At 36.2% G+C, this 72,089-nt stretch overlaps 2 protein-coding genes across 2 annotated transcripts; both read right to left on the reverse strand.

Moving 5' to 3' along the window:
- Positions 1 to 10,604: 10,604 nt before the first annotated feature.
- Pi15 (peptidase inhibitor 15) lies at positions 10,605 to 38,726 on the reverse strand. The gene is made up of 6 exons (NM_001106917.1): positions 38,679 to 38,726; positions 37,822 to 38,129; positions 15,982 to 16,100; positions 14,932 to 15,064; positions 14,703 to 14,818; positions 10,605 to 11,239 (listed from the first exon to the last, which is right to left on the reverse strand). The coding sequence occupies exons 2-6, from the start codon at positions 38,092 to 38,094 to the stop codon at positions 11,104 to 11,106; spliced, it is 777 nt and encodes a 258-aa protein (NP_001100387.1). The 5' UTR covers positions 38,095 to 38,129; positions 38,679 to 38,726; the 3' UTR covers positions 10,605 to 11,103.
- A 26,419-nt stretch (positions 38,727 to 65,145) lies between these two features.
- On the reverse strand, positions 65,146 to 68,377 carry Acbd5l1 (acyl-CoA binding domain containing 5 like 1). The gene has a single exon (XM_006237717.5). The coding sequence runs from the start codon at positions 68,252 to 68,254 to the stop codon at positions 66,839 to 66,841; it is 1,416 nt and encodes a 471-aa protein (XP_006237779.1). The 5' UTR covers positions 68,255 to 68,377; the 3' UTR covers positions 65,146 to 66,838.
- Positions 68,378 to 72,089: the final 3,712 nt, after the last annotated feature.

The raw sequence follows: 72,089 nt of genomic DNA on the forward strand, positions 1-72,089 counted from the left end.
TGTTTTGATTTGCATTTCCCTTATGACTAAAGACGTTGAATATTTCTTTAGGTGTTTCTCAGCCATTTGGCATTCCTCAGCTGTGAATTCTTTGTTTAGCTCTGAACCCCATTTTTTAATAGGGTTATTTGTCTCCCTGCGGTCTAACTTCTTGAGTTCTTTGTATATTTTGGATGTAAGGCCTCTATCTGTTGTAGGATTGGTAAATATCTTTTCCCAATCTGTTGGTTGCCGATTTGTCCTAACCACAGTGTCCTTTGCCTTACAGAAGCTTTGCAGTTTTATGAGATCCCATTTGTCGATTCTTGATCTTAGAGCATAAGCCATTGGTGTTTTGTTCAGGAAATTTTTTCCAGTGCCCATGTGTTCCAGATGCTTCCCTAGTTTTTCTTCTATTAGTTTGAGTGTGTCTGGTTTGATGTGGAGGTCCTTGATCCACTTGGACTTAAGCTTTGTACAGGGTGATAAGCATGGATCAATCTGCATTCTTCTACATTAATTTTCTTTATCTGCTGAATTACACACCTTTTAGGTTGTTTTGAATATTAAGGAAGCATTGAAGGGCCCCATGGTCCAGACATCGCCCAGACCTGAAGGGACTGATCAACAGTTCTCTGCACCCAAATCCCATGGGAGGGAGAGCTAAACCTTCAGAGGAGCAAACACGCTTGGGAAGCCAGAATAGACTGCCCACATTTCTGACTCCAGAGGAAAACACCTAACACCATCTGGGACCCCGGTGCACGGGGGACCCGGGAAAAGGCGGCTCAGGGGATTGCAAACTCTGTCAATACTTCCTCTAATTCCCCCCCAAGGGGGTCCTGTTCTCAGTTTAGTGGTTTGCTGCTAGAATTGACCTCTACTAGACATGCTCTGAATGTGTCTCTCAGGAGAGACCGGTCCCTTTCAGCATGCATTTTTTAATTTCATCAATCTTATCTAGTTTTGGTGGCTATGTATGTATGTACATATATATATATATATTATATATAATATATATGTGTGTGTGAGATATACATATAATATATATATATATATATATATGCCTCATGTGGGGCAGGCTCTGAATGGGCCATTCTTTGAGTTGCTGCACTAAACTTTGCTTCCATATCCCCTCCTATAGATTCTTTTCTCTCCTTTTAAGGAGTCGGAGCATCCGCATTTCGGTCATCCTTCTTCTGAAGCTTCCTGTGGTCTGTGGATTGCATCTTAGGTAATTCGAACTTTTTGGCTATTATCTACTTATCAATGAGTGCATACCAAGTATGTTTTCCTATGATTGAGTTACTTCACTCAGGATGACATTTTCTAGTTCATTCCATTTACCTATGTATTTCATGAAGTCATTGTTTTTGATAGCTGAGTAGTACTCCATTGTGTAGCTGTACCACAATTTTTGGAATCCATTCCTTTGTTGAAGGGCATCTGGGTTCTTTCCAGTTTCTGGCTACTATAAATAAGGCGGCTATGAACATAGTGGAACATGTGTCTGTGTTGTATGTTGGAGCATCTTTGAGTATATTCCCAGGAGAGGTATAGCTGGGTCTTCAGGTAGTGGAATGTCCAATTTTCTGATTTACAGAGTGGTTGTACAAGTTTGCAACCCTACCAACAATGGAGGAGTGTTCCTCTTTCTCTACATCCTTGCTAGCATCTGCTGTCACCTGAGTTTTTTTTTTTTTTATCTTAGCCATTCTGACTGGTGTGAGGTGGAATCTCAAGGTTGTTTTCATTTGCATTTCCCCGATGACTAAGGATGTCGAACATTTCTTTAGGTTCTTTTTGGCCATTCAATAATTCAATAATCCTCAGCTCAGAATGTTTTGTTTAGCTCTTTACCCCCCTTTTTTTTTTGGTTCTTTTTTTTTTTTTCGGAGCTGGGGATCGAACCCAGGGCCTTGCGCTTCCTAGGTAAGCGCTCTACCACTGAGCTAAATCCCCAGCCTCACTTTACCCCCTTTTTAAATAGAGTTATTTGGCTCTCTGGAATATAACTTCTTGAGTTCTTTTTATATTTTGGATATTAGCCCTTTATCAGATGTAGGATTGATAAAGATCTTTGCCCAATAACCACAGATTTCTAATATCTACTACAATATCCATCCTTAAAAGCTTTGAAAAGATGGTTTCATTCCTAATATTAAGAAGCTAATCCTTTGTAAGGCAAAAAAGAACCACAAAGCATAACACAGTGGTCCTTTTAACTCAAGATGTTCAACTACTGAAAAGAGAATTACACCTTTAAGAGTATAACAAAAGGTGGGAAACAGCAATACAACTGACTATTCATTGATTAAATAAACCAAGTATTTTTTTTTGTTTCTTATAGCGTGTTCATTCTGCTTTCTTATACCACCCAGAACCACCATCTGAGAATTGGCACCACCCATAGAAGTTGTCCCCCTAATAGTATTATTGGGTTCAATAGAGCTTGGCCGCTAGGGAAGTTGACCGAACTTACACTACAGTCACTGGGACATTACTCTGGGGGTGGGGAAGCACAGTCTGAGGCATGGGATAGCCAGCAGGAGTTGGCTCTGGTGTCCCCAGGCCTGCAAGGAGGCTGGGGCTGTATGGTTCTCAGGTACTCAGATACCAGACAGATGCTACTGGATCCTCTGGAAGAGCTGAGAATGGAATACGGGCACCACAGGCTGGATCTAGCTCAGGGTAGAGGGGGAAAAGAGGGGAGCTCCAGCTGGTCAAGGGAAGTGGGGGTGCCGGGAGTCAGGCAAAACACCTACCATCCCTTCAGGGTCATGAGAATTTCTAGCTTTACCTCAACCAGGAACCAGGCTGCCTTTCACAGTCCCACACCAAACCAATTACCAAATAAGAATATGCTACCTAAGATTTTCCACAGGCTAATCTGATGGGAGCAGTTTCTCAACTGAAGTTTCTTCTACCGGAATGACTCAAGCTTAAGTCAGGTTCACATAAAACTATGGGTGTAGTGGGGAAGGAGAAGGTAATCGATGGGAAGAAGGAAGAGGTCAAAAGGTAATAAGGGAATGAATGTGACTAAATTGCATAACGCACATGTATGCAAATATAATAAAGCACAATTTTGTACAATTTGTATGCACTCATTAAAAAACAATGGCTAATCATAACAGTTTATCTGCTCATAGCTCATGCACTATTCATGTGTCAGTGAAGGCATTGTTGTTATTACAAGTAGGGTTAAGATTATTATTTTATTTTTTGGGAATGCTATGCATGTGTACAATGCATTTAATTAAATTCAACCCCCAATCCCTCCCCTCCAATTTCTCCCTATTCTATTTTTTCCAAAGCTCACATATCCTTTTTATAAATCCACTTAGTCTACTTAATTCTGTCCACATGTGCATGGGTATCAGTCTACTGCAGCATGGACATCCTGTTAGGACCCACATGTCTAAAGAAAGTAATGACTTTCCCTCTCCCAGAAGCCATCAATTGCCAGTAGCTCCTCAGCCAACTCCATAGATAAAACTCATGCCTGGTATCATTAACTAGGACAAGGACTAAGAACAGGGACACAGGCCTTGTGAAAATTTAGTACTATTATTCACCTAAATAATATCAATCTTCCCCCAAGCACTTATCTTCATTCCGTAGATTAGAAAATCATGTAAATACTCATCAGCGATGTCTTTTAACAGTGAAATAATTTTTTAATTATTCACCCACTTCTTCAGAGTTAATTAGATTATTATTGTTTCAACCTGATAGTGTGTCAGAAAGTTTATTGTCATTGAAAGGAAATATTTGTCTACTAGGTATTTTAATACTAGCTTGTTCCTTTGCTTATAAATTGTTATAAATTGTTTTTCTTAGTTTTAAATCCTATGACTCACTAAGTACTGTTATGTAGGCAATCCTAAAATGGGACAGACGAGTGAAAGCAACTGTCTTGGACCACTTACTGGTCCTCAGAATTTTCACCTCCAATTCGTGTGTTGGTCATTCTACTTAAGGAGTAAATGAGACTAATCACTGTCAATCAATTACCCTACACATTTGTAATTTCATTAAGTGCATTTAGATTATAACCATCCTCTGCTCCCAAGCTTCAACTCATCTCAGACTTCCTGGGAGGCTTCTCTCTTGCCTTCCACTTCTCTGGAATAGGGGGAAGGATTTGTATAAGGGAATACTGGGAGGAGAGGAAGGGCTAATATGGAGTTGTAAAGTGAATAAATAAATAAATTTAATAAAAAATAAGCCCCTCTTAACTCCACATATTCTTCTTTATTTTATAATCCATTAAATCCCATCATTGCTCCCCATGTTGGTATGTTTATAGAGCATCATGAACTAAAGCCTGTGCAACCTATCATGAGCCACACAGCTGAAGAAAAGAACTTTTCCTCTATCAGTGACCATCAGCTGTCTATGCTCCTAAGCCAAAGCTGAGGTCTAATGAGTCTCTTGTCAATCTATGCTCAATTAATGACTGGCTTGATTTTCAGATCTCATGCTGTCAAACATAGCTTCTGTGAGTTCATAAGTGATGACCGTAGCCTACACCAGAAACTGGAAATGCTGGCACTCTGACATGCTAATTCCCATTATTGTAAGAAGATTTCTGTTGTTCATTTACTATCTAGTCTGTATCATTTTGTTATAACTTGAACAAACTCAAACAATACTGTATCTTCACATCAATGTTCTATTTTGTCAATTCCTCTGTGATGGAGCTTAAGTTTTGTCTGACATTTTGCTATTGGAAATAGCGATAATTCAAATAGTTCAAACAACTAACTGTTACGTATATCATTTAATTTTTTGCCACTGTATCTCTTGAAATACTATTGAACAAAGAAAATTTTAAAAGAAAGCATTTATTTTGAGGTCTTAAGAGTTAGAGTCCATGACCTTTGTGAATGGCAGCATGTAGATAGGCAGGCATGGTGCTGGAGGAGTAGCTAGGCAGAAAGAGCTGACTATTCCCAGTTGGCATGGGCTTTTGAAACTTCAAAACCTACCTCCAAAGACACAAGGAGCAAGAGGCTACTCATGCTTTAACAAGGCTACACCTCTTAATTGTTCCTAAACAGTCCCACCACCTGGGAACTATGCATTTCAATACATGAATAAATGGGGGCCACTCTTACTCTAACCACCATATTCCTTCAAATGAGTAAGACTGTCCAGAAAGAAAAACTTCAGATCTCACCTTTTCTAAGTAGAAAGAAGTGGAATCAAAGAGATTGAAATCAGATGCCCACCACCTATAGAGTTTGCTCAGACTGCACCAGGCACTCATTTGTTCAATCACACTCAGGATGGAATCGGTGTTCCCTGGCACCATGATGCCAGGACTACTATCACAGGAGGAACTAGGTCAGAATGAGGTGGTAGCAGAAATCGACTACATTGCAGAGCCATTTTCTGCTGTATCCATTAAAGCTGATTTGTGCCTTCTGGAGTTGCAATTAGTTTTTATGAGCTCATGTGGCAAATCTCTCACTTGGTAGAAACAATTGAAAGCATTTATCAGCACAAACACCCCAAATCTTCATCTTCAGAAACTTTCTCCATCTACAAAACTAGAACAGTATGAGATACTGCTGGCATCAATTAGCCTCGTCAGTAAGGATAAGATTTGTAGGCATAGACAACAATCAATCAATTAACATATAAATTATGTTTATTAACTAATAAACAAATGAATTAACATACTCCTTTAGCCTTTTTTGGTGAAGAGAACTTCCCAGAGGTACAGGTTGAAGACTGAAGACTTGAAATAAGAATGAGAGATGAGACAAAGGATGCCTAGCAAGAGGAACAGAGTTAAGAATGAGCTGGGGGGAGTTGGGTAGGAGAACTTCTCTGAAATGACTTAGGGAGGCTTTTTCATAAGTTAAAAAATTAAGAATCAATTTAGCGAATTTCTGGATTATTTTATGTTTCAATGGAATTTGCCTATGAGATCTGCCAATTCCTCAGAGGTGTGACACCCTGGGAATCACAAGCTAGTGACTACCCAGAAGGTTCCTGTGGCCAGGGTTGCCTGTAACATGCAGTGGAGCTTCTGTAAGTGTGGGCATAAAGATATCATGAGTATCTGCTATAATTTTGTGCACACAGAAAATCTTGGTACATTGTTCTAAAAGAGTTATTTTCTATGTATGTTTTACTTTTCTGAATCTTAGGGAGAAAAGAAGAGGATTGGTGAGTATGGAGAGAAATGAAAACAAAGAAAACCAGTTAATGTAATTTAGTGATGTGTTAACATTATGTTCATTGATGCTTTAGAAATGGGAATAATTTCTTCTCAAAGTTATATCATCAGATTCTCACAGTATTGGAAAAACAATCAGACGTCAAATCAAAATAATGAATAATATTTTATTGGAGGAAAGAATACAGTTAGGTTAAAAAGCTACATTTGCTATGTTCTGTAAGGACAGAGGTTAATGCATACATTCAGAACAACGTTTCACTACATAACAAGCACCTGTTTAACATTGCAGCTCTATATAATGAATTACACCCATCATATTTATGCTTAATATTTCTGAAGTGATACATTAAATTTTAGGACTATATAAACACTTGAAATATGAACATATCTTCAAAAAGCATACTCTTCATATATGCACCCATCTTTAATTCAATATCCAGCATAAAAATTTAAAAAGCACAAATGCTATAATAAGCAGCCAGAGACAAACTGAGCCCAGTGTTGATTTCCTTTAGAACTAGTAGGTTGCCAGCACGTTCAGAGTGAAAGATATATAAAAGAACTCCAGAAATACTTTAGGCTTTCAAATTTTGTTCTTTCATTAACTGATTGTTTCAGAGAAAATCGGGGGAACTGGCTAACTTAGCTGAATGTTGCTTAATGAAATGGTATTCTGTGGCCCAGAGAATAAAGTTTCTGGGCACTAGGTCTAGAAGGGTCCATATTATGTTTCTTGTATTTTGAAACTTTGTGTGTGGTTTAGATCCTAAAAGAGGTTCCCTTACTTGAGCAAATTTGAAAATAACCTAGGTTATCTGATACTTTAAGATAGTTTATGAAATCTATCAACACATGAGCATCATAAGTTAAACTTTTATTGGGATAATAAAAAGTTAGTGCTACTTCTATAGTATGACACATCATATCAAATGTTAGATGCGCAATCAACATGGATCACTTTGTTATGTATGTAACCATTTTAGATGATCTTCTATTATGGTATGTCCTGAGCTGTGTAAAACAATAACTCTTAAAAATGAGACACAATGATAAATCATTTCCTAAAAACAAACAAAACCCAAACTAAGTACCTTAGAGTGGACATTTTTTTAAAAAGTGAATGAAGTGCTGAGTTCTTCACCTCTTAGGAAGGCAATGTCAATAGACTCAAGCTTGTCAATAGAGTCAAGCTTGTCAATAGAGTCAAGCTTGTCAATAGAGTCAAGCTTGTCAATAGAGTCAAGCTTGTCAATAGAGTCAAGCTTGTCAATAGACTCAAGCTTGTCTTGTGCTTTTAATAGTGGGAGGGAGATCAAGGGTGAAAAGGTCCAGGACAGAGCAAAATAAATTTTCACTAAGCACAAATAGCTTTTTATTAAACGTACAAATTTGTCTTTCAAAACACCAGAGGGCGCCAGGGCCTGCAGCATGGTTAACACAGGGGTACTTTAACCTTTCTGGTCATAGAAACCACACATACACACACACACACACACACACACACACACACACACACACACACACACACACACACATACACACACACCAATATCCACTATATCCGCTTAAAGAATGATCATTTCTAACAAATATATTTACATGTAATGACATTGTATTGGTAAAAAAAGAGAAAACAGATTCAACTGTTATGTATTGGTTAAGATTAGAAAGTTTTGCTATTACTTCTGAATCAAGAATTGAGTGACTAAAAGGAGTAATTTTAAAACCATTAATACTAACAATTCATTTAGCACCATATGTTTAGCACCAGGATAGATAACTATTGGTCATTTACACCTAATGGTAACAACCGTAAGTTTCAAAGAAAACTCAAAAATTGTAACAATATGATGATTGTAGTTTTCAGCACCATTAACCATTGATTTTTTTAACTTTCTCTTTTAATCAACATTTTACAATTCCAAGTTAAGCTGTGCCACAATTTTTAAAAGGCCTTTTCATGGGTTTAAATGTCTTCACCCACACAAAAAATACAAAATGCCTATAAAAACAAAAAACAATATTAACTGTTACTAGAAATATAATTTTATCCTCTAAATACTTCAGTAGGTAAATCTTTCTACCGATATTAGCATTCACATTCCATGATATTGTGAAATCTGAATACTAAGGGGAAAGACAGCCCAGGTTTTAGTATTGACTTCCTTTAGGAAAACATTCAGGTCATCCATTCATATTTGCATCATTTACCAAGCAAGGAATGAACCTGAAACACTTAAAGTGTATAAATATGCACTGGATTTATAGTATAGACCTTATGAGTTTGTTTAATACAAAAATAAGGGAAATATATTGTTTTGTTTAAAATATTCAGAGTAAACTGTACTAGACTGCATAAAATTAGAAATAAAATTTTTATGAATCTCTCAAGTACAGATAACAGCAGAGCTGGACAAAAGTTCTTCGGCAGCTTTGATGGGTCACAGACATGACGATGTCAAAGGCAAAAATAATAGTACTAATCACCTCGATTCCTGTGTTATCAAAGCAAGCATGTCTATCATTACAAGAATGCTAAGACCACACCTTCACAGTTTACACACATTTCTAGGAAGTAGTGCATCAATTTCATAGTGAAAATCACGGACTTATTTAGTTGTTTTTCCTACCTGAAGTTTTAAAAAATATATTGTGGCATCATGTTACTTTTCCACTAAGTAAACAGTATTGTGGGTATATCAATACTGTCAGATATATTATTTTTAATGAAAGTTTTCAAAATAAAATCTTTTACGTTGACTATTTAAAGCTGCCTGTATGATACAGTTTATGGTTGGGCCTGTTCTGTGTCTGAGAATTACAGTGCAAACCTAAAACCTAGCACCCCCATGGATTTGTAAGACACTGTAGTGATATAAGCAAAATATCATTTGCAATGGCCCAGGAAAGCAAGTATTTCACATAGCCATTTTACATAGCAATGTTAAAAAGTACAGACAGATAACAATTATACCCATTGTGGTTTTGGCTTAATTGTAAGTTAAAAATAAGGTAATGGTTCTAGTTGTAGTTTTAAAAGAGTTGTTTTGTATGCCTGGAGACTCTGGGTTCAATTCCATGCCATGCATGACTTGGTTGGACATTTATTATATTCAAATATTTAGGTTTTAGAGAATTTTTAGTGTTCAAAAATTATGAAAGGGCAAGCTTTCTTTTAACGTTTACAGTTTTAGACTGTTAAGCTAGTTCTGAAAAATCCCACTGAATTAAACATTTATTACACTATAGTCAGTATGTAACATGCTGTGATAAATGCAATTAATTACAAGAGTTCATGCCAAGGAGCTCTGTGAGTGATTGTTTTAATATTCATAAATTTCTGTTAATATGGTGGATTAACTTTTCTGAGCAAGTCTGGAGACTACATAACAAATATTATATTTTTTTTGAACTGAGAAACCTACTACACATAAAAGCTAGAAAGTATCCTGGAAATGAGAATTATAAACTATTGTTTATATTTTTTCCTTTGATAACCTTAAGTAAGTAAACATTCTTAGGTAAGTCAAGCAGTTGTCATCAAAATGGAATTCCTTCCTATAGCTAGGTGGTAAATATCTAAGAGCGTCAGGAGTCAGGTCATCCTTGACTAAGTTAGCATCAAACTGGATTATATGAGACTGTCTCAAGGGAAATAAAAGAAAGAAAGGAAATTAGATCAACTTTATATTGTATAATACTATTTCTCTATTGTATTCCTGAAATACTTATTTAAATAAGGTCCATAAATGTTTCCACAAACGGAGGGTAACAATATCAAAACATTTGCTTCCAATATTCAGTGTTTAAAAGTAATTAGACAAATGGTCTATTTGTCTTCAAGAAGGCCCAGTATCCAGATTGTGGATACTTCTCCTATTGAATTGAATCAAATTAACTATCATCCTTCAGTGCATCCACCTAAGGAACTGCAGCTGGCCCAGAAAAGAGAATATTTCACATACCCATTTTACATATCAATGTTAAAAGTACTGACAAAGTAACGAATATACCTGTTGTGTTTTGGGGTTAGTTGTAAAGTTCTAAATAAGTTTTAGTTTTGAAAGAGTTGTTTTGTATGTCTGGGATTTAAATATGTAGCCTTTTTTCTTGTTTGCCCTCTGAAAGGACATCAGAAGGCAATTCAAAGGCAAGAATTAAATGTAATTATCTTTGCATTATCAGACCATAACCAGCAAAGTAAATTAGTCAAAGTAAACACTAAACATGTTTACTAATTTAAAACCAAAATGAAACCAAACAAAATGTGAGTTATGGAAACTTAACATAAATCGAGCATTCAATTTTAGGCCGAAATAAAATAAAGTATCTCCAGAATGAATTCTACAATTGCTTAATTATTTCCAAATATCACTGAGTTGCAGCCTATACATTCATGGGAAATATAGAAGTGGTTCTGAAAATGTCTTATAATCTCAAATATATTATTAATTTTCCCCTGTTAACTACCATATCATGTTATTACCTATGTGTCACATCATACATCATACATGTGAGCATATCTATACATGTGTATACATATAATATACATATATTATAGCTCGAATATACATTGCATTCTTTGGGGTCATAATAACATAATTCTCTGGATTGTAGGTCCTGGGATTGGATGCAACAACTGTGTCATCACTACAAATACAGTAATTAATTTAAATTGAAGGTCAAAAGTAGAAAATGATGTTTTGCTTGAATCTAAGAATTAACACTCTAGACAAACACTAGAAACTTGATAATTAAAATGAAAACAGGATTACACTAAAGCAAATATAACATGTTCAAACTCAATACACACACACACACACACACACACACACACACACATATATATATATATATATATATATATATATATATATATATATATCTCCACTAACCAATGTATTCCCTCTGAGGGGAAAAAGAAAAGCTTATTTAAACCAGTACAGGTAGTTTGTTGTTACCCCTGGAAAGCACAGATTGTCAGTACAGGCTCCACCATAACTCGGGGGACAAGATGAACATGGCACTCCAACTTTGTACGGTGCTTCTCCAATCCAGTTGCCCCTAGGATGGAAAAGTCAAAGATGATATTAGTGTTGCTTACTCACCCCAAGAACAGATTCCTTTTATATGTGTACTTACACACTATTGACACAGGATGGTATTTTTGAGGAACATACTTTTATAAGACACTAAAAATTGCATTCTTTTTTCCCCAAAGCCGTTATTCTACATTTATTGCTATTAAAATTCTCTCTCTCTCTCTCTCTCTCTCTCTCTCTCTCTCTCTCTCTCTCTCTCTCTCTCTCTCTCAAGTTAACAGATTCTTAACTGACAGGTAAATAATAAGACCTATCTACAATGTCTGGTAGTATTATAGATTGTGGATACTAGGCTTTTTCTATAACATTTGTCATCTGCTCTAGCAGTGTTCTGGAGCACAAGGCCGCCGGTACACATAATGCTTCTCTTTTTGTGCTGATTGCTTCTCAGTGCTGCTTTAAAATAGCTAGGATTTTAACTCACTCACACAGGATCTACACAAGTTTGCATCTGCTCACATTCTGCCATAGATGGAGGAGGGGGTCCTGAGGCTCCAAAGCCCCCTCCCGCCTGAGAAGCTAATTGGTTGCTAAAGGAGAAAAAATATTTTCTTCAGTGCTATATCCATGGGTAAAAGTGCCCATGAACCTAAAAGTAACAGTAATTAAACTCATTAGGCCATAGGTCATCATCAACAGAAAAGATGTGAAAGCAGAATGAGAAGGCTGGGAAGAAAAATGTGGCCATCAGATTAGGGGAAGGGATGGAGAAGGAATGGGACAGGATGTGATCAGAATCTGTTATATACATCCATAAAATGCTGCACAAGAATAAATTATATATGATAATGTAAGTTAACCAAAAGAAAAAACAGCCAAGTAGTTTATTGCAGGGTAGTTATGAAATGGATAATAAATTGCTATACACAAAGTATTTGGTTTCAAATTGTCCTAAGGTTTATTTTTATAGTCATGAAAATTTTAGCATTTTAATATTTATAAGAATCAAGGGAAACTATTCTTATAGTGATTCTCTCACTGGCTCAAAGTAGCTAAAATGATTTACAAAACTTTTTTATACAGAAAGCCAAATTTATTCAGTTTTGCTTTTTCATGGTTATAAGCACAGACAACCACTCCCTATCACTGCACACCATGATTATAATAATGGAGCAAGTTTACTATTTAGACTAGCTAAACAAGGCTATGATGCTTCTGGAGTTTTTCTCTTTAAATTATAATAAAAGATGACAATAAATTTATTTTTAATATTAGACTATTAATGCAAATAGCAAAGTAAAATAAGTTAAATGAAGAAAGAAGATCAGCTATGAGTCTTAAAGTCAGGGTTGAGCATAGGATCGCACAGACCCTAATATGAATTCAACCTGAACAAGACTCAACGAAGGGCATGGAGGACATATACAGGATATGAAATTATCTAGTCAACAGGTCAGTTAAAACTCAGACCATTTCAACAAAAGAAAGTGTACATATTAGTAATTTACTAATTAACTATTTATATTACAAACTGAAATAGAGCTTTAGGACTTCCTCCTTCCACTTAATGAATTCTCTTTGCCTAGAAGATAAGATTCCTGAGGGTCATTATGGTGGCATCACATGCTAATCTAGAAGCACTCTAAGCCTATATCCTATCATGTTACCCATATGTTCTAATCTTCTCTCGACTCCTCCTACCCTGTAATAAAAATATTATCTACTACTACATATTTATTCAATGCTATATGGGAACGATATGTGGAATCAGCCTATATTATATAATTTCACATTTTCTACTTATTTTTAATTTTTTTTAAACCATCAGGCACATGTTTTAGGAAGAAAAACAGAGAACTAAGGTGGATGGGAGAGGGGCTATGGGGGAAGGGACTAGGAGGCCAGAGAGGAGCTGTAATTGGGATGTAAAGTGGATGAATGGATGAATGTATGAATACATAAATAAATAGGAAAGTTGAAAAAAGTTTATTACATGTAATGTTTTCTTGTTACCTACTTTTACAAAAACATCATACTTTGTTGAATAGATAATATAATAGAATACAACAGTAAATCAGTCAATTCACATGTTACCTATTCTTTCATTTTTGTTTCTAATCCAGGTATTTACATATTCTTTCTCTTTTCTTTCTTCATTTACTTTCTCCTTTTTCCACTGAAAGGATTAGCCTACAGAAAACTTAATGCTGAAGTTGGAAGAAATATATTTACCTCCCAGCCTAGATTTTAAGTCTTAGTCATCTATGATCCAAAACATATGTTTCTATTAAGGGTATAATACATTAATGCTAATGCAATGGCTTGTTTGGGAGCCTATAAATTGATTAATACTGTTATTGTTTTATTCTATTATTTGCCCAAAAATCAAATACCCAAATGAATTCTTAAAATCTATCTTTAGTCATTTTGTTACAAACTAGCCAATTTATTACAGGGAGGAAGGGTAAAGTACTTAAGAGGATGATAAAAGGCATGGAAATAAAAAAATATCAAACATATGCAGGACTTAGATGAATTTTTGAAAAATTATATTTTTAGACTATTATCATTATGATAGTTCTGAATTTTCTAATTTTTCAGAAGAATTGGTTCAGTCATATCAATGAATTACAACCACATTGGCACTTATGACACATTGTCTACTCCCTCCTTGTGCTAGAAACACTGAGACAATTTTTGTTTCAGCCTCACTTTGGAAGACACCAGGAGTGACATAAATCCTTTGCACATTTGATCCTTATTCCAAATGGGAAGAGAACTCCGTGTAAATATTGGAACACTTTATCATTCTCAGTCACTGTTATCAAGCATGCATTTTATCATGTGTTACAAATGTTTATTGTTATTTATAAGGAATATTCAAGCATGACTAGGTTTTATATTCTTTGATCAATTCATAGTATATTTGTGTAGGTTATAGGATGATAAAACTGAGTATATTTTTTACTGAAAAAAATGAGAGAAGGAAGAGAAGATGCTTTCCCAATATGATGCTTTCCTAGTAAAAAAGGTAGGACAGGATTCAAATACTGATAATCCAGAATAATGGGGTGCTGATTATTTCCCTAGAGGATGTCTTCTAATTGCATTGATACGGGTATCAGTATTTGAGGATACTTTTAATGCCTTTGGTAAAGGTGCTAATGTACAGTGTTTACATGTATCATGACCAAGCAGTTACAGTAAAGAGAACTTAGCTAGTTCAGGTCGCTCAATGTATGTTCCTTACAATTTTAGCCCAGAATCGTTGTTCCCGTGAAAAGAAACCTGCTACTTTGTCTTTTTCTCCAGCAGTGTAGGGATGTCAATGAGGCTGGAAATGAAGAGCGGATGAGGAGGCAAAAGTTCATTAGAGTACTTTGACTTTTGAAACTATCAAAAATGCCATCTGACTGCCAATCTGATCTCTCACTTCACATATCATGTCCACTCAGGAACTCAAAGGAACTCAACTTAGTACTTACTTTGGAGCATAGTTGCAGACCAAATACACTGCTCGTCGCCACACAGATCCCCAGACATTCATGTTTTGACAGGTGTGAATTGCACATCCTATTCGATTAGAAGTGGCCCAAACCATCTGAAAAATAAATCAGTATCTTCTAATATTGCTTAACAATGCCAACAGTAACCCAAACAAGAAGAACATTTTTAAAGACATGAAACAAAAGTGAACAGACAAGTTGAAATAACCTGTGTATAATGAGTGCACATGGGCCCAAAGCAGCGCATAGGACACCGAGGGTTGCAGTCCTGAGGGTAAGGAAAGGCATAATCTTTCACTTCATCATACCATGGTTTGACCAACTGGAGAATAGAGCGATATCTAGATGTCAAGAGAAAGCAAAAACGAACTCAGTACAGGAGGGAGCTATTGAGTATAATCCCTTTACACCATAAATAATTGTTATAAACTTCTTCATTATAACTCAAGCTCATGTCTTTGCCTGACAATTACAATCACAATCTTAATTTCTCTGGAAAGAGCAATACAAGAAATGGCCAAAGAGCCTTCATTATCTGAGTTCATGCCAGGTTACTCCAAAAACAGAAAATCACAAATAATTTGGGAACAATAAAATCCTACTTAATTTACACATAAAATTTACTCTATGGAATTTTATAATTGACCTAATTTGGCACATAGAAGTAGTTAAAACAATATATCTGTAATTAAAGTACCAATAAAAATGGAGTTAAACAATATTGGACCTGATGTTTTTAGCAGAAAAAAAGAAAGAAAGAAAAAAAAACCCTGTCAATGAGAACAGTTTTCTCATAGTTACATGTACATAAATGCTTGTGTGCATACATAAGTGAATACAGATTTTTCTATCTTACCAACTTGCCTACTTAGTAATTTCACTGTTTATATGTACATGTATACAACAATGGAAATCCTGTACACAAACACACATAGATGGCTTCTTGGCTTCTACAAGAAGATAAACTTTGGGTATGTGGGGTTGGAAAGCAAGACACAACATGCACATCAATTCTATGATTCTGTGGAGGTCAATCAAAAGTACAAGTAAAGGTAGCAGGTTTTAAAGGTAAAAGAGAAAGCTGACCTTATGAACTAGGTATATAATTTTTTGAAAAATATTGTTTATGCATAAGTCAAACATCATTTTCAGTCTTGTAGAAATCAGTAGAAAATGTCTGACACTACTTAAAAATCCATACCATACTCTGTAGGGTGTATAATCACTGAGGTCTAAGCATATGGTTACTGCTTCCTACCTTCCAGTTCGTACAGACAAATTCTGACCCAAAAATCTCAGCAAGTAAGAAGGTCCATGGTCCCAAATGCAAGTTGCTGCCCATGCCTCAGCTGATTTTGCAAGATTTTCATCCCAGACCTATAGAAGTAAAACAGTCCTTCATTTTTGCTGAATTTGTTATGCTAAACAAAAAGAAAGGAAAGAAACAGTGTTTCTATTTTCAGGGTTTTTTTTTCAATTCTGGATCTTTAGATTATTTTACCTAAAACAAAGCAAATTTAGACCAATTCACTTAAAATTAATGCAATATAGATACCAGTTTCGGGTATTAATAGGTTAAAAGAAAAAAAATCACATCTAATAGTAACATGGAAACATTACAAAATTACCTATAAAATCAGAATTTATTAAAATGAATTGATATAGCAAAGTCCTTTTTACAGAGACAAGGAACTTTGCCAACCACATGTTTTCCCAAGTAATTAGGACCAGTTTTATTCATATTGATTTGCCTTAATCAACAGTGCCAATATATTGTAACTTTCAGAGGTTAAATTGTGCTATAGAATATTCAAGTTCATGAAATGGTCACATTTGATAGCATTAGAGTCTTTCTCATCAATGAAATAACATGAAATTTACTATTTTAGTTGTTTGTAATAAACATAATTATAATAAAATCATTTCAAATACTACATAAGGGTGTCATACAAATACATTATGTTTGAATCAAATTAAGAAAAATATAGTTTCCCTTGAGAGAGGAAGTTAGTAGAAAATTGCTTATAAATATATCATACATTATGTTGGTTAAAAAGTATAGAGTAAAAACTCTTTGATTACATAAATGTTAATATTAGTCATCTGAAGGCCTGCATACAGAGTTCAAGCCAAATATTATGGACCCATCAATACCTCTGCAATGATAGTCAACTTTCTATTAAAGTATGAAGACACAAATACAGAGTATGAATCATTCCTACACACAAAAGTTATCTTCTATAAATTCACATAGGACTTTAAAATAGAAATTTGATGTAAAACAATGTTATCTTATTACTTAAATGAACATTTATAAAATAGTTTGTTTGGATGATAATTTGTCTTATCAAACATTTGTTATATCATCAAAAATTACTAAAATATGAATTTCTGAAGTATTGACTATAGTTCATTAAAATGCAAAACTGTACAATTAAATAACGAAAGGATGGCATCTTCAACCTACTCAACTCTTGAAATGTTAAATAATCTCAGTAACATAAGAAAAATATATACACATTATATATCATTAGGTACTCCATTTTCAGTTTTAAAAATACTTTATTATAATCAATTAAATATGCTAACACAGCATGGTACAAAGGAGGAATCTGAAACACAGTGATCTTATATTTATCCTTAATTTTGCTACTGAGATTACTGATGACTGGAGCCTCTCCTTTATGATCTGCCTACCAGGTAATCTATAAAACAAGAAGATTAGACGTCATATCATCTGTAGCTTTCCTTGAGATTCAGTGTATCATGATTTAGATATATGCAAGTAGCCCCCAAATCAGTGCCACTGAAAACATGTACTTTATACAGAATAAATTGAAACATTTATCATGTATTCCCTTCATCGTGTGTGTGTGTGTGTGTGTGTGTGTGTGTGTGTGTGTGTGTGTGTTGTACATATATGTTTGTTTGTATTTAGGGGTTGGGCATACACTTGTGGAGGTCAGCTGTCTTTCTTAGTCATGCTTTACCTATTTATTTACTTACACATAGCATCTCCCTAAACCTGGAGCTGACCCATTAGCAAGAGTGGATGGCTAGCAAGCCCAGGGATCCTCTATTTCCACTTTCAGAGCTCTGAGTTACAAGCTTGTGTCAATGCACCTGGCATTTTTATGGGAGTTCTGGAAGATTTAACTAAGGTCAAAGTCTTGATGCCTGTATGTAACCTCTCTAGATTATTTGCATCCTCTGGATGAGAAAAAGAGAGGAAAAAGAGAACATATGGCATATATTAAGTATATTAAAGAAAAAAACTTCAGGAATTTAACAATTTTAATAATATATAATACTATCTTTATGCTCCTAAACATATGTGCATGCTAAATATTGGATATAGAACAACATAAACCAAGCAGTTCATATAATTGAAAAAATATTTTATAAGAATATACTTTATATACTATTATAAGGAATTTTAATAAGAAGAAAATGTATTTAGCATTTCTGAGGACCAAATACTTAGATGTTTCAATGTAAAATTATAATTAATAGTATTATGGAGAAGAAAGTTACAGGTCAAATGAGTATAACTGCTTTCTTTTTCTGTCAATGTTGGATCTTAAGGAATTGATATGACAGATTCTTCTTTTTCCATGTCCCTGAAACAAGAGTCAAGAAAGCCAATTCCCTCACAGAGGGAGGTGATTCCCTCTATGTAGGAGATATTATTGACAGTCCCTCTGATATCTTCTGGAGGGTGGAGCAAAGAGGTTGTATTGTCTCTTTGTATCCAAACCTGACCCTCATCCATCTTCTAAAAGGCAAAAGTTAACTTTGTATTGATCGGGAGTTCTAAAATTGAGAGACTATAACACATTGTCATAATGTTGACCTACATACTTGCTATCTCTCTGTTGGCTACAATTCCCCCAAAATAGATATATAATTGATGAATTTAATGTCTTCTGATAAATTCATGGATATGATGAGGTTTGTTGAATCTTAAAATTTTATAACATCATTCATAAATTTAATGAGGCACACAGAGCTGGGGCTTAGCCACAGCCCTTGGACACAAAACCTGCCCCCGGAAAGGCAGTATGCCAGGAGCGCTTTCCCACATAAGCCCACAGCCAGCAGGTAGGATCCCACTTTATCTGCATTAATTGTCCAAGGAGAGACACTTCAGGAGTCAAATCCTTTGCTGAGAGAGCTGGTCTCCAAGAAGTCTTCTCACTCCTAAGATTATAGACTCATAGGCCAACAGGAGGGACAAGCTTCAGTCAGAGACAGCAAAACCAATGAACATCAGAGATGACCAGATGGACAGAAGCAAGCACAAGAAGCTATGCAACAGAAACCAAGGTTACTGGGCATCATCAGAGTACAGTTCTCCTACCAAGCAAATAATGGATATCCCAACACACTGGAAAAGCAAGATTTAGATTTAAAAATCACATCTCATGATGATGATACAGGACTTTAAGATGGACATACATAACTCCCTTAAATAAATACAGGACAATGAAGGTAAACAAGTACAAGTCCTTAAAGAGGAAAAACAAAAATTCCTTAAAGAATTATAGGAAAACACAACCAAACAGGTGAAGAAATTAAACAAAACCATTTGTGATCTAAAAATGAAAAGAGAAACAATAAACAAATCACAAAGGGAGACAACCCTGGAGATAGAAAACCTAGGAGAAAGATCAGGAGTCATAGATGCAAGCATCACCAACAGAATACAAGAGATAGAAAAGAGAATCACAGGGGCAGAAAATTGAATAGAAAACATTGACACAATAGTCAAAGAAAATGGAAAAGGCAAAAAGTTCCTAATCCAAAACATCCAGGAATCCAGAACACAATGTGAAGACAAAACCCTAAAATTAATAAGTAATCAAGAAAACTACGAATCCCAAATTAAAGTGCCAATAAATATCTTCAACAAAAATCATAGAAGAAAATTTCCAAAACCTAAAGAAAGAGATGCCCATGAACAAACAGGAAGTCTATAGAACTCCAAAAAGATGAGACCAGAAAAGAAATTCATCGCATCACATAGTTGTCAAAACACCAAATGCGCAAAACAAAAAAAAAGAATATTAAAAGCTGTAAGATAAAAGGGTCAAGTAACATCTAAAGGTAGACCTATCAGAGTTACACTAGACTTCGCAATAGAGACGATAAAAGCTAGAAGATCCTGGACAGATGTCATTACAGATTCTAAGAGAACACAAAAGCCAGCAGAGGCTATTGTATTCAGCAAAAACTTTCAATTACCATAGATAGAGAAACCAAGATATTTCATGACAAAACCAAATTTACATAATATCGTTCCACATATCCAGTCCTACGAAGGATAATAGATAGAAAACTCTAAGACAAGGAGGGAAACTACAACCTAAAAAAATACAAGAAAGTTTGAAGGAATCAGAGAAAGAACTGGAAGAGCTTGAAGGGGCTCGAGACCCCAAAAGTACAACAATGCCAAGCAACCAGAGCTTCCAGGGACTAAGCCACTACCTAAAGACTATACATGGACTGACCCTGGACTCTGACCCCATAGGTAGCAATGAATATCCTAGCAAGAGCACCAGTGGAAGGGGAAGCCCTGGGTCCTGCTAAGACTGAATCCCCAGTGAACTAGTCTATGGGGGGAGGGCGGCAATGGGGGGAGGGTTGGGAGGGGAACACCCATAAGGAAGGGGAGGGGGGAGGGGGATGTTTGCCCGGAAACCGGGAAAGGGAATAACACTCGAAATGTATATAAGAAATACTCAAGTTAATAAAAAAAAATACAAGAAAGTAATCTTCTTTTAACTAACCTAAAAGAATATAGCACAAAAACATAATTCCACTGCTAACGACAAAAATAACAGGAAACAATCACTATTCCTTAATGTCATGTAACATCAATGAACTCAATTCCAATAAAATGACATGGATATGAAAACAGGACCCAGCATTTTGCTGCATAAAGGAAAGATACTTCAGTGCCAAAGACAGAAAAAGTAGTAAAAGGCTGAAAAAATATTTCTAAGAAAATCATCCCAAGAAACAAGAGTAGCCATTCTAACATCAAATAAAATCAACTTTCAAGCAAAAGTTATCAAAAAAGATAGGGAAGGATACTTCATACTCATCAAAGGAAAAATCTACCAAGATGAACCCCCAATTCTTGACATCTATGCTCCAAATTCAAGAGCACCCACATTCATAAAAGAAACTTTACTAAAGCTCAAAGCTTACACTGCACCACACACAATAATAGCAGAAGACTTCAACACACCATGCTTACCAATGTACAGATCATGGAAAAAGAGATGCAGTGAAACTAACAGAAGTTATGAACCAAATGGATTTAACAGATACCTATAGAGAATTTCCATCGTAAAATAAAAGAATATATCTTCTTCTCAGCACCTCATGGTAAATTCTCAAATATTGACCATTTAATTGGTCACAAAAAAGGCCTTAATAGATACAAGAAGATTGAAATAATCCCATACATCCTCTCTGGTCACCATGGACTAAGGTTTCTTCTGTTCAATAACAACAAAAAAACGCAGAAAGATCACATACATATGGAGGTTGAACAATGCTCTACTCAATGACAACTTGGTCAAGGAAGATAGAAAGAAAGAAATTAAAAACTTTTAAGAACTTAATGAAAATGAAGGTACAACATGCTCAAACTTATGGAATACAATGAAGGCAGTGCTAAGAAGAGAACTCATAGCTCTGAGTGCCTGCAAAAAGAAATTAGAGACAGCATCCACTAACAGTTTGACAGCCCACCTGAAAGATCTAGAGCAAAAATGAGCAAATTCACCTAGAAGGAGTAGACAGCAGAAAATACTTAAACTCAGATACGAAATCAACCAAGTAGAAACACAAGCAACTGTACAAAAAATCAACAAAACCAGGAGCTGGTTCTTTGAGAAAATGAATAAGGTAAATAAACCCTTAGCCAGATTAACCAGAGGGCAGAGCAACAGTATCCCAATTAACAAAATCAGAAATAAAAAGGGAGTCACAACAAGAGAAACTGTGGAGATTAAAAAAAAAATCAGATACTACTACAAAAGCCTATACTCAACAAAAACTGAAAAATCTGCATGATATGGACAATTTTCTAGACAGATAACAGATACCAAAGTTAAGTCAGGATCAGATAAACCATCTTGACAGTCCCATAACCCCTAAAGAAATAGAAGCAATCATTAAAAATCTCCCAACCAAAAAAAAAAAAAAAAGGCCCAGGAGTAGATTGTTTTAGTGCAGAATTCTACTGAACCTTCAATGAAGACCTAAAACCAATACTCTTCAAACTATTCCACAAAAAAGAGACAGAAGGAACACTACCGAATTTGTCCTTTGAAGCCACAATTACACTTATACCTAAAACACACAAAAACCCTCCAAAGAAAGAGAACTTCAAACCAATTTCACTTATGAATATGATGCAAAACTACTCAATAAAATTCTCAAATATCAAATCCAAGAACACATCATAATGATTATTCACCATGAACAAGTCAGCTTCATCTTAGTGATGCAGGGATGGTTCAACATATGGAAATCCATGAACGCAATCTGCTATATAAACAAATTCAAGGAAAAAAACACAAGATCATCTCATTAAAAGATGAGAAAGTATTTGACTAAATTCAACACCTCTTCATGATAAACCTTTTGGAAAGATTATGAATTTAAGGCCAATGACTAAACACAGTAAAAGCAATATACAGCAAACCAGTAGTGAACATCAAACTAAATAGAAACTTGAAGAAGTCTCAATAAAATCAGGGACAAGGCTGCCCACTCTCTCCCTAATGATTTCAAATAGTATTCGAAGTCCTAGAGAGAGCAATTACACTACACAAAGAGGTCAAAGGGATACAATTTGGAAAGGAAATAATCAAAACATCACTATTTGCAGATGATACGATGATATACTTCAGTGACTGCAAAAATTATACCAGAGAACTTCTAAACCTGATAAACAACTTCAACAAAGTGGCTGCTTATAAAATTAACTCAAACAAATTAGTAGCCCTCCTCTACTCAAAGGATAAACAGACTGAGAAAGAAATTAGGGAAATGACACCCTTCATAATAGCCAAAAGTAATATAAAATACCTTGTTGTGACTCTAACCAAGCAAGTGAAAGATATGTATGACAAGAACTTCAGGTCTCTGAAGAAAGAAATCAAAGAAGATCTCGGAAAATGGAAAGATCTCTCATGCTCATAGATTGGCAGAATTAATATAGAAAAAATGTCTGTCTTGCTGAAAGCAATTTACAGATTCAATGAAATCCCCATCAAAATTCCAACTCAGTTCTTCATAGAATTAGAAAGAGTTTGCAATTTGCAAATTCATTTGGAAAAGCAAAAAACTCAGGATAGCAAAAACTATTCTCAATGAGAAAAGAACTTCTGGGGGAATCACCATCCATGATCAAAAGCTGTATTACAGAGCAATCATGATAAAAACGGCATAGTATTGGTACAGAGTCAGGCAGGTAGATCAATGGAATGGAAATGAAGTCCTAGAAATGAACCCACATACCTATGGTCACTTGATCTTTGACAAAGCAGCTGAAACTATCCAAAGGTAAAAAGATAGCATTTTCAACAAATGGTGCTGGTTTAACTGGAGGTCAGCATGTAGAAGAATGCAAATTAACCCATTCTTATCTCCTTGTACAAAGCTCAAGTCCAAGTGGATCAAAGATCTCCACGTAAAACCAGATATACTGAAACTAATAGAAGAGTAAGTGGAGAAGAGCCTTGAACACATAGGCACAGGGGAAATTTTCCTTAACAGAACACCAATGGCTTATGCTCTAAGGTCAAGAATCGGCAAATGGGATCTCATAAAATTGCAAAGTTTCCGTAAGGCAATGGACACTTTCAATAGGATAAAATGGAAACCAACAGATTGGGAAAAGGTCTTTACCAACCCTACATCTGATAGAAGGCTGATATCTAATATGTAAAAAGAACTCAAGCAACTAGACTCCAGAGAATCAAATAATATTATTAAAAAATGGAATGGAATACAGAGCTGAACAAAGAATTCTCAACTGAGGAATACCAAATGGCTAAGATGCAGCTAAAGAAATGTTCATCATCCTTAGTCATCAGGGAAATGAAAATCAAAACAACCCTGAGATACTACCTCACACCACTCAGAATGGCTTAGATCAAATATTCAGGTAACAATAGATGCTGGCAAGGATGCAGAGAAAGAGAAACACTCCTTTATTGTTAGTGGGATTGCAAGCTGGTACAACCATTCTAGAATCAGTCTGGTGCTTCTTCAGAAAATTAGATGTAGGACCTGAGGACTCAGCTATACCATTCCTGGGCATATACCCAAAGATGCCCCAACATATAACAAAGACACATGCTCCACTATGTTCACAGCAGCCTTATTTATAATAGCCAGATGCTGGAAAGAACCCAGATGTCCTTCAACAGAGGAATGGACAAATATAATGTGGTACATTAACACAATGACTGAATGAAATTCTTAGGCAAATGGATAGAACTAGAAAATATCATGCTGAATGATGTAACCCGGTCACAAAAGAATATACATGGTATGCACTCACTGATAAGTGGATATTAGCCCAAACCTTGGAATACCCAAGATGTAATTCACAAACTACATGAAGCTCATGAAGAAGAAAAACCAAAGTGTTGATTATTTATTCCCTCTTAGAAACGCGAAAAATTACTCATGGGAGAAAACACAGGGACTAAGACTGGAGCTGGAAATAGTGATATTTTGACTTCTTTTCTAATCTGTATCCCTTTGATCTCCTTTTGTTGTCTGATTGCTCTGGCTAAGACTTTAAGAACTATATTGAATAAGTAGGGAGAGAGTGGGCAGCCTTGTCTAGCCCCTGATTTTAGAGGGATTGCTTCAAGTTTTTCTATTTAGTTTAATATTAGCTACTGGTTTGCTGCATATGGCTTTTACTATGTTTAGGTATGGGCTTTGAATTCCTATTCTTTCCAGGACTTTTATCATGAAGGGGAGTTGAATTTTGTAAAATGCTTTCTCAGCATCTAATGAAATGATAATGTGGTTTTTATCTTTCAAGTTGTTTATAAAGTGGATTACGTTGATGGTTTTCTGTATATTAAACCATCCCTGCATGCCTGGGATGAAACCTACTTGATCATGCTGGAGGATTGTTTTGATGTGCTTTTGGATTCGGTTTGCAAGAATTTAATTTAGTATTTTTGTGTCGATATTCATAAGGGAAATTGGTCTGAAGTTCTCTTTCTTTGTTGGGTCTTTGTGTGGTTTAGGTATAAGAGTAATTGTGGCTTCATAGAAGGAATTCGGTAGTGCTCCATCTGTTTCAATTTTGTGGAATAGTTTGGATAGTATTGGTATGAAGTCTTCTATTAAGGTCTGATATAATTCTGCACTGAACCCATCTGGACCTGGGCTCTTTTTGGTTGAGTGAGGTAACCCAATCACAGAAAAATACACATGGTATGCACTCATTGATAAGTGGATATTAGCCTAAATGCTCGAATTTCCCTAGTTGTACAGAACACATGAAACTCAAGAAGGATGACCAAAATGCGAATGCTTCATTCCTTCTTTAAAAGGGGAACAAGAATACCCTTGGGAGGGAATAGGGAAGCAAAGTTTAAAACAGAGGAGAAGGAACACCCATTCAGAGGCTGCCCCACATGTGGCCCATACATATACAGCCACCAAACTAGATAAGATGGATGAACCAAAGAAGTGCAGGCTGACAGGAAGCTGATATAGATCTCTCCTGAGAGACACAACCAGAATAGAGCACATACATAGGCGATTGCCATTATTAAACCACTGAACTGAGAACAGGACCCCTGTTGAAGGAATCAGAGTTAGGACTGAAAGAATTTGAAGGGGCTTGAGACCCCATATGAACAACAAAGCCAACCAACAAGAGCTTCCAGGGACTAAGCCACTACCCATAGACTATACATGGACTGACCCTGGACTGCAACTGTATACATAGCAATGAATAGCCTAGTAAGAGCACCAGTGGAAGGGGAAGCCCTTGGTCCTGCCAAGAGTGAACCCCCAGAGAACGTGATTGTTGGGGGGAGGCCGGTAATGTGGTGAGGATTGGAAGGAGAACACCCATAGAGAAGGGGAGGGGGAGGGTTTAGGGAGATGTTGGCCTGGAAACCAGGAAAGGGAATAACAATCAAAATGTAAATAAGAAATACCCAAGTCAATAAAGATGAAAAAAAGAAAAAAAAAGAGGGGAGCTGGGACTGAAGAAAAGGTCATCCAGAGACTGCCCCACCTGGTGATCCATTCCATATGCAGCCAAACCCAGTCACTATTGCTGCTACCCAGAAGTGCTTGCTGTCAGGAGCCAGATATGGGTGTTCCCTAAGAGGTTATGCCAGAGCCCTAATGAGAATACTTGTAGCTAAACATTGTACCAAGCAAGGGGACCCCAATAGAGGAATTGAAGACTGTAGGAGCTGAAGGGGTTTCAGCACATAAGAAAAACAACAGTATCAACCAACCAGACCCTACAAGAGCTCCCAAAGAGCTCCCCCAATCAATGAGTACATAGGGTGGGGACTCATGACTCCAGCCACATATGTAGCAGTGGATGGCTTTGTCCAGCATCAATAGAAGGAAAAGCCCTTGATCCTGTGAGTGCTCATTTCCCCATTGTAGGCCACTGCCAGTGCATTGAAATAGGAGTGAATGGGTGGGAGTGGGGCATTCTCATAGAAGCAGGGGGAGAGCTTATGGGGTATAGGAGAGGGGAGAAAGGAGATAACATTTGAAATGTAAATACATAAAATATCCAAGAAAAGTAAAATTAAAAAAACAAAGAAAATAATGAAATTTTAACAAAATTTTATAGCCTGTAAGGAATGGTCCTATGTGATCTTCTTCCAATATGGATGCTCTATGTTAGAATGTATGGTGCCAGGTTAACCTCATGAACGAACTTAATAGCTTACAGCAGTTATAAGAAAGGGGTTCCAAATTCCATAGGCATGTGGTTTAAGATTCTGGATTGGCCATATACCTAGTATTTCTGGTATATATTTTAGAATATAATAACAGAATTATATTATGACCTGCTATATACTATAATATAATATAATAGTACATTAAATTGTAAATATATAATTTAAAATAGGTTTAATTGTTCCCCATTGCTATATCAATAGAAGAAACAAATGCAAGCACAGACATGTCCTTGTTTCCATCACATCAGTATCAATATGCCAAATAGCATCTTTTATTAGAAAAACATTTTTTCAAATATCCTGACCATCTGATTAGACACTGTCACAGTTAACCTACTTGTAAACCCTTCAATATTTCTTAATGATTGAGATAAAAATTAAGAGCATTGTGAATGTTTATACAAAAAGTTATAGAAAACTGGAAATAGAAATTATATGATTAATTAGATCATTTATAAACTTAAAATAGCTTAAAGTGGTGTAAATCATGTATACATGTGTAGGTCTGCCCTATGGTTACAAGTGTTTATTTTTTTCTAGTCTAGTTAATAGCTATTGAGTTAAACATAAGCAAATACTGAGCTTTGAATTAAAATAATTACCACTGGTTTTTTGTTTATCAATAAATTTAGTGATAGCTTGAGCTAAGCTGTATTGATTATAAATCACATGTAACTGAAATATTGAGCCTAAGACACAAACAGACCTAGCGTTCAAACTCAGGTCATCTTATCTGGCAGAGTTTTGGCCCTGAGGAAAATGAGAAGAATGCAGGATCTTCACCAAGTTCAGAAATCTTTTGAGCTTGACCCAGAGACACAAATGGACTTAAAAAATGTTGCTTCATGGGAGAAAATTTTCATCTTATATAGCCCAGCAGAAAAATTAGATAGTATTAATACAATACAAATAAGACTCTGTCATACCAAGGGTCCTGTTTTGAGATCTTTAGTATGCTAACAGACATGATCATGGGACAAAATGTCACAAGTGACTGTCTACTTATGTCCCAGCCAGAATTTCTGGCTAATAAGAAACAATGGAATTTGGGAAGGTAACTCTAAACTTGATATTATAGTTAGAGTTGTTTGAAAATATTTTCTTTAAATTTTGAAATAATAAAGTAAGTAAATATGTACAAGGACAAAATTTGAAGGATGAATAATTTCAGGTAAAGAACCTGTGCTTACAGCTTTTGCTAATGTTTGCAGTAATTAGAAGACTATGACTTTTCACAATAATATATAGTCTTGTATTTTGGTGTAAGTGTAAAGTATATAGAAAAATCATTACTGCCATTTGTGATTTTAAGTTGAAAATTAAAAAATGTCTGGTAAATTAAAAAGGTATATAAAATTTGGTTTTGTTTCTATAACATTTTTTCTCTCATTTTTCTAGTATTGTAAAATTTAAGATGATATTAAATCTTTATTTCTTGACTTATATTAGTTTCTTAAATATATAGGAAGGATAATTACCAAGTCAAGTGAAACACAAACAAAAAAATAAATGTATTACGTTTAGAAATAGAACTTAAATATTAACTTTCAAGAAGTAGACATTAAGTAAATATGCTCTTTTTAAATATGCTACATTCATAAAAAGACCTCTCTGTAAAAATAAAGCAATAAATTAAAGTGCAAATTAAGGTAGAAATAAGAATAGTTTAGAACATTATAGTCAACTGTGGAAAAGCTATTATGTACATTGCAATCATCTTAAAAGACAAAGTGCTAGAAATAATAATATCACATTAACATTTTAGAGAGATTTATGAGCTGGATATTGACATGGGTACCATCATAGCAAGAATATAGAAGACATGCATGGACTATTTTGTTGATCTTTATTTTTTGGATATTAACATGGGCATTTCATACATACTCTAGTTTTTTGACATTTCATACATGAGATGTTTTACTTTTGATTTTAATAACTAAGGTGATCTTTTCTGTTAGATTCGGGAAAGAGGGCTGATTTGCAGAAGTCCTAAACAAATTAAGGGATGACAAACAAAATAATTGCCTGGAGGGCAACCAAAACATCAACACACTTCATGGGCATTAGCAAATGAATTTTTGTCTTAAAATTGTTGGGCTTACTTTTACTAAACAGGAATGGTTATGAAATGGCCATTGAAGGATACTGAAATAAGCAGGTAAGATATATTGCTAAACTATCCAGGAGATCAGCAATGAGCCCTGGTTAAGCTGGGGAGGGGAATAAGTGGGAACAGAGAAAAAAAAACAGGCCCTCAGAAGGATGATTCAGGTTATTGACTAGATGAATTAAACTATATTCAAATGATGCTTTCTTGTAAAAATAGAAGGAAGCAGGTAAAATAAATGGATTACAACAGCACCCCCAGTCCTAAAAATAAGCAACACTATGCTTTGTATATTAAACTATTTAGAGAGACAGGACTGTAAGGATACAGTACATGAAGACATTAGGAATTGGTGGCCATTGACTTATAGAGATTGCTTTATTTCTTGAGGCCGGATCTCAGTATGGAACTCAGGACGTACGTTTTAGCCACCAACTCCTGTAAGCTGAATTACAAGTGTGCACCATCACAATGGGATTTGCATTTGGGGGATGGGAACTTGGTCATTCCCAGCATTTATGATTCATAAAATACATGGTTATTATTATTTCCACTATGTTAACACAGATATATTTTTCTTTATATCCATTTCAAAATCTTAAAGATAATAAATTGAAAAAATCATGGCAGTCTGTTTTAATCAAACATTCTTTTAAAACACATAGTTGATCTTCATTCAACTCTGATTATGAAAATGCGCATCAGCAGAATGTGTCTATAAAATCTGCCATTCATACTAAGAACGTTAATATAGCACCCTTATCCTTCATTGGTCAAGGCAGGTCTTTGGGAAGCATCTCACTTACAATAGAACACACCCTTTTAGAACCCAATTTTACAAAGGACAAACAGGAAGTGCCATTTTTTTCTACATAGTTTCAAGTTCTCAAGATGGCATAATGACTGTTCTTGTGCACGCGTGTGCCTTGGCAAGGAGTGCACCTTGATTTTGAATTTTCTGAATCATATACTTGGTTTTCCATGTTTCTAAAAAAAAAAACAAATATCTTAGTAGAACCTTTTTTCAGAGTCTGTGTTGGCAACTGTAGAAAGGGCAACAAATTTATGCATCCATGTATCATTTAAAGGGCTGATTGTTAAAGAAAAAGCTTGATGTCTGGGATTCCAGGGTTAATGTCCTAGTTATGTATTTTATCTTAGCAGATATTCAAAGATGTTTAACAGTATTATAAGGCACTTTGCCGATATTATATTTCAAGCATAGAGAGTAAAAGAATAATTTTATTCACCACTTTTAAATTTGTTTTTTATCTTCTCTGATATTCTAAGATGAAGAGCATTTAGGGAAATTTGCTCTGCAGATGAGCCCAAGAACAGGAGAGATGAACAGAGAAAGGGAAACATGTACTATAACACACTGAACTCTAGTGTAGTGGGCTGTACTGCACTGATGTTTGAAACATATTTGCTGCCAAATAAGTAATTTTGATCAACATGTTCAAAGACTCAGAGAATTTATGCTCTTCATGTATTGTGTATATATCTCTAATGTCACAATGCTAAAATGGATTTCTTGATTGTAAAATTATTCTGAGATAAGAACACAAATCTCACATCTTGCATTGCCCACTCCTCAGCTGTTTGACTACCTGATGCCTTCTGAAAAAGATTTCTAAAGGATGTGCATAGACATAGTTGGTGAAATGTTCATGTTTTAAAAATCAAGTATGATTTTTTAGTGGAAACTATTGTGTCCTTAAGTAAAATCTTTGATGGTATTGATTACTGTGGAATTTAAGAGACTTCATGATAAGCTATTTCTAAAATCAACATATAGGAAATTCTACCACATTTCTGTTAAAATGTTTGTTATTTGATTTGTAATGCTATGAATAATATAGCATGTTAGTACTCACAACTCAGATCCCAACTACCAGACATTAGTTCAGGATGCATCTATACCATTTTTTTCTTCACTTTTTAAGATCTTAGTTTTTATCTTGCTCACCCCTCCCCCAATACCTCCTTCAAAACTTCTCAGAGACAATCAAGTTCATAAACATTGACTGCCCAGAGACTGTTTCTGATACAGTTTTCACATATATTACATTCAAGATACCAGATAGGCAGACTAGAGGTTTGTTTATTTTCAGGAGGCCTTTGATTTTTGTTTAGAAAATGCCTTATCTCAAGTGAGCAGAATAACTTCACCCTATCTAAGTCCTTCAAGCAGACTAGGTTTAGGGTGGTATATTCTTGCAAACATTTTCTATAGACAAAATCTTCAATTCAGTCTCATGTCACTGCTCCTCCTGACTTTGGGAGAAAGTTCTCTTTTAACAGACAAAGCATATTCACAAACCACCTTTTCTTCAGTGAAAGAGTTCACCTTCCCACATACTATTTTCTTTTCAATCTCTATAGCCATATTCACTAGACAATAATCCCCTGCCACTTCTTGGCTTCCTAAATTTTGCTTTTCCTTTTATGTTCTCATACTTGAAGTAACTCACCAGTCCCCGTCAAAGACAGAGACAAACTTCTGAATGTTCCATTCATTAAGTCCTTCATATGAATCATTTTTCTATACCTTCTTACACATATTTCAAATTTCAATTATCTCTTATTCAGACTGTCATGACAGCCAGTGACTGGGCATCCTGTCTCCACCCTTGCTTCTTTCCAGGCCCTCATCCTGTGACCAAAGTAACCTTTCTAAAATTCAAATATGATTGAAAATTTCCCAGCTAAAACTTCTAAAACTTCTCCTGATCTTAATACAAAATTCAATCAAATTTCTTCCAATTTCAACCTTGTAATATTTTACTCTAAACATTAAATCTAATCAGAGTTTCTATGTCTTCAACGTGCCACCCTGTGTCTTATGGAAGCCTTCTATACTGACCTGTTTGTCCCCCTGTCCTTATCTCTCATCTGTATAGCATATATGGGCTAATATCTAGTAGGATCACTTTTGGAAACTTGCACCATTCTGTACTTCAGGCTATGCCTGGGATAGGTCTTCTCCTGTGATCTCAAAGTGTTCTGTAGTTCCTCTGCTTCAGCATGTAGCACAGTGCCTTGTCCAGCTAAGAGACTGGCTAATGAATCAGCACTGTGAAGTGAGAAACTGAATATTAAAAGACGTGCCCATCTCCTCATCATAGTCACATACTCTAGGCAAAAACCCACTTATTTCTTAAATATTAACTTTGAGATAAGATGTGACACTAGGTTCTATATCCCTCAACAGAAACCCAAAGTTATTTTTACTTAAAAGTATGGGGCCAAATATAGTTTGCCACCAAGATTGCAGCACTCACTAGCTGACCCATATGTGACCCATACGTATTCTTCCTGTTCCCTAATGATGTTATTCTGAATCATGTAACGTAAACATTTTTATCATGAGTCCTGGCAGTGGTGGTGCACTTCTTTAGTCCCAGCACTCAGGAGGCAGAAGCAGGTAGATCTTTTTGTTTGAGGCCAACCTGGCCTACAGAGTGAGTTCCAGGGCAGCTAGGGCTCCACAAAGAAATCCTTTTTCATAAAGCTAGTATGTGTGCATGTGTGCAAGTGTACATGTTTGTGTGTTTCTGTGTATTTGTTATAATCTTTAACTTTATAATCTCTTATGAGAAAATGTTCTTGTCTTGAAACGTGAAAAAGTAGAACAGAAGAAGGACATACAGTTCCAGGAATGAGTACCTTCATCTGTGTACAAGTAACCCACAGCACAGTGTATCTGCAAAGAAAGCACCTACAAAATGTGTCTGGTCTCCACTAGAAGCCAAAGCACTCAAGCACCCATGCAGAAGAGCAGGATTGCCAAGTGCTTTTCTGTCAGTCAGCTTGCTCAGTCCATTACTTCCTAGCAGCAGTTTTCACAGTCATAAAAATGCATATCGAAGAGTTAGATAAGACACAGCAAATTTGCTGTATTTCCAATAAAATCAATTGTTGTCCTTCCCAAACAAGAAATGTGTCTTTGGGCATAAAACCTGACTTCATTAACAAAGAATGGCAATGATAGATCCTATAATGTTCTTGAGAAAGAATGTTTTGCGTATCTCTGGTTGGTCTAAAATCCATGGCAGTGCCCAGGTTATCCTTGAGTTCAGTAATTTTTCAGCCTCAGAACTGAAAATAATGTTTAGTCAAGTGCCAAAGAAAGAAAAAAATAGTAATTCAAATTGCCCACATTCTCTTTTACATATAGCCCAGATAAACTAAATTAGCATTTTCTTTATTCTTAAGTCACAAATAATCATTTGAGGCCAAAATTGTGGCCTCACCCTAACTAAGGATGGATTAATTACCTCATTCATTCACTGAGTCATGCTGTTACTTTATTACTTACTACTATTTGTTAATAGGTATCTTTTCTTTTTTAAGAAGAACACAGAAAACCTTGTATGTTGACACAGAGAACCTCATATGCGTTGGCACCAAACAAATATAATAATTCATATGATGAATAAAGTGATTGGGATTTCCAGAGATACCGTTATTTCTCCAGCTCATTTCTAGAATTGCTATCATGTCATCCTTTACCTGTTTGTCTGCCATGATTGTCATTCTTTGAAGATGCCTACTGAGTAGGCAGCAATTCAGCTATTTCCTTCCGCTTCTCCCTGGGTACACAGGAGCTGCAAATATTCTTTACCTTTTCTTTAAAAATCTAGTACTATTCCCCAGCAGTCACTGCATAGTGGCAACCTCCTCATATGTGCTGAAGACACATCCTAAGGTCCCCTTCTGCCCTTGATTTCAAATGTCACAATCTTCCAGATTCCTTTCTTATCAGGTGTTTTCTGAACCTCCTGGCAAGCCTGTCTGGAGGATAGTTGATCACTGCTCATTGTCCAGGACTTCCTTTGCTTTGCATTCTATCACAGCCATTATGTGCCTCTTGCAGAGTATCAGTGTCACATGTTCCTCCTCTATAGAGGTCTTCATCATGTATGAGATTTCCACTTCTATCTCCAACTGTGGCCTGTTTTGCATTTATTACATCAACCACATATGGCAGAGCATTATAATGAGTTATATTACTGGTTTTACCCCCTATTTGTTTTTTTTACTGCACTGTTCATACTTTAAAGACAACAATTTCTATCTTTGAATTTCTTCCTCCATGAAGAGCTTCAATTCTTTTAAAATTAATTTATTCCATTGCTCTGAGTCAAAGAACATCCTACAAACTGAATTTGTTTGAAGTTTTGCAAATTCATTCTTTGAAGGATAATTTTTATTCTAAGACACTAATGTGCTTTGTGGTTTAGAGTCATGGTTTAAACTACCCTTAGGAAGAATGAAAAGCAGCTGGTGTCCAAAGCACCCTGGAAGTTAGTCAAGAATCTAATTAAAGTGGGAGCCAGCAGTGCTTAGGCCTCACCTGCCCATTTTATACTCTATCTGTACTGTTACTTATGTGAAAAGATCCTGTTTTAGGAAACTAAGTATTGCACACAATGTATGTTTTAAGTCACATATATTATATAAAATACTATGCAACCATTTTATTAAAACTTTATAAAAAAAAACCCCTGGTGCTCAAATTTCTCATTTCCTTTGATTTAATACTTTCTAGAATAAATACTTGAAGAATATAATATTCTAAAGAATATCTTAAATATTTCAAGTGAGTGGGATGAAATATCATGATGGTAACAAAATTGGTGCTGTATAAAAACATGACAATTCATTAGGGTTTTGTCTAAATGCAATAAGTAATAGGTGCTCACTGTCTAGTCACAAAGACTTTCAAGAAATATAGAGACAAAAATGAATAACAAATATCTTAGCAGCCTGTAGCCCTACAGTTAGAGAGTTAACAATAAGTGCACAGATGACAATTTGTCAAGTTTGGTTGTGATGAGAACAATGCAATAGACATGAAAGGAATGGAGAGCATAGAAGGTCAATGAAGGATGGGTGCACATGACTGCATATGAAAAATGTTTTTAAAGGAACTGCTATTCCAATACAAGAATCTTGAAGGTTAGGATAAATGAATTGGTTAAGAAGAAGATAATGCATGGGGGGTTGGGGTGGGGGTAGGGGTAGGGACTACACAAAAGGCTCAGAGCATTGTAGACTAGTGGAACTACAAGGTAGTCTAGTACAATTAGAGAAAGTCCTTGACCTTAATTCATGTTCTATGAAGCTCTCCAGAGTAGCAGAAAAGAGGAGAGGATAATTTAAACATACAGCTCATGACTCAGAGCCCAAGTATGTGTTAAGTAGTGTAATAAGCATGCCCGGAATTTCTGGGGTGCAGGTTAGGAACTGTACAGGTTAAGAAGTGACCTAGCACTCAAACTGATGCCAATTCAAATCAGTGTTGAGTCTGTTACAATAAAGATAACACTGTCCCACGGAGATCCCTAATTTTCATAGAACTTCAAACATAGTCACTCAGTGTACCTGCTCTAGCCCATAAGCTGCTTGTTAATGTATGCCTGCCACTGAGTGCCATCACAGGAGGCTCACTCAAAGCATTTCTAATAATGGACTGAACTATAGAATCAAAAAAAGTGAGGATTATTTCTCTCTTAACTTGTTAGTTTTTTCTTTCTCTGGCCCTTTGTCCTTCTCTTTTCTCCAGATCTCCCTCATTTTTAGTAGGAATTCTCTTCCATCTGTCCCTGTCCCCAGGCCAAACTCTCCAACAACCCCAGTGTGTGCTGAATCCTCACCCCAAGCATTAGCTTCATGACCTCACCAATTTCTAGCCTGCTCTAATTGATCCATTTATTTGATTCGCTGCTTGAGGGGTTGATGTCTGTTGGTTTTGTTCATGATATATCTTAGATGCTCAGAATAGTATCTGGATATAGTAGATGTTAAGTAAATGGTGACTATTTAGATTTTTCAGATTTTCAAATATCCTGGTTTTGCTTTTAAAGTATACTGTCTTGGCTATGAATTTTCATTACTTTTTTTAATTAAAGAAGATTTGTAAATATATACCATATAATTAACACTCTTCATGGTTGTTACAAAAATAAATTAGATAGAGGGATTTGATACCTGAACAGAAAACAATGATAGAATCATAGACAGAATGATAATAATTTATGATCTCTTCTGGAATTCTTATGGAGGTGATTAATATATATGTATATCCTCAGAAGTTTCCTTCAGAGAACATATGATAGATATAAGAAATAAAGAGATGTCACCCATTGTTAATCTGGACAATACAATTTTGGGGGCACAGTGTTTTAGTTTAATTGTCAATACCCCTAGGTATATGTGATTTCATTTGGAAAATTTTGATCAAAATCTCAACTTCAGATGGAGAATGTGGGCTATCAAATGAGATCATCAGTGGAAACAATTAGCAAGGCTCTGGCACATAGCAGCAAATAAATAAATGCACATGGAGTGACTTAATCCTTGATAAAGGCTGATGTAATAAGAAAACAAGTGAAAGTTTTCTACTGATTTCTACAGTTTTGTACCTATTTATGCTTGCACTCTTGGTAGCCTCTTTGCCCTCAATATCACTATCATAGTGAATTGCATTATTCCATTCTTTTTTCTTTGATCGATTATTGTGTACATTGTTATTCCCAACATAAGGAAAGACATAGGCAATTGTGTCTTAGAGCCACCAAGTAACTTGTCTGACTGCATAATGAGTGGCACAGTCATGATCTAAACCAAGATGAACTTACTACCAAAGCTGGCTCAGCAGTTTGGCCTTTGTCTGAGATTTTGTATCAGTGTGGTCATAGTCAGAAAGTCCTCCCTGGCCTTGTATTCTAGGTATTACACTTTCTTCTTTCACAACCACAGTAGATTTTGAAATATATTTGCTCCTCCATGTATAACTGTATCTCTCCTGCATGTAAGCAACTGTCTCTGTTTTTAGATCTTGAGTAAGTTCTTACTGGGTCCTTTTCAAGTAAGTTCAATGCTTAGTGAGTGATTATATATTGTGAGTTTTGGACTTATTTCTCTAGCCCTTAATTCATATATTTCTTACAACAGTCTCTTATAACAGACACTAACTTTATCCTTATCACAGAGAACATAAGAATGGAACACATTAGGTAAAAAGCTCATGCCACTTAAAAGGACAGACTAGAGTTTGAACACATTTGGGTTCCAGTATCTACAATCTTAACGGTGGCATTTTAACAACCATGACTTAGAGTATGACCCATTTAGATTAATGTAATTAATCTATTTTCCACGTGATGTTAACACCTGCAATTAGTCAAGAACAAAAAGCCTATTTAGAAAAGGTAGATGGTTCTAGAAGCTGATATACATTGGTGATCTTCATTGCATCAAACATACTCAACATTGTGATCTCGTTAAGTGCAGAACATTAAACCGTAACTTCGTATGATTTCTAAACCAAAAATAGAGTTTAGCAAGACTCGTTCCTTTTAATACCAATTTAATACTTTTGCTTTCTGAGTAAAATGATTTGAATATAGTCTATTTTTAAGAGCAAGCAAAGAACATGTTCATGATAAATTGGAACCATGTGTAAGTGCCCTAGCTTCACTCTTATCTGAACAACATAGCCTTGAATCACAAGAGTCAGCATGTCCTCTCATGATACAGATAGATTAGTGTGGGTGACAGCTTTATGCAAGAAAGGGGAAAGACACCTAGCCAGGAATAAATCATGCACATGAAACCTTTAATTTCAAAAATTATTCTCAAGAACCATTTTAGTTGATAAATATGACTTTTAGGTTCAGAAAACAAACAAACAAACAAAAAAATACCTCATGAATTCTGCTCTGAAAGATGATTTTCCAAATGTGAGCAGTCAGCCTTATGGATATGAAACTCACAGAAGAAAATCTATATAGATCCTCCTACCCTGTCTGTTTCACATACATTAGTCCATGAAAGAACATGATTTAACATTATAAGATACATTAAAAACCTTTCCTAGGTTGTTCAAACACGTACACTGTATCCCTTGGCAAACAGTCTCTATGGTCCATTTAGATCTTTCTAGCATGCAAAGAAAATCTCACTCAGAATTCAAGAAAGGAAGAATTCCTCTTACCATATATTCCATGTTTGCTGCTGGTGGGAACACTTTGCCCCGAACTTGATTATGGTAATCAAGAATGGCGATCATGTCATTCTGAGAAATGTAGCGCTTCCGCCTGGCTTTGGGGATATCCACAGACAGTACTGGTACGCTGAGGGTGGCTTCAATATCAGAGAAGTTATTGGCTGGCAGAGATGAGTCAGTGAAATTTAGTAAGACGATAGTGCGTGCTTCACAGAGAAGGGACAAAAGGATCACAAGGTTGACTGCAGAGATCATTACCATTTTCAGGGATGGAGAAGTCCTCCAGGTTTGCTTTGCTTTAAAGCAGAACAGTATAGAGTTAGTCTTTACAAAAGCAACCAAACAATAAACATATAAACAATCAGAAAAGAGCCATAGGGTATGAATTTACAATGTCAACTCAGGAGAATTGTATGGATGGGCATTCTGCCCAAATCCACAAAATCGTTGCCTGAAAGAGGACCTAATGTAGTTTCTACTCATCTGGGTGTACTATGAGTCACACCTTTTAAAAGGAACTGTTTAGAGTTAAAAGAAAAGAAAGAACATGAACATTCAGTCTGTAATGAATGGGAAACCTTTACCCCAAATGCCCGAACTGTAAGACACATTACTACAATGCCTGTTTCTAGCCAGGAATCTTTAGCAACCCAAACTGTCCCTGAGAATGAAGACAAATACAGGTAGCCATGGCAAATATGCTGATAATCTGTCCCAGACCTTCTGTATACCGAGTGACAACACATTGGGTAGTGCAGTAATCTAGTCTCACTGCTAAGGAAAAAAGACATAAACTGCTTTAAAATAATTCATGCAATAAAATCTAGTTGATCCAAGTAGCTTACCTCTGCACAATGCCAAAATGAATACACTGCTCCTCCAACAAGGTAAGTTTCTTTGTTATGTTGTAGCATGAACTCTTCTAAGAGGAGTATGATTGTTACAAGCTCTGAGAGTGCAAAAGCCTGTAAGGTTTGAATGCTGCTGGCTACAGGAGCAACTAACAGCTTTTATATGTCAGTTTGCAAAGTCCAGAAAGGGCAGGCTCTCCTAGGGTCTCTCAGCCAAAGTCCAAGGGGAGGGGTTTGGGACAGAAAGAAAAAAACAGTGATTGGGTGGCAACCTTTTTATGTGGCTGTGAGGAAATTGAGTCACACCCACAGCTTACAAAGCACAAACTGTGAGACACCCCAACCCTTTTCTCTGAGCTTCTGTGAGTGCTTGATTTTTTTCTTTCTTACTGTGCTTTAGCTTCTGGCTACCATTCCAAAAAGGCAAGGGAAAGAAAGAAGCAAAAGACAATTAAAAGACTGTGGATTCTTGAAAACACAGATGCCAGAGTAACAAGCAGTACATTTTTAGATGGCAGCAAATCACATAGGAGCTGAAAAAAGCAGGCTGATACTAAATCAAGAGATCGACTCACACAGTTAATCTGGGTAGCCACAAATATGATTCAGGAGAATGCCAGGCAAGTCAGTAGTAACCAAATGATAGCATATGATGTTAGGATAATACATGCTCTAGTGGCTGTGCTCCCTGTCTTCATGTGTTTCTATTCCTATAATATATATTTTTATTCTCTTCTCATTCCATCTTCACTCACTTTTTCTTTCTCTAAAGCAATATAGTCAGCAAATTACCTGCTTTCTACCTACCTTGTATAAAATTTGAAATGAAACTCACAGCAAATGACAGAAGCCAAGATACCATCTGTTTCAGGTTTAGTAGCATATAGATGAAATTTTAAGCAAGGAACAGCTGAATTTCCCCATCAGAATATTACACAATACAATGGAGACCGTTAAGGATCATGCAGTAGCAGCAGCAGCCAAAAAGAACTTATTAAGAAGATGCCACTGAAACAAAATGCACATCTGGCATAGGCAGAAAAAGAGTGCAAATACTACTGTAATCTGTAATGAAAAGATCCCCTGAAATGTTATGGGTCATTTTCTCATTAAGAAAATCTGGACCATTTGTAACCAGTCAGAATAAGTATTCTTTGTGTTCTGGAAAACATTAACAGAATATGTTCAGCCTGCTAATGGAACTGTCCTCTGCATGTTTCTGCAGGATAAGCATCGTGTGAATTCACAGCCATCAAACCAGTGAGCATGTGGCATACTGGACTGGAAAGTAAATCTCCTAGGTTTTGTTCCCAGTCAGATCACTCTCAATTTGCGTGGCCCAGTGCAAACCTTTAACTCTTTGTGGGTAAATTTTTTTCTCTTTTTAAAATGGATATTCTATTTTTTTACATTTCTTTTTTATTGGGTTTTTATTTACATTTCAAATGTTATCCCCTTTGGGAAAACATATGCACCCTTTGTTGAGGCAGCCTTAAGGAGATTCCTGAGGAGGGAGGTTAATGATCTGAGTCTGAAGTGCATCTAAGTGAACGGTGATGAGGCAGCAAGGGTAAGTATCAGCGTTCAGGTTTTGTTGAAGGTTGAAGTCATAACTAAAGTGAAGTCATTTTAGCAGACCTGAAACTAAAAAGTCAATAATAGCACATCAAGTACAGAAGGTGAGTGGTTGGTAGCAGCAGGAAACAGTAGACCAAGTGGAAAGCATTCATGAGTTTGGTTGCTTCAAGATTTCAGCTGGAGCTATCCAGTAAGGCTATCCTTCTGAAAGTCCTGATGGTACCTGAATGGATCTCAAGTATGTGATAGCAAAGATTCCTGAATCTCTGTTTCTCAACCATTTGAAGAAATTAATGCCAACCGATGTTTCTCTAGGTTTTCTACATAGCAAAGCTAAGCTACGCTTAGCCCCAGTATGGAGAGCGAAAGGGATTTCAGTGCCTAGACAGCAAACATGAGCCTCTCTTTCTCCAGGACAGCTGGTGTTTTATTCTTAAAGTTTCACAATAACCAACCACCCAATGCACTCGCAATTATCTTACTTGCCATGTATACAAAGAGGTATTGTCTATATCTTGGAGTATGGCTTGGGAAAGTTCCAGAAAGATGAAAATATGAACTTTGTGAAATGTTTCCAAACCATAAATGGATTTCGTCTCAGATGGAACTAAAGGATGGAGGCGGAGAAAAGAAAGGATTATTTTAACTGAACCTAAATAGTGGAAGGTTACTGATTAGAGCCCAGTTGCACAGAGGTAAAGCTGATAATTGCTTCATGCTGAGACCCTGAGGAATGTCGATGATTTCAAATGTCTTTCAACACACATGGATTTTACTATGGAATTTTTGACTATTAAGGAACCCACAAGCCTACAGAATTATAAGAGAAAAGACCTGTGGGAGGAGAGTTGTGAATTCTGCTTCCAAGCAGACATTTTGCCAGAAGTACTTGAAATACTTTGGAAGTGATTTTAATTTTAAAATACTTGCAAAATTAAGAGGCATGCATCCAAGTTGTCAGTAAGAGAACTATTAATGAACAGCTAACATTGAGGTGGTTCGTTACTGAGCTCTTATTAAAAAGGACCAGTGATGTGTTCTGAAGCCTTTAGAAAACTGTTTGCCAACAGAGACAGAAGTGGAATGAACTTACACAGTGACAAGAAATACGTAGATAATCAGAAGCATGTTGGAACCTGGGAGAAAATAGTTGGGATTCTAAAAATAAAACTGGTGGACCCGATTGGCACAGTTACTTGATAAAAGGTGTATATGAATGTATCTGTGCACCCAGTACATGACTTTATCCACTTTCTTTCTGTTTCCCTATTCAAAATCTGTTTTATAACCTCATGACATTGACCTTCCCCAGGGAGCAAATTAGAAATGCAGGATTTAAGGCATCATCTAAAACCTTCTAAATGTGAACCTTACAATTTCCAGGCTTTTCAGTTGGTTGACATGCACATTAAAATGTGGGAAGTACTAGCTAGACTCCTTTGTTTGTAGAACTGTAAAGACTCAGCCATATGCATACTCACTGAGCAAATAATGGAAAGATGCATTTACCTGCTCATAAAGACATTCTCAAAGACAATCTAAGTGTGCACATAAGTTTTTTAAGATAATAAAACAAGTTAATTGCTATTATATAACATGTGATGAATCAGGAAGTAGCATGTTACATAGAAATCAGAAGATTTCTAATTGCTATATAAGCCCCATTCACTCACAAATCCATTAGAGCATGCCATACAAATTAGTACCCTTTTTTTTGTATTAGTTCAGCCAGTTTATAACTGATATTTCTGACTCTGGTCTTCCTCATTCCATGCTATCTTTGATCGTTACTTTGGGCTTCAAACTGACTTATTTAAGAATTAAGAAGATATACTTATTCTCAATCAACCAATTAATTATTGTCAATATTTAAGAATTAAGAAGATATACTTATTCTCAATCAACCAATTAATTATTTTCAATATTTTAGTGGCACTAAGGCCACCTGGTCCATATGTAATTAGAAGAATCAAGCCTTGTGCTATGTGAATGATGGTATGTTCATATGTTATTTGTATGTGAGCTGGAGGCTGAGTGAGGAAATTTCACTCTCAGAGTAAGTGGCGGGTCACCATTCAATCTGCTAAAATATGCACAGTATTCTTCTATTACACACATTTCAGAACTACTGTTGCTCCAGCCTTTGTGTTTTAGTACTCCTAATTAACTCTCTCCTCCATGTCCTTGCACCTTCAACTGTGGACTGAAAATTATACCATCCCCTTCCATGTTTTACAGGTTTAAAGTCATGTAATTGAATATCCCCCTCCAGTTTGCTTAGTCAGTTGACTGATCAACCCCTTCATATATCTTATGAATTCTATCTCTCTAGAGAATATTGACTAAAGATCTTTTTTTATTCATCTACATGTAACTTGCTATTGGGTCTCTATTGTCCACAGAGTTAAATTTAAGTATCTTACCTGCCTTAAAAAGACCCCTGAAAATGAAAACCAAGACATTCTTAATCTAATTTTCTATGATCATCATTTTTTATTTTTCTAGCTCACCATATTTTATGCCACAATTACACATAACCATTTTCCTTTTCTGTTAAAGCTACTGAGTTAATAAACCCAGGTGTAGCTATGAATTAGGTACACAGCCTTCCTGACTGTTGTTTATAACTACAGACTTTATAGAAGTTCAGTTAACAATAAGGGGCCATTGTATTATTCTCAATGCTAGTTAACACATTAATTTTTTATCTATTAAAAATCACATACCATCTACACTCATCAGCATGTACTTGTAACTTATTAATATTTTTCACTATACTAGCTATTAATCTTTACAAAAAATTAAGGTTATATGTTGGGAATAATTTGGTAGAAAGCAAAAGAAATTTTTGAATGGCAAAATATTTTGATGCTCAATGTATTAGACATTTCTATTTTTAGTGTTAACTTTATTGGATTCAGTCATATGTAAACTTAGAACATATTGTCCAATTTTAAGTCCTTTTGTTCATCATGTATAATACAAGATATAATAAATAATACCTACATTTTATATTTAGAATATATTTTATGAACTTGTCATTGATATAATAAACATGCAATCATAATAAAACCAAAATGAAGTCTTAAAAGTAGTTCAGTCAATAAAATGTATATAAAATTATTTATTCCTATACATTACTGACAGGATTCTAGAATCAAGTATCCATAGTTTAAGTTAGCATTCTCATTTATATATATATATATATATATATATATATATTGATTAGGTATTAAATATCTCATAATGATATTTATGTAATCCTTCCAAATTTTTCATGTTATTATTCCCTCCAATAAATACAGTTATGTTTCCTACAGTGAAAGATAAGTGAAGCATAAGAAACTAATAATTTTAAGTGTGCTTGCATATAAAGTCCTGAAAATATGGTTGTAAATCATCCTTTTTAGTTCCAAGATATAACTTGATTGATTCTAAACTAAAAATTCCTAATATGAAATAATAAATGACAGTTGTTTGATGAAATATTGAGCATGATAAAATTGTGTGACAAAGAGGGAAAGAAGGTCTATTAAAGGAATACTTGGGGGAGCTGTCTGGTAGCACAGAGAGCAATCACTCAAGATTGGAAGAAGTTCAAGAACTTCAACTTAGTGTTTTCAAGGAGAAAAAGTCAAATTGATAGATTTTTTATAACATTTATAAGATACTAGTAGTGGTATTAAAGATAATGAAAACATTATCACTGAATTGTATGTGGCCCTACTATCTATCTATCTAAAATTTAATATATTACTATTATTAATATTTAATAATAGTAAAATATGTCACAAATTACTAATATTATACTAGTAATTATTAGTTGCAGTACACTAACATAATTATAATATACAAAATATTATTAATAATATACTGATAATCACTAATATTAACATACATTGGTATTATATATTATATACAAAATGCTATTATTAATACAACCTAAATATAAGAGAGTATTATTTTGGAAAGAATCAGTATAAATTTGTATGTTTATTGGGAAGTGAGTGGGGCTTGAGAGAAAGTCAAATTCCCTCACCTTTATCAGATTCTATATGCTACTGACTACTAGGTAACAAGGTATACAAACAAAAAGTACTTATTACCTTACACCATTTTTTTCATGAGATGACTTTGGGAACAAGATGTGTCATAAACGGTGAAGTTAAAAGAATATCCAGGAATTAAAAGGCTATAAAATTAATTTTAAGCATCTTATCTACAAGGATGACCAGGACAAACTTTTTAATTTCTATTTCATTAGTGTAGCTATCCATAAAATAGCCGATATGTGTCCTACTCTTCAACAAAAGTATTGTAGGTGCATGTACCACTCCATAGAGCTGCTTGCTTAGTCTTAAAGCATTGAAGCTGCCTTCTTCCAGAATAATGGGCCAGAAGAAAACAGAGGAGATAAGTGTGCTCTGTAGCCTAGGTGTAATCATTCCCAGAACATTCTATCAAGTACATGTCATTGTTAGGCAATCTGAGAGGGAACTGTACAAGGTTAACCAGTATTGGGAATCACTGTGGCTATTTTAAAAGATAACTAATACTATACAAAAGTTTGCGTAAATATTCTCTTTTGATTGTTAGTTAATAAACACTTAACTTACTTAACAGAGTGTTAACTGATAAAAAGAACATTTCTTTCAGGGGTGGAGAGGGAATATTATAGATGAGAGTAAATAGAATAGAAATGTTGAATTTTCAATCTTAATTTGGTAGAACTACTGATTTTAAATTACATGCATTTTCAACTTACTCAAAAAGAATCTGATAAAATTAAAGTTTAAATAATATAAGATGAAAATGTGTGCAACAGAAATCAGATGCTATACCTTCAGATAAGGATGAAACTAATGGCATATTTGTTCTTTTTCAGTGCTTTTGCTTATGCCACAGGGTTCTAACTAAAACTTTCTTCAAATATTTATTTAATGTGTGCGTTCCTGTATGTATATGAGCACAAGTGTACAAATGTCTGTAGAAGCCAAAGCGGGCATCAGATAACTTGGTGCTGAAGTTACAGCTGGTTATGAGCCCCCTCATGTGCGTACTAGGAGCTGAATTCAAGTCTTCTGCAAGAGAACCAAGTGATTTTATCCATTGAACCATCTCCCAGGTCCCCCGACTGAACTCTTTAAGTTCCAGAAGTCTTATATCTAGAATAAACTTTATGTATTTTAAATTAACCTCATCTATCTTCCTTGACCAAGTGGTCTTGGAACTATTTTCATCTTCAAGTTCAGTCATCTAAATGGGGTTCTGTTACTTTGAAGCCCATAACAAAGTTAGGCTGCTTTAATTCCTCAATTTTCTAACACACACTTTACAACCATCTACTGCACATATACTTTCTGTGTCTGAAAAACAAACTAAATGATTTTAAATATCCAAAACATCTACTAAGTCAAGCAGAGCCCCCAAAAGAGGACTAGCTTTCTAGATCCATGAACTGTGCTAATCTTGAAGAAACACAAACATGGAGACTCTTCAAACAGCTAACACATTGGTGATACTACAAACAAATAGCAATAAAACAGCTAGTTGGTGAGCTGTGTTGGATTTTACTAGCAAGTCTGTGCATATAGTGGGTGTTTATGTACTTGAAATAGTATATGACTTAATTATTATCATCTGTTTCTGAGGAATATGCCTAGTTACACTCATAGTAGAAAATCAATTTGGATTTATAATATACTAGTTATAGTTAATAAAATACATGTTAAAGCATAGATGCTTTAAAACTAAAAAGTCAGAGTTAGGTGATGCTTTGGGGTATACAATGTAGGAAAAAAAAACTGCTGTCAAGACTGCTTAGGTACACAATAGACCTATAGAAATAGGGAACCTTGAAGTTCTTCTCTAGTTAATGTAAGATAAAGGCAATGTCAGAAAGGAATAATAACACAAGCGTGACAGGGTAGATTTATTCTCTTTGTGCCAAGGACCTATCACAAAGGCCTTAATAGAGCAACTATCTATGTAGTGGTCTGGGAGACAGATTGTTAACATACTAATTTGTGGGGTTATTTCAGACTTTGTCTATAGTAGGTATCCAAAATATGTTTTTTAAATTTGATAAGTAAGCAAACATTATGTCAAGATAGCCCTTTTCTAATCTAGGACCTGGGCACACATCCAGAATAAACTTGGGCTCTCCAAAAGCCATCTGCACTCTGGCCAGAGTCATCAATTCTCTCAAGTCCTTTCTCTGTGAATAAGATTTGGACAAACTTTGTGGGAAAATCTGATTAACTGCCCAACAAAACTTAGAAATGCACACACAGTAGAGTGGTTTCAGATGTACATTATATAACACAAAATCCATTACCTACTACCCACAGATGCCAAGACTAGAGGTGTGCAACCTGGTGGTTGTGGTAGAGTGATGGACAAACATTGAAATGCCAGTAAAATATTTCAATCCATATATTTGATTGTAAGATTTCATGTAACTGACATGTATGAAAAAGTCTATCAAAATAAAATTACATATAATGGGTTAATATTTTGAGAATAATAAGCTAAAATGATGGTTATTGTGATGGAAAATATCTCTCTCACAAAGCCTTTCTGCCATAATAGCTTCAAGAAAAACGATTGGTACTGTATTAAATGATGCCACCTTAGGTAGGAGGATGGAAGAGAAATTCCAGATAAATGACTGTTGAATGAAAAGAGATTGGATTAACCTGTGAAGATGTGAAGATATTCTATTCTTTCTTTTGGTAATAATCAAACTTTTGTTTTCTCCTTCCTTGACTACATAGCAGGATATAAGAGAAAGCTTAGGATATAGGAGAAAGCTTAGGGATTGCCAGGTTTGTGAATAACCATGTGAATATTTTCAAATATGTGATAGAGACTTACAAAAGATTAAACTGTAAGATTAAAGTGTAAACTGTCTAGGAGTTTTCTCTAGATGACAAAAAGCCCTATATTTGGACTTTATTTGTCTTAGCCTCTTTACATATTTCTGTCAGTGACTTGTGTTGGTTTTATGCAGTGGGTGTGAGGTCATAACTGATAAGGGAATGATGCCATTTTAATTATTCTGGAGATATTATTAAAGCTGTGGTCAAGGTTATTATTTGCTGTTTTCCACCATCTGTCTCAGCATGAAGAGTTTATTTCCTAAAGAATATAGAAGGAACTTCCATTCTCCTCAAAAAATACTAGATTGTTTTTCTGTTATAACATTGGAAACCTTGAAAACAGAACTCCTTTTCTACTTCAGTCAACACGACCCTACAGCCATGACTAATGAAGCCATCTTTTCTTTAACATTGCATCTTAGACACCACACTTAAATATTGTTAGTGTTTTATGTTTTTATTATTTGTGATTTGAGTTTCCATGATTTTTTAAACTATTGCTTTTTATAACTAGTACTCTTATTTACTTTTACATATTACCAAGTATTCTTAACACTAATAAATAATGGCAGAAATAAGAGTTCCTGTGGCATATTGAGACTTCCTCTAGTGAGAATTAGATCTAAGATAAAATTTCATCGTGACATATACTCTTATGGCTTTTTATATCCGTACAGTATTGCTTTAAAACTCTTGGTATTTAGGGAAATGACTATATGTATCCAGGTTTGCAAGCATAGAAGATTTCAGCATAGAATTCATAGCTCCATTTGTTAGAGGATTCATAATATCCTGTTAATTTGATGCAAAGTGAAGTTTTCACAGGTAAATATCATCAGCTACTTAATAATTAGTATATGAAAACTTGGTCTTCAGTCCTTCCAAGAATACGAAAGATGACAACAGCATTTAAAAAAATATTGTATTATCTTCTCTTAAACTTTTGTTTATAGTCTCCTTTTTTCTTTTTTGATAAATTGGATTTTTTTTTATTTACATTTCAAATATTATCCCCTTTCCCAATTTCCCACCCATAAACCCCCTATCACATGTCCCATGTCCCAACTTCTATGAGGGTGTTCCTCCCACCTATCCATCCACCCCTTACCACCTACTAGCTCTGTCGTTCCCCTACACTGGGGGTCCAGCCTTGGCAGGGCTAAGGGCTTCTCCTCCCTTTGGTGCCCAACAAGGCCATCCTCTGCTACATTTGCAGGTGGAGACATGGGTCTGTCCATGTGGACTCTTTGGGTGGTGGTTTAGTTCCTGGGAGCTCTGGTTGGTTGACATTGTTCTTCTTATGGGGTTGTAAACCCCTTCAGCTCCCTCAATCCTTTCTCTAACTCCTCCCATAAGAATCCCATTCTCAGTTCAATGGTTGGCTTCGAGCATCCGCCTCTGTATTGGTCATGCTCTGGCACAGCCTCTTCGGAGACAGCAATATCAGGACTCTATCAGCATGCCCTTCTTGACATCAGCAATATTGTCAGGGTTTTGTGGATGTATGTATATGGGCTGGATCCCCAGGTGGGGCAGGCTCTGAATGGTCATTCCTTCAGTCTCTGCTCTAAACTTTGTCTCCATATCTTCTTCTAAAAATATATTTTTCCCCCTTCTAAGAAGAACTAAAGCCGCCAAACTTTTGTTGTCATTCCTTTTGAGCTTCATGTGGTCTATGGATTGTATCTTGGGTAATCAAACTCAAGGTATCAAGCTTTGCAGTACAAAGATTTACCTACTGAACCATCTCTCAGGCTTAAGATCCTTTTCTAAGTTATTCATATGATGAGTGTAGGAATAAAAAATAAAAAGTGAACACTTGAAAAATTGAACAAGGTAATTCACAATTAAATATGATATCATTAAGCACTATAAGAAATCATGTATAAATTTTAAATAGAAGAAAATCAACAAATATTAAAAATAACTAGCGATTTTCTTCCCATAAAATAAAATCAATCGTAATAAAAGTGAAATTAAGTAGAGTTTCAAAATAGGAGTTCTCCAAAAATCACATAGAAAATAAGCAGGAACAAAATAAAAGCTAGTATTTTTATGGGACAGGAGTAGGTATGGCCAAGAAATGGAGTTTACCATGAAGATTGAACGTGAAAATTAAATGTTGTCAAAGTAAGGAGCTCAATTTGTAAGTGTTGAGTTTGAAATGATTTCTAATTGGAAGTGTCAAGTTGGAGAGTTGGAGGCATTGTTCTGGGAATTGAGTAATGGTCAGGATTTTTTTTTTCATCAGTGCAGATGTGGGGAGAACAGAGAATAAACTGTAGGTTCAGTTCTATCCAACAATCAATCAACACCAGAGAATAAGTTAATATGAATAAGTTAGTATATCTTTTTAGGCTAAGCAAGGAGTCAAGCATGAAATTAAGTCTGCACTGATGGAAGGAAAGATTTGACTTAACTATGAGAAGAGGGGCAAAACCAGACTGGACTCTGTCACTTGAGGTGGTTGTTGCTAAGTCTATATGAGCAGTTAGAGAAAAATATTGACAGTAACAAACATGCCATCCTATAGGATTTAGTATGCTATGATTACAGCAAAGAATACCAAGCTTCCAAACATATTCTTAGAAGACTATAAATACAGATCTTTAAAATAGAAGTGCTAGTAAAATCCTTGAAACTGTACAGATTCAAAAGGGGCAGTGAAGAGTGTTCTATACAGAAAAAGTTAGTGATAAAGGAAAAGTCAGGGGAAAAAAAAGGAAAACCCATGAATAGTCATGTGAGAAGAAACAAGAAAGCATTTAACTTGATGGGACTGCATAGCTCATTAAATTTCATCTTATTTGCATTTGAAGAGCTTATCAAGTGTTTCAATATAGCATAGAGAGCTCAAGTACATCAATATAACATAGTGAGCTTGGTGTGGCTGGTCTATTTTATGTCAGTCTGGTGTTTTAAAGCTATAGATCAGGCTTGAATCTTGAGGAAACATCAAGATTCTGCTCACTACTTATCTTCCCCTTTCTACTATGCTGATGCAAATACTTAAAGTTAATATCCTATTAAAATAGAAAAGAAATATAAGTCAAATACATACAAATGACCAATGTTAAGAAGCATTTATGCTGGCTCCTCTGTACCTGTGCAGTCTGTTAGTCTGTCTTTTTATTGGGGAATTGAGTCCATTGATGTTAAGAGATATTAAGGAACGGTGATTGCTGCTTCCTGTTATTTTTGTTACTAGACGTGGAACTGTGTGTGCATGCTTCTCTTCTTTTGGGTTTGTTGCACGTCTTTTTTAAGGGTATAATTTTCCTCTTTGTGTTGGAGTTTTCTATATATTATCCTTTGCAGGGATGGATTTGTGGAAAGATATTGTGTAAATTTGGTTTTGTTATGGAATATCTTGGTTTCTTCATCTATGTTGTTTGAGAGTTTTGCTTGCTAGTGTATCCTGAGCTAGAATTTGTGTTCTCTTAGGATCTGTATATATCTACCCAGGATCTTCTAGATTTCATAGTCTCTGTTTAACAGAGGATGGCTTTGTTGAACACCAATGGGAGGAGAAGCCCTTAGTCCTACCAAGGCTGGACCCCTCCCCCACAATGTAGGGGAATGTCAGGGTGGGAAGGTGGGAAGGAGTGGGTGGATGAGGAGGGGGACACTCTCATAGAAGAAGGAGGAGAAGGTATAGGATAGGGGTTTATGGACAGGACATCAGGAAAGGGGATAACATTTGAAATGTAAATAAAAAAATATCCCATAAAAAAAAGCCAAGGCCACAATAAAAAAAGAAGCATTTATGATGCCTAAATCAGCATCTTATTTATTTTCACTAATAAAACTGATATTATGACTCTATTTAGTTACATTATTATTATTATTATTTTACAATCTGACCATTGCCCCCTTTCCAGTCTCTCTTTCACAGTTCCTCATCACATTCCTCTTCCCCTTTGTCTCCAAGAGGATGCTCCCCCACCTCTAGGCCTCTTTGCTTTCTGTTGCCTCGATTCTCAAGGATTAGGTGCATCTTTCTTCCACTGAGGCCAGACCAGGCAATCCGCAGCTATATATGTGTCAAGGGCCTCAGACCATCTCCTGTATGTTGCTTCTTTGGTGGCTTAGTGTCTGGGGTACCATTTAGTTGAGACTGCTGGTCTTCCTATGGGTAAACCTCCTCTTCTGTGTCTTTCATCCTTATCCTAATTCAACCACTGGGGTGCCCAACTTCATTCCAATTGTTGGATGTAAGTATCTGCATCTGTCTCAGTCAACTGATGGTTGAGTCTCTAAGAGGACAGCCAGCACACCATAGCACCAGTGATAGTGTCAAGGTTTGGTGTATCCATGAGATAGATCCCCAGTGGAGCCAGTCATAGGAACAACTTTCTCCCATTTCTTCTCCATATTTGTTCCTGCACTTCCTTTAAGACAGGTTCACTACTGTGCCAAAAATTTTGACTGGGTTGGTGATACCATTCCTCTCTTAAAGCCCTGTTTATCTACTGGAGGTGGACTCTATCCCTCTTTCTACTGTTGAGTATTTCATCTAAGGTCACTCCCATTGAGTCCTGAGAGTCTTTCATATCCTAAGTTTCTGGTACTTTCTAGGGGGTCTCCCCCTACCTCCCAGCTTCTGAGGCTGCATATTTCCATTCTTTCTTCTGACCCTCTGGTCTTCTCTCCTGTCCACCCTCCATAATGAATCCTGTTCTCCTTTTGCCCTCCTCCTGCCCTCTTCCACCTAAGTTCCTCCCTCCCTCTGCCTCCTGTGATTATTTTCTTCTCTCTTCTAGGTGGGATTGTAGCATGCTCACTTGTTCTTTCTGCTTGTTAAAATTCTTAAATTCTGTGTGTTGGTATCCTAGGTATTCTGTACTTTCACTTCATACTCATCAAAGGAAACATCCACCAAGACAAAATCTCAATTCTGAACATCTATGCCCCAAATGCAAGGGCACCCACTTTCATAAAAGAAACTTTACTAAAGCTCAAAACACACATTGAACCCCACACAATAATAGTGGGAAACATTAACACCTCACTGTCACCAACTGATAGATCATTGAAGCAGAGACTAAACAGAGACACAGTAAAACTAATAGAGGTTATGAATCAAATGAATTTAACAGAACATAGTATCCTAAAATAAAAGAATATACCTTATTCTGAGCCCCTCATGGTACATTCTCCAAAATTGATCATATACTCAGTCACAAAATAGGCCGCAACAAATACAAAAAGATTGAAATAATCTGTTGCATCCTATCAGATCAGCATGGACTAAGACCAGATTTCAATGACAAAAACAGAAAGCCCACATACCCATGGAAACTGAACAACTCTCTTAACTTGATAAGGGAAGAAATAAAGAAATAAAAGACTTTCTAGAATTCAATTAAAACAAAGGGACAGCATATCTAAATTTATAGGACACAATGAAAGCAGCATTAAGAGGAAAATTCATAGCACTAAATGCCCTCATAAAAAACCTGGAGAGATCCTACACTAACAACTTAACAACACACACAAAAACCCAAAGAGGAGTAGACAACAGGAAATAATCAAACCAGAGCAGAAATCAGCCAGTTAGAAACAAAGAAAATGATACAAAGATCAACAAAGCCAAAAGTTGGTTATTTGATGAAATCAGCAGGATAGATAAACCCTTAGCCAAACTAATTCAAGGACACAGAAACAATATCCAAATTTAAAAAAATCAGAAATGACAAAGGAGACATAACAACAGAAACTGAGGAAATTCAAAAGAAATCATCAGATCTTATTACAAAAACCTTCACTCAACAAAACTGGAAAATCTAGATGGAATGGGTGACTTTTTTTTGACTGATACCATGTACCAAAGTTAAATCAAGGACAGGTAAACTATCTAAATAGCTCCATATCTCCCAAGGAAATAGAAGTCAGTAAAACCCTCCCAACCAGAAAAAGATCAAGGCCAGATGGCTTTAATGCAGAATTCTACCAGAATTCAAAGAAAAGCTAATACCAACACTCCTCAAACTATGCTGCTATACAATAAAAGCAGAAGGAACACTACCTAACTTATTCTGTCAAACCAGTTTCTCTGATACCTAAACTACACAAAGACCCAACAAAGAAAGAGAACTTCAGGCCAATTTCACTTATTAATATCAATGCAAAAATGGTTACACCTTCAATGCTAAGATAATCTTCCCTCAAGGGTCTCTCACTTTTCACCCTACCTCAGCTTGAGCTCACTTTCTCCCACAATTCCCTTTAAGCAGAGGAACTGAGGGCTTAAGCACTTGCAGAATCATCAAGAATGATTAGCACATTACTGGTTCAGACCTGTTGTTGTTGGGTGGTGGTGTTTTGACAGCCCTTTGGTAGATTCTGGGACTCCATTTTATTACTTTTGTAGATGCTAGTGGTCCAGTTGACCTAGGGACTAGGAGAACAACTATAAACTTTTATAAAGTTTATAAACTTTGTATAGTCATACCCATTGATTCCATGCTTGTTTCGTGTGCTAAGTAATTAGGTCAGGACAGTCTTGTCCACCTCTCAGTGAAAGGACATACTATTTGGTACAATAATAAAACTATGATGGATAAATGAAATAGTTACCTTCATTTTATCTTGACTGTTTTTATTTAACTATGAGGCTATGTGTATGTATGTGGCTATGTGTAAGTTTCTGTGCCTCTCAGTGTATGTGTCTATGTGTGTATATGTATGTGCACACAAATATGTGTGCATGAACCTGTATGGATGTAAATATCAGTATGTGTGTGCATGTGTATATGTGTTTCAGTATATGTCTGACTGTGTATGTGTATGTATGTCAGGATGTGAATGTACATGTATATGTGTATATATGACTTTGATGTGTGTGTGAAAAAAGGAGAGAATTAATATTTCTCCCTCTTTATGCTGAGAAGTGCTGCTTATTATTTTATTTAAAAACCCATCTTCAAACTTACAATGTTGACATTTGCATACCTTGAAGGCATACTTGGAGATTTGTGACACTGAATTATTTCTACATTCTTCTACTCTAGTTTCTAGAAACTAAAGTTTATACATTGCACTAGTTACTTTTCTGTTTCTATAATAAACATTACTACCAAACTGATAGAAGAAAGTATTTAGTTGCACTAATGGTTCTGAAATAACACGAGTTCACCATGGCAGGGAAGCATGACAACAGGCAACAGACATTGTGATAGGAACAGGAAGCTAAAAGCGCATATCTTCAAATGCAAGAAGAAAGCATGAAGAGGAAATGGGGTGTGAATAGAAATACCCAAAGCCTGTTCCCAGTGACATACTTTTCTCAACAAGGACCTACCAGACAAGCATTCCCTAACTTTCCCAAATAGCACCCATAACTAGGGACCTGGTGAGTGTCCCCACACACATCTCCTCTTGTTGGAACAGTTTTCAAAGACTGTTTCCTAATACCTTGAATTTTATCTGTGCCTTAAATCTCTACCTTTGGGTATCTCAATGTTGCCTTTGTTATGAATTTCTCACTCAGTTCACAACCTCATAAGCCACACTGTAGGATATATTATTTGAATAACTAACTTCAAATATAAGATCACATGAATTATCTGTTCTATACTTAACAAAATACTTTCTTTCAATATCTATACCATTGTTGGTTTCCTATTAATTCTTGACTACAGCACATACCAAACCTACCAACTGCTCCACAAAAAAAAAAAAACAAAAACAAAAACAAAAACTACTTATCCCTCAAACTGAACTTTCTTCAAGTCCTCATGGGTACTTATGATGATGTGGATGATCATGTAAGTGCATAACAAATGAACACTGTGACTTCAACTTTTCTAATGCTTGTGTAACCAACAGACATGATCAGAATCTCTAAAATGACTTTCTAGCTTCTTTCTTCTCTAAAATTTCAAGAGATTCCCCACTCCATGGATGGATATCCTTTGTTATTAATAATGCTATCAACTAGTTTTCACTGATATCAAGACATTCACATCATGTTAACATGAACTGAAGCTCAATTTTCACTGCAATCTCAGCACCTCTGCTAGTTACGCGATGTCAGTGTCATGATCTCTCTCTCCTCTGTGCTGATCCTGTTTTCAGGCTTCTAAAACACTGTGATATACTGTCCAAGATGAGCCAGTGCACACCTATATTTATCTAAGTGATCTCACATCATTTTAGTTTATATTTGGTTAAACATTTTGTTCCCTATGGAGCACTTTTTGGGTTGCTTCTAGAAATTTGGAAAGAACTTGTCACAGTAATCAGGGAAGTAGGCTCAGATAAGAGTATGCACAATTGGGCTAATACAAAGCTCAATATAAACTCAGCCTAGGAATGCAGTGGCATTCCTTTTATCTTAGTCATCCTGTTAATCCCATAGAAACAGCAACCAGGGGGCTTTGTTTACTGCTTTGTGTGACCTTTTTGTTTATTACCTTGTTTTATTACACTGCCTTTGATTTAAGAACTGGTTCTGTTTTGTGCAAGTAACTAGAAAGGTATAAAAGCTGACTGGGAAAAAATAGACACTGCTTCCACTCCGGCCCCCACTCCAGCCTCAGCACTAGCCAGAGTCATGTTATAGTGTAGTCTTTTTTTTTAATTTTTCCATTTTTTATTGGATATTTCTTTATTTACATTTCAAATGTTATCCCCTTTCCCGGTTTTCTGTCCATAAGCCCCCATTCCTTCTCCCTCCCCTTCTTCTATCAGGGTTGTTACCCTTCCCATCCACCTCCCTTACTGCTCCCCCCCACATTCCCTTACACTGGGTGTCCAACCTTTGCAGGACCAAGGGCTTTTCTTTCCATTGGTGCCCAACAAGGCTATCCTCTTCTACATATGTAACTGGAGCCATGGCTAAGTCCATGTATAGTCTTTGCGTAGTGGTCTAGTCCCTGGAAGATCTGGTTGTTTGATATTGTTGTTCTAACGGGGTTACAAGCCCCTTCAGCTCTTTCAATCCTTTCTCTAATTCCTCCAACAGGGATCCCATTCTCAGTTCAGTGGTTTGCTGCTATCATGTCATGTTCTGACTGTGTCTCTCAGGATAGATTTATATCCGATTCCTGTCAGCATGCACTTCTTAGCTTCAACCATCTTATCTAGTTTTGGTGGCTGTATATATAGGGGCCACATGTGGATGCGGGCTCTGAATGGCTATTCCTTCAGTCTATGCTCCAAACTTTGCCTCCATATCCTCTCCTAAAAATAATTTTGTTCCCCCTTTTAAGAAGGACTGAAACATCCTCAATTTGGTCATTCTTCTTCCTGAGCTTCATGTGGTCCATGGATTGCATCTTGGGTAATTCGAGCTTTTGGTCTAATATCCACTTATCGGTGAGTACATACCATGTATGGTTTTCTGTGATTGAGTTACCTCACTCAGGATGATATTTTCTAGGGCTAAAGAGATGGCTCAGCCATTAAAGTCTAACCTCACAACCAAAAATAGTGTTGTCTGATTGTCTTTTTTTTCTTCAATCCTCACTCCCTCCCTTGAGACCCTATTGACTGACTAAGCAGGATTGGTCAGATGGCACCTCAATGTTGGAGTTCAAGTACAAGGAGTATAATGAAGGACACCACAGGAGAAGGAGTGCACACAAAGGAAAATAAATGGCAAAGGAAAATAAAGATTTGTGCCAGCAGCGAATAAACTTTGTAAAGGGGGATAAGCTAATGGTAGAATGTTTTTGTGTGTGTGCTTAGAGTTACGCTAAAATCTAGAGGAGCAAAGATAATTCACATAGATGGTTTTAGTCTTTGGACCTTGATTAGAGATAGTTTAAACTATGGACAGGAGAGAGAGAATGGATTTCAGAAAAACAGTTGTTCCCCTTGTCCAAGATGTTTTGGCAAAAGATGTGTAAGATGTGTGTGGCCACTTACATCTGACTGGTCTTAAATGTATAAATATGTTTTGCATATCTTGGTTATAGATTATTGGTTTATAAGTTATTGGGTATGATTAAAATTTTGTAACATTGGTAACAGAAAGTTGGCCTAAAACTGGTAACAGGGTTGGAGCCATTCTAGCAACAACGCATGGCATGAACCAACCTAGGAAAATAAGTCTCTATAACTACCTCTAAAATGGGGTAGTATTTTATGTAATTCTTGTCCTAGAAGCTAGACTTATAAAAGATAAGATTTAAAACAATATCTCTTTTATGAGGTATTAAAAACTCCACCATCATGCTGGCAGTCAAGCTTTGTAACATGAAAATAATACACTTGGTATTGATTTTAGAGAGAATGGATTGCTTATACTGTTAAAAATTGCTTTTGCTTTCCGAAATTATGGTTATGCTCTAATATTGAAGAAAAATCCTTAAAAATTATAGTTAAACTGCCAATGTTTCATCAGCTGCAGTTTACAGTTCAATCACAAGCCCAAGATTTTAATTCACTCAAATTTGTAATTAAGAAAAAAATCAAATGGAAATTATTGCAAGATTTATGAAAGGTTAATGAAACTATGGAGTTTATAGGTGCATTACAACCTGGCTTACCTATTCCAGCTGCCATTGTTTTTATGCTATTCCTTTGCATCTTGATGATTGCAAAAGGTTTGTATTTAGTGTGCTTCCTTGTAATTTTAAAGAGCCCATGAAGTGATATTATTGAAAAGTTTTGCCTCAGGGGATAGCTAATATCCCTACAGTATGTCAAAATTTGTCACTGCTTCAAGACGAGTAAGGATTTTGTACCCTTCTATGTATATAATTCATTAATTTTATTAGCTGATCTCTCTGAAGGAGTTTTACTACAGCTTTTTCCTCTTAAACAAGCTTTGAAATCTTTAGGATTAGTTTTAGCTCTAGAAAAGATTCAAAGGCAATATCTTTTCCAATATATGGGACATCAGTTATATCCTGAACAAATTGTGGCAAAGAAAATTCAAATAAGATAGTTTACTTATTTTAAATTATTTTCAAAAGTTGTTTGATGTTAATTGGCTAAGACCTCACCTTAAGCTCACCACAGGAGGTCTCAAGGGGATGCAAATCCTGGTTCCCCTTAACAATGAACTGCTAAGGAAAGAATAGATTTGCAGGAAATAGAGGAGGCTATTAGTCAGCAACAGATATATTATATAGACTATGACCATATGACCATGTGGCTGTTTGCATTCAGCCTCAGCACTGGCTGGAGTCATGTTATAATGTTGACTAATTGTCTTTTTCTTTTCAATCCTCACTCATTCCCTTGAGATCCTGTTGACTGACTGAGCTGGCTTGATCAGTTCCCCATCTGTACAATATATGTGTGAATCTTCTATGCCATAACCATACATCATGTGTGCGCAATGATTGTAAACTTTTCCATCTGCATAATACCCAGAAAAGCAATTTGTACATAGCATACATTCAACTTTAGTTAAGGAGGTATTCATTCACTAAAAGTTAGCAAGATGCTTCTTGATAAGAATGAGTAATTACATATTGTTATGGAGGGATAATAGTGAGGGGGTGAGATCAATATTAGCGTATAAAGTAGTTTGCACAATAGGAGATGGAATACCCTACTCACTAAGCTTCATAATAGAGCATGTACTAAAAAGGTGGGTGCTTTACAAATCCCAGGAATCCAGACTACTGACACATAGGCCACTGAGTTTCCAACCAACCTTGATTCCAATTCTGCTCCATTCTTCTCTTGGAAGTGGACTCTGTCTTCATAAACTGTTCCTATAGTTATCTATATTCATCAAGTTCTGATGTCTGCCTACAACACCTGGAACAGAAAAACACTTCTATAAAATCTTTGAACCATTAAAACCTATTATTTGTAGTTCTGAGAATCAAGCTCATGCCCTCACCCATTCCAGGCAAGCAGTAACCACTGACCTTCATCCTCAGCCCTACTATAAAAGTCACAGGAACATTTGAAGTCAAATAGGCCTACTCAAAACAAGATGGAAAATGTCTATGTGTGGTTGAAACAAAGAGAACAATTTCTCATTATTGTAATGGAAAATCTGTCCAGTATAACTACGTTTTCTTGCAAGTTTCAGCTGTTCATTAGGCACTGTGTTTTAAAATTTAATTTGTACATGCACCCATTACACTGTATAATCCTTTAACTCTTCCAGAATTATGTGCTTAGCTGTAAGGGTATATCTTCAGGCCAACTTGTCAAGGATCAGAAAAATAATAAATGGGTACTCAAAAATTGAAAACACTTATAACAAAAAGTTTTTCTTTCTAGAAGATAATAATAAATAATCTACAAGACCAGTTGTAGCTCTTTCTTTATTATTGGCTGTAAGATGTCTTCTGTTTGCTCAAGAACTAGGCTTGTTTTTAGAATAATGATCCCTACTATCTTGGGAAGAATGGATGGGATCACCTGAAACACACAATCACACTATGGTGTGAGTCTAACTCATAGGCATCCCAGATCCTGCTATATCTGCAAATTATCTGCTTTCATTAAGCCAGTCCTTTTATTCTGATAAACAAGGAATAGTAATATATTTCACCTGGCTATTGTGAGAATCGAAAGAAGTAATCGCCTGAAAGCATTTACCAGTTATATATGGAGAAAGAGATGAGGAGAGAAATGAAGGATATCCATTTTTATGAGACAAAAAAAGCTATGTATTCTTAAATTTTTAAAATATATAAACTGTGCACAGTTGAAGAGAAAATCATAAAGATCATAATAGAAATGAACTTTTTGAAATGTATAAATGACATATGATAAAAGGGAGATGAATGAGGGCCAAAAGGAAATGACTATCTATAATAGGAACATAGTCTTCTATAGCTTCCATAAATGGTATTCTCAACCTGAGTATGAAGGACCAGTCCAGTTTCCATTTTAAATATGGAAAACCTGAAAAAAAGGTACAGATTTGTGAACTAATTCAAAGTAATGAGTAACAATGTGATTCAACTGTAACATTTGTGAAATCCCAGATGCTAGACACATCAATGAAGAGATGACATCATACTGTCCCAGCACACTGAGTAACATTTGGAACTGGACAGTCCCAAATGTCCTTTGGTCTTTCCCTTGCTCTTTTTTCCCACCCATAGTAAGTTCCTGTCTGCTTCCAGAATATCCTTGCATCATTTTTGCTGCATTAGTCCCTCAAATGATGCACTTGTTCAGAAAGACACATGTGACTTTCCAAATGTTCCAGAGAACATCAAAGAGCACCAAGCAAGATCCACTTCAACAGATCATAATTTATCCTGGCAGCTGGACAAACAAGAGCAGAATGACGCATGAACTAGCTTAAGAAAATTGCCAATCCTCACCAACTGCTTGTTCTATTACTCTTAAACATTTCTAAATAGGTCAGTTAGAATAACATCCTGGCCATCATGAGGCAGAAGAAAATAAATGTCTCTGTAGCAAGTTGAATTCTTCCTGTAAATGCCTTCACTTAGCTTCACTTAGGTTCTTTTACTTAAATGAGGGTTAAAAAAAAAAGAAAGAAAAACGAAATTGTCATGGTTTCCTAGTAGTCAGCAATTTCAATGGTTCATACTTTCACCTAGCTCTGTGACAATTGTGGGTCTTTTCTAGGTGGTTTTGGCACTGTCTACATGGCTGCTCACACCATGGATTTTGTCTTGGAGACTGGAAGAATAAAAAAAATGAACCCATCTCCATGGGAATCAAAACTTCACTCTGCCATAGGTTCTCAGGCAAATGCCCAGAGTGTCTGAGCTTTAGGATGATAAGGAGTTCCCAGGCCCAAGTTCATCCAGCAATTCCCCCCCAGTATTCAATTACAAGATAATCCACAAATTTGCTAAAGCTGGGCCTGACACAAGAAGTGATCTCTAATCATATTTAAGCTACACATTGTTGTATAGATAGCTTTACCATCTGGAACCACATTCAGCTGACAATACTGCTGATACTGGTTGATAACAAGTGAATTTTTGTGCTTGTATATAATGTTCTACCTCTGATGTTTTCAAAAAAAGTAATTTACCTACTTCTATGTTTAAGGCAAAGAAAATGGAAGACAACACAAAAGAGCATTTTTCTTTTGATATATCAAGATATGCATAATTTCCTTCTTCTGATATGGGAAAAACATCTCTAAATATTAACAATTAAGATATGATAACAAGGAAGACTTTATATGAGTGGTAAAATAAATAATGCTGTAAACAGAGAGTGGGTATGAATTCATAGCAGAAAGAATGGAAAAGTACTTGTGGAAGCTGATGCTGCATCATAAAGAAAGCAAAATGATCTTATTTAAAGCTAATGTATACAGAGGGAGAAAGAGAGTTGAGGCTGAAAGGTTATTATCAGGCCCAAATTATAAAAGAATGGTGTTTGTCCTAAGAAACCTGACCTTTATTTTCTACCACATGAGGAGGGGCAGAAGTCCTAATTAGGTAAAGTACACATCATCCATGTTCCAGAAGATAATTACTGGTAACATAAGCAATTGGTTGACAGAAGAAGAAAACCTTAAAGTGATGTTGCAAGGATCCCAATTGTGAACTCATGAATAATAGAACCTGAATCAAGGAAAGACAGGCAGGTGCTATTTCAGTCAACAGCAAGGATACAAGGTTAATGTTTGTAGATAAGATGAAACAGGAAAGCTGTTTGGAATTTAACATAGATCATGTTGAAAGATGTTTGAAAAGAGACAATGATACCTCTAAAAACAATTTCTTTTACAATCTTCTGAAAACAGCATTAGTTAATTAGTGGAACCAAATCCAGTTCCCAGAATAGTCAAGAATGCAGGATGTAAAAGCAGTAGATGGATGTGGCTGATGAGAGATTTATATCCTACTAGGCTAGTCATGAATTCTTGGACAGGTCAAAGATACTTTTTTATCTTCTTTTGCCTTAAAGAGAAACATTCTTATCAGCAAAGTTTATATTCAAAATATATCATAATAGTGTGTGAGGTTACATGGAGAAGTTAAAGGCAAAGCGAAGTGTAGAAAGCACTAAGTATAAGAAGGCAGTAATAGCTAGCTGCTGTTGTTGAGCCTTTTCAGTTGCTAACACCAAAACCTTATTTTATTTTCAAAGGGAATGAAGAGGCAGTCTACTTTCCATTCATCTTAAATAATTGTATGTTAGCAACATAGACTATCTTTGTGACTCTTTCTTCATCTTAATTTTCTTGTGAAAACTCAGACTGACAAACATTACCAAATGAAGTTTTAATTTCTCTTTGTGATAGTTTCCACTGACTGCATGTTCTACAACTGTCAATAACTAGAAAAAGTAATGGCAACTGCTCCTGAAGCAGTTGTATTTAACTGCTTTTGTGTCCTTGGATGGCACATTAACGAGAAAAAGGCAATTATACATACCATATAAGAGAAAAAATTGAAATCTAAGACTCAGAGTCAAACCACTCATATCAAAGAGAGCAGCTTCAAGAAAAACAGGAGTGTGAGGAAGGGGACAGTAGGGTGATAGGAAATGGGAATAAATTAAATAACAAGAATTTATTTTGCTATGATAGGTTGTGAGTTTTAATATAGAAAAAAATTGAAATAGTATTAATTCACATACACAGACGAAAGATCTGCAGTAGTGGGACACATGTCTTTAATCCCAGCTCTTTATTTTTTTTTTTGAACAGGAAGGAAATATATTTTCCGATTAGCAAAGTAACAGAATTTTCAGTCATCTGCATGAAATCAAGGTTACAGAGTCTTGGCTGAACAACATATAAAAATAGGCCAGGATAAGCTGCAGAGACAAGTGACTGATATCTCAGAGACCAATGCATAGCTTTGTCTCACACTATGATCATGATTTTTTTTTCCTCCATCTTAATTAACTTGGGTATTTCTTATTTACATTTCAATTGTTATTCCTTTTCCCCCGTTTCCAGGCCAATCTCCCCCTAAGCCCTCCCCTTCCCCTACTCTATGGGAGTTCCCCTCCCCATCCTCCGCTCATTACTGCCCTCCCCCCAACAATCATATTCACTGGGGGTTTAGTCTTGTCAGGACCCAGGGCTTCCCCTTCCACTGGTGCTCTTTCTAGGCTATTCATTGCTACCTATGAGGTCAGAGTCCAGGGTCAGTCCATGTATAGTCTTTGGGTAGTGGCTTAGTCCCTGGAAGCTCTGGTTGCTTGGCATTGTTGTACATATGGGGTCTCGAGCCCCTTCAAGCTCTTCCAGTTCTTTCTCTGATTCCTTCAACGGGGGTCCTATTCTCAGTTCAGTGGTTTGCTGCTGGCATTCGCCTCTGTATTTGCTGTATTCTGGCTGTGTCTCTCACGAGAGAGCTACATCTGGTTCCTGTCAGCCTGCACATCTTTGCTTCATCCATCTTATCTAGTTTGGTGGCTGTATATGTATGGACCACATGCGGGGCAGGATCTGAATGGCTGTTCCTTCTGCCTTTGTTCTAAACTTTGCTTCCCTATTCCCTCCCATGGGTATTCTTGTTCCCTTTTAAAGAAGGAGTGAAGCATTCCCATTTTGGTCTTCCTTCTTGAGTTTCATGTGTTTTGTGCATTTAGGTTAATTAGAGCATTTGGGCTAATATCCACTTCTCAATGAGTACATACCATGTGTGTTTTTCTCAGATTGGGTTACCTCACTCAGGATGATATTTTCCAGTTCCTTCCATTTGCCTATGAATTTCATAAAGTCATTGATTCTGATAGCTGAGTAGTATTTCATTGTGCAGATGTACCACATTTTCTGTATCCATTCCTCTGTTAAAGGGCATCTGGGTTCTTTGCAGATTCAGGCTATTATAAATAAGGCTACTATGAACATACTGAAGCATGTGCCTTTGTTATATGTTGGGGCATCTTTTGGGTATATGCCCAAGAGAGGTATAGCTGGGTCCTCAGGTAGTTCAGTGTCCAATTTTCTGAAGAACCTCCAGATTAATTTCCAGAATGGTTGTACCAGTCTGCAATCCCACTAACAATGGAGGAGTGTTCCTCTTTCTCCGCATCCTCACCAGCATTTGCTGTCACCTGAGTTTTTGATCTTAGCCATTCTCACTGGTGGGAGGTGAATTCTCAGGGTTGTTTTGATTTGCATTTCCCTTATGACTAAAGATGTTGAACATTTCTTTAGGTGTTTCTGAGCCATTCAGCATTCCTCAGCTGTGAATTCTTTGTTTATCTCTGAACCCCATTTTTAATAGGGTTATTTGTCTCCCTGCAGTATAACTTCTTGAGTTCTTTGTATATTTTGGATATAAGGCCTCTATCTGTTGTAGGATTGGTAAAGATCTTTTCCCAATCTGTTGGTTGCCATTTTGTTCTAACAACAGTGTCCTTTGCCTACAGAAGCTTTGCAGTTGTATGAGATCCCATTTGTCGATTCTTGATCTTAGAGAATAAGCCATTTGTGTTTTGTTCAGGAAATTTTCTCCAGTACCCATATGTTCAAGGTTCTTCCCCACTTTTTCTTCTATTAGTTTGAGTGTGTCTGGTTTGATGTGGAGGTCCTTGATCCACTTGGACATAAGCTTTGTACAGGGTGATAAGCATGGATCGATCTGCATTCTTCTACATGCTGACCTCCAGTTGAACCAGCACCATTTGCTGAAAATCCTATCTTTTTTCCATTGGATGGTTTTGGCTCCTTTGTCAAAAATCAAGTGACTATAGGTGTGTGGGTTCATTTCTGGGTCTTCAATTATATTCCACTGGTCTATCTGTCTGTCTCTTTACCAATACTATGCAGTTTTTATCACTATTGCTCTGTAATACTGCTTGAGTTTAGGGATAGTGATTCCCCCAGAAGTTCTTTTATTGTTGAGGATACTTTTAGCTATCCTGTTATTTTTTTTATTCCAGATGAATTTGCAAATTGTTCTGTCTAACTCTATGAAGAATTGCGTTGGAATTTAATGGGGATTGCATTGAAGCTGTAGATTGCTTTGGTAAAATGGCCATTTTTACTATATTAATCCTACCAATCCATGAGCATGTGAGATCTTTCCATCTTCTGAGATCTTCTTCAATTTCTTTCTTCAGAGTTTGAAGTTCTTATCATACACATCTTTCACTTGCTTGGTTAAAGTCACACCAAGATATTTTTTTTTACATCTTTGATTTGCCTTTTATTTATGTAAGAAAAAAAGCCATCACTTAATCATACCAACTTCTTTTGTAATTTAAAACCACTCCACAGGTCTAAAGTTTTCCATAATAATTCAGTTACTTGCTTTTTTTTTTTAATCATAAGCAACAGCTAGTAGATCATTTTAGGCAGATAAACCAAGTTGTGATACACAATTTTAAAATGAAGTTACAGTTTTAAAAATTTTTCTTGTAAAGCAAATTAAGTTCTCATACTTTTTTTTTAAAGAAAAATTCTATATTCTGGAGATGGATTCTTTCCCTCTTACTGAAAATAATTCAGTACCCAATGCTAATGCCCCCAGCATCATTTAGCATCATTAAAAACAAGAACAAATTAAAATGTTTTACTATCCAAGCTGGCTACCCTGGTACATGCCTGTGGCCCAGAAACTGAAAAGCAGTAGAGACAGGACCATCAGGTGTTCAAGGTCCTCTTTAACTACACAGTGAACCAGGGGTTGGCATGAGCTACCAACACTATCTCCAAAGGAAAAGCAGAAAAGGGTTTGCTATAAAGTTCTTAAGTTAAATCTTCAAAGCATAAAGTATATTTCCTAGCACAGGTTTGGGTAAGTACACAAGGAAGATTATTTTTCAGATATAGTCTCCCAGGATCTAAATTAATCTTCCTTTTGTTCTAATGGCTAGAAGGAACGTAAGTTTCCATTAGTTAGGCATTCCTTAATCACGTGGACGTAGAGACCTGTGGACTGAAGGTACTTCTGATACCTTGTGAAGTATACCCCGGAAAACTGAGGCACTAAGAGGTTAGGAATCCAGACTGTCATTTACCACTTGGAGAAAAAAGGATTTTCATGCAATTGTTACCTTAGTAAAAACAGTATAAATAAGTTTTCATTTTATTGCAAAGCACCCTATGAAGCAGACAGTAGATATCCTCACTTAAAGAAAAAATGGTTCCAGAGGATGAAGTGGGTGTGGCTGGATAAAATCTGATTAACCATCTGTAGAGCTGGCATGAGGCCTATTCTTCACCATCTCCATCTTCCAGTCTGTTCACCGGATCGTTTGTAAACAGTAAACACAGTACAAGGGCGGTGATTTTCTGAGTTCCCCTGAGCAAGCCAGGGAAATCAAGCCACTAAATAGAGCCCAGTCTTCTGTACAGACCACAAAGAATGTAAAGGATTCTTCCGTCAGTTTTCTGCTACATGGCTGACACTTCAGTGACTGAAACAATTGATTTAGCCTCATTTAAAAGCCACGCTTGTTTTTGTATTCTTTCTTGTGTTTAATTTAGAAAAGTAAAAATTATAAATTCTATCTCATAATTGTAGCTATGCCTTAGAAATGCAGCTTATAATTCTTATGGGAGAAAATCAGGTGATTGTTACTGAACAATAATTAATAATTTAAAGTCCTTCAAGCTCAAAAAGAGTAAGTCTATGGATGCTACTTAAAATCTAGTTGAGATTGATTTTTCAAGTATCAGCAATATTAGTCTTTAAATTGTTATCATCTTGTGTAGTGCAAAGAATATTTATGTATATAAACCAAACTACTGGACAAAAAAAGAAATGTAATCATCACAAACTGAGATTTTCTTGTGAATTCCACTTCATTTCCAATCCATCTCTTAGGTCATCCAGGCCCAGCAGTCTTCTTGAGTAAAAGGCCAGGTCTTCAATTTAGTTTTCTTCTCCTTCTTTGATAATACAAATGCACCAACCACTGAGCAATAAAAGGCCATATAATAGCAAAAGCTAATGCACCAGGGGACATCTCAAAGGGCCACCAAGATGGTCTCTGTGAGGAGGGCTGATTACTTGTCTGCCATGATAATTTCGCCTGCGAAGCAGTTAGTGTTTCCAGTTTATGAAGTCTCTGAAGAACATTCTGCATGTCCTCCTGCAATCTAATGAGCACAAGAGCGATCTGCTCATTGAGGCTGCCTCTGGACCCTCGGTCTGAGCCCCAGCGTTCTCCATCACCTCCACTTCCTACTTGCCGACCCTTGGTTCCTTCACTCAAATGTGGCATTCTATGCCCTACTCTCCCTCTCCTGACACCGGAGAAGTCCTCACTCTCTCCGCCTCTCTTCTCACGGTGCGGCGCTCCACTGCTACTTCTGCCATCTTCTCCTCCGTGCTTCACTTCACCTTTTCCCTTGACTTCTCTCATCTGCATTTTCCCAATGCTGCCATTCCCAGGAGAGAGTTGAGCATCTTCACAAAAACCAGAACCTTCCAAGTGCTGAGCAGGATCACCACCTAAGTAATACTCCTCTTGTCCAAATTGCTCCATAGAATCACAGTATACTTCACTATCTGAGTCACTTGTCAGATGATGTACTCCTGAAGCGTCTTCACCGGGGTCTTCGTTTGTATCTTGGTGAACGCAGAGGACAGTGTTTCCTGTCTGCTGAGAGCTCTGGTCTGTAGGCTTTTTGTCTTCACTTCGTCTGGCACTCCGGGAAGAATCAGTATGAATGTCACTGTCCTGAGCAAAGCTATCTTTATAGCCATTGGTAACAATGATTTCCAAATTCTTATCTGTTGATTTTGTCATCATTTTCTTATCATCACTGCCACTCTGTTCTGCTCCTTTTAACTCGTCTTGGGCCTCTTCTTCCTCAGACTCAGCCCCACTATCACTGCTCTCTGCTTTACCTTTAACAGCTTTGGCATTTGAAGAGGTCAGAACATTACCAAGATCTGAGGTCAAGTCAGAACTCTTGCTGTTCTTTTTGTCTTCTACAATCTCATAAAATGGACCTATAACATGTAGCAACTCTTCTACTTTCTCAGTCATGGGCATAGTTTCAATAATCTTTTTCATTTCTTCAACATATGCAATCATGGCTTCTTCTTTAGTCATATCACCCAGGGAACTCCAAGCATCCCATTTATATCTTCCAATAGGATCCCAGAACCCGAGCCTTGAGAGTTTACAGGGTCCTTCAGTTGCCTGCTTGTAGAAGCTGTAGAACCTGAGCATCATTTCATTCGTTGGCTGGAATGATCCATTTTTCGGCAAACTTTGGATCACCTTCACGGCCGCCTCAAACCTGGTTTCATACACTGATCGTGTGTCCGCCATCTCCAGCTGCCAGCGCCGGCCCCGGTCCCAAGGTCTGTCCACGGGAATCACACAGCAGCAGCAGATCCAGCTTTCCCAAGAGCCTGCATAAAACCGCTCCGCCGCGATGACGTGAACCGGCTGCGCGTTCTCAGAGGGGGAAAGAGGCAGCGAGGCTCTGCGGGCTGGGATCGGTCTGCGGAGAACCCAGTGCTTGTTTGTGTTCGGGCTGAGGATAGCTAGGCTGATGACGCGCTAGGATTCTATGCCAGGTCCCAAAGGTGCCCCCTGGATACCGCTAGTGTTTAAAGAAAAAAAAACACACACACACACAAGAGTAGGTGGTCCTCAACGCCTGGAAGGGACTGAGTCATAAAAAGTTAGCTTGAAAACTTCCTTTTTGACACTTAATCTCTATGACCTAGGATAAATCACTTGGCCTCTCCTGTAGATTTACACCACAGTAAAGGGTAGAAAGGGGGATTAAAGGCAAGGATGGAAGGGCTTAGCCTTGGCCCCCAAGTCTGGGACAGCTTTCACTGTCCGGCGCCAAGGGCGGCAGCGGAGCGAGCAAAGGTGAGCAGTGCCACCCGCTACTCAACTCCTCCACCACCCACTCTTTACGCCCAGGAGTCAGGCACAATCCACCTCCAGCCTCAGCGGAGGCTAGGGATGGTAAAGGTCGGTGCGGAGCGTACTAGGCATTGAGAAAATTCGCCACAGGCTTGGAGTGCGGTGCCCCGGAAATCTCAAGGACGCCTCGTTGGGAGTGTCATTTTTGTCGGTTTAGGATGGGTTGGGAAGATTACTCGTACATGTCTAGTTGCGAACTATAAGTCACTCTTCCCTCGGAGCCGCGACGTCGGCATTTACCTTCTTATACACCAAGATATTTTATATCATTTGGGACTATTATAAAGGGTGTCGTTTCCCTAATTTCTTTCTTGGCTTGTTTCTCTTTTGTGTAGAGGAAAGCTACAGATTTATTTGAGTTAATTTTATGAGTCAGAAGCTGGCAGTTCTTTAAGTTCAAGGACAGTCCATTACACAGAATGAGTTCTAGGACAGTTAGGACTACATAGAGAAACCCTGTCTCAAAAAAACAAAATAGATGGATAGTTAAATGATAGGTAGGCAGGTAGGTAAGTAGGTAGGTAGGTGGGTACGGAGAAAGAGAGAGAGAGAGAGAGAGAGAGAGAGAGAGAGAGAGAGAGAGAGAGAGAGAGAGAGATATTAAGATTTAAGAAATAGTGAAGCTTTCATGACAGATTAAAATGACACTTCACACATAGAAGTAGCATAAATATGACTCAAAAGGTTAGAAAACATTAATAGTAAATAAGTCACCAAAGTTTGTTCTACCTTAAATGCACAATTAATATTTTGTTACATGAAAAGAGATTGTTGCTGTACAGTCTTGGTGTACACAGAGATATAATAGAGATAATGGGTTAAAATTGCTAGAAATGTTACCATCTATGTTAAGTAGAAACATATTTTACTTTCTCTTCTTGCTATGATGAAAAATCTTGACAAAAGCAACTTCAGGGAAAAAGGATTTATTTTAGCTCATAGCTCCAAGATACTGTCCATCATGAGAGGTAAGTCAAGATGTTAAAGGCTTCAAAAGTAAGCACTGAGAGCATGCTTGCTTGTGTTTAGCTCTCTTCACTATACAGCCCAGATAACTCTTAGAATTATGATTTATCTTTCCATGTCAATAAACTCAATTAAGAAAGATATCCCACAAGCATTCCTAGAAGTTTATTTATGAGGCAATTCTAGATTTTGTCAAGTTGTCAGTTAATACTAAACATAAGGCATGCTGTCTAATATAAACCCTTTTTTGAAAACTCTTATGTATATAAATTTAAAACAATCATACTAAAATCTAATGGTCTATAGACAGAGTCAGGTCCACTCAGAGAATCTTTCCCCAGAATTCTGAGTAACAAAATTATTAAAGCTATCGAGAACATTTATTTTATTTAAAAAAAAGAACAAGGATTTTATACTTCATCTTCCTACGTATCTATAATGGTTTGACATGGTAAGTCACTCTCTACTACTGAGAAATTGAAATACTGTCTATTTACATTCAGCTCTTTTACACTATCTTAACGAGAGCCTGTCATTGTATTAATGAAGGTTATTTAAAGAAAAGAATGAATACCGAAATCTGTCAACATTTGATCAATCATCCGCGGATATGTATTTTATCATTACAAAATGGTCTATTAGAACGTGAATGGAGGCTCTGCAGTCCAACAGGGATGCTTCACAGGCTACATAACCAGAGCATGTAGGAGCTGCTCTGTCTAAAAAACTGGAACCTCATAACAAGCAATGTCCAAGGCTAAAGGCATGGGTCAGTCTGGACAGTAACTCCTTTAAGTTCATATGGAAAAGGCTGCAGAAGCTGGAGTCTGAATTCCATGGTTATGCCAGCAGCACATTTATTTATTCAGAAAGGATGGAGATTATACACACTGATGGCATCCTTGTTTTCTTATTTTTATTACATTCTGGCCTCAACTTATTGTATAAAACTCACATTTAAGTTGAATCTCCTTCCCCTTGCCCAGATTCTTCCCTGCATGCCAGTTACTCTGAAATTACATCATAACACACATGGAAGCATAGTTGGTGGAAACTCTTTGCCATTTGTCAATCAATGTAATCAGGGTGATGACAGTCAAGACTGGCTTACACCAACAACAACAAATGTTGAAATAGAGAAAATGTCTTCAAGTCATTGAACCTAAAATTCTGCATCTTATAACCCATCCTTTAAAAATAAGAGGTCACTAGCCATGGTGGCTCATGCCCGTAGCTCCAGTATTCCAGAGGAAGAGTCAGAAGAGGGATGCACAGGGAGGATTAAACTGGAAAGAATGAGTCTGTCTCAAAAAAAAGTAAAGATGTGGAAATATATTTCAAGAGAAGTTGATATAAATTTAGAAATAAAATCTAATTATCACATAACTTCTCTATAATCAATACTTAAAGTGGATCACTAAAAAGAAAGAAAACAGTGCCAAAGAATGCTCAGACTTACAGGAGAGACAAACAATGGCTTCATCATAGCCCTGGAATCTAAGAGTTTGTAAAAAATGATAGAAAAAAATCCCACAATATTTGAAGATCATTTTCACTGAAGTTAGTGAAGATAGGGACATTTATTTTAAAAAATAGAATATAACTAATAAATTTGAGTATTTGCAATTGTTTAATAGAGTAAATACAATAAATATAATAAAACTTTAATATAAAAATTAAATCGAGGGCTTGCGTATATTTCCTTGCAGATTGAGGGGAAAAGCTGATTAAAATTGATTCTGAAGCCCAAAAATCACTTCGGTTGTTAATTTTCAAGCATATGATACTTGTAGCTTCAAGAAAGCAGGAAAACAAGAAAGTACAGGTTATGTGGATGGTAAATATCTGAGACATTTTCTATTTCAGAAAATGGAATTCACTAGATTGATGATCAAGAATAACTGGGAAAGTCCTAGTCTTGTTGCAGAGATCACAGAAATTCTGCTTCCCTGAAACTGATACAAAAGGTGCCAAGAATATTGGAATGGCCTTGTAAAAGTAATCGTTTTTATACTCAAAATTTGTCTAAATATATTTACTGACAGAAGATATTTAAATCCAGAAGCTGTTAACAAAATCATACATGCACATAGCATAGTCAAAAATGGTTCAATACACAGGCTGATAGAAGAATGACATTTATAATACAATTTACCTCAATGACTGCCATATTTGTGAGACACAGGAAATCTGTTCACAGAATGATATGCTTTCTTAATCACAGTGCATCGCAACAAATTTTAAAATGTTTAGCATG

The sequence above is a fragment of the Rattus norvegicus genome, chromosome 5 (assembly GCF_036323735.1).
Source record: "Rattus norvegicus strain BN/NHsdMcwi chromosome 5, GRCr8, whole genome shotgun sequence".
NCBI lineage: Eukaryota > Metazoa > Chordata > Mammalia > Rodentia > Muridae > Rattus > Rattus norvegicus.

Coding starts and splice junctions, on each gene's coding strand:
- Pi15 (NM_001106917.1), bottom strand. CDS start 38,094: ATGGTAATGATCTCTGCAGTCAACCTTGTGATCCTTTTGTCCCTTCTC. Junction 15,065..15,981: donor TTGTCTGTACGAACTGGAAG/GTAGGAAGCAGT, acceptor CTTGACATCTAG/ATATCGCTCTATTCTCCAGT. Junction 14,819..14,931: donor TGTGCACTCATTATACACAG/GTTATTTCAACT, acceptor TTTATTTTTCAG/ATGGTTTGGGCCACTTCTAA.
- Acbd5l1 (XM_006237717.5), bottom strand. CDS start 68,254: ATGGCGGACACACGATCAGTGTATGAAACCAGGTTTGAGGCGGCCGTG.